At 38.3% G+C, this 72089-nt stretch overlaps 3 protein-coding genes and 1 non-coding gene across 4 annotated transcripts; all 4 read left to right on the forward strand.

The window, feature by feature from the left end:
• Positions 1–29608: 29608 nt before the first annotated feature.
• LOC141617147 (uncharacterized) lies at positions 29609–31096 on the forward strand. The gene is made up of 3 exons (XM_074434328.1): positions 29609–30130; positions 30321–30537; positions 30627–31096. Exons 1-3 carry the CDS (start codon positions 29609–29611, stop codon positions 31094–31096), a joined length of 1209 nt encoding a protein of 402 aa, XP_074290429.1.
• Positions 31097–40041: 8945 nt separating this feature from the next.
• LOC141617148 (protein FAR1-RELATED SEQUENCE 5-like) lies at positions 40042–41200 on the forward strand. The gene is made up of 2 exons (XM_074434329.1): positions 40042–40570; positions 40614–41200. The coding sequence occupies exons 1-2, from the start codon at positions 40042–40044 to the stop codon at positions 41198–41200; spliced, it is 1116 nt and encodes a 371-aa protein (XP_074290430.1).
• An 87-nt stretch (positions 41201–41287) lies between these two features.
• On the forward strand, positions 41288–41842 carry LOC141617150 (protein FAR1-RELATED SEQUENCE 5-like). The gene has a single exon (XM_074434331.1). It carries the CDS (start codon positions 41288–41290, stop codon positions 41840–41842), a length of 555 nt encoding a protein of 184 aa, XP_074290432.1.
• Positions 41843–55147: 13305 nt separating this feature from the next.
• LOC141624304 (small nucleolar RNA R71) lies at positions 55148–55254 on the forward strand. Its single transcript, XR_012534111.1, has one exon. It is a non-coding gene; the product is annotated as a small nucleolar RNA R71 (small nucleolar RNA).
• Positions 55255–72089: the final 16835 nt, after the last annotated feature.

Raw genomic sequence — 72089 nt, forward strand, 5'->3', positions numbered from 1 at the left:
CTATTTTAATCCGCAACTCGCCCTTACTCGATTGAGTAAGGCCTACTCGATAGAGTACCGCAAGACTCATAAATACGTAGTATTACAGTCTTCCCTCCTTAAAAAGAACTTCGTCCCCGAAGTTCAAACCACAACAAAACAAAGACTCACACTGCGCACTCCCGACTCAACAACCAAAACAAAACTCAACATAAAACATGATACTAACCCAAACTCAACCCGACTCAACGACAACAACTATACCGACACAATATAAAAAGGGTGTAAAAACTCTTAAAAACTCTTTGCGATCATCTCCTACCCCCCTAAAAGAAACAAGGTTACGTCCCCGTAACCATACATACCTGATCAAAAAGGAAAGGGTTACGCTCTCTTATGGCATCCTCTGCCTCCCATGTAGCTTCCTCAGTCTCGTGGTTAGACCAAGGGATCTTAAGCAAAACTGTCTCACCACTACTAGTCTTCCTAACCTTCTGGTCAAGAATCTGCTTAGGTACCTCAAGATATGATAAAGACTCATCTAGCTCTAAGCTCTCTGCCTCTAACACATGTGACGGGTCACTCACATACTTCCGCAGCTACGATACATGAAACACATTATGCACTCTCTCTAACGCATCCGGTAAAGCCAGACGATATGCAACTTCCCCAACTCGCTCTAAGATCTCATAAGGACCGATGAACTTCTGACTCAGCTTGCCTTTCTTCCCAAATCTCATAACCCCACGCATAGGAGACACTTTTAGAAGAACCTTGTCCCCAACCTGAAACTCTATATCCCGGCGATGTAGATCCGCATAACTCTTTTGCCTATCCTGAGCTGCTCTCATCCGTTCCCTGATCATCTTTATCTGTTCAACCATCTCATGTACCATCTCTGGTCCTAGAACCATGCCTCAAGATGCTTGTCCCAACAAATCGGACTCCTGCATCTCCTCCCATATAAAGCCTCAAACGGTGCCATGCCAATACTAGTGTGATAGCTGTTGTTGTAAGAAAACTCTATCAAATCCAACCTCTGTTCCCAGCTACCACCAAAGTCCATCACACAAGCTCGCAACATATCCTCAAGAGTCTTGATCGTTCTCTCAGTCTGACCGTCTATCGCAGGATGAAAAGCTGTACTCATCTTCAAAGTTTTTCCCAACGATTCCTGCAACTCTTTCCAAAACCTTGAGATAAATCTCGCATCTCTGTCAGACACTGTGTCTTTAGGGACTCAATGTAACTTTAGCACATTCTTTCGATAAGCCATAGCTAATTGTGCTTTAGACCATGTATCTTTCATTGGCACAAAGTGAGCTGACTTGGTCAGTCGATCCACTATTACCCATATCATATTATTACCCTGTTGACTCTTTGGCAAACCCACGATAAAATCCATAGAAATGGATTCCCACTTCCACTCAGGTACCTCTAAAGACTGAATCTTATCTTTTGGTCGTCGCTGTTCCCCTTTAACTCTCTGGCATGTCAAACAACGGCCCACAAACTCAGCTGTTTCTTTCTTCATCCCAGGACACCAAAACGTGTTCTTTAAATCCTTGTATAACTTGTCACCACCTGGATGTACTGAATACGGTGTACAATGTGCCTCTGTCATGATTGTCTTTTTCAGCTCCTCATCATTAGGGACACACCACCTACCATCGAACCTCAAACTACCATCTGTATGAATAGAGAATCGGGACACTGTCCCTTTCTCTACTCCAGCTCTCCACTCAACCATCTTAGGATCCAAAGCCTGTTTACCTCGAATGTCATCATAAAGATCAGCCGCACTTTGTCAAATCTCCCACAAAGATCCCCTCTCGCATCATATGTATCCCAAACTTCCCCACCTCATCTCTCAACCTCATCAAAGATAGAGCTGTACATAGGGAATGCACACTCTTCCTACTCAAAGCATCTGCAACAACATTGGCTTTCCCTTCATGGTAGATAATATCCATGTCATAATCGCCAATCAGCTCCATCCACCTCCTCTGTCTCATGTTCAACTCCTTTTGAGTGAAGATGTACTTGAGACTCTTGTGATCTGAAAATACCTTAAAGGTCGCCCCATAAAGGTAATGTCTCCATATCTTAAGAGCAAACACCACTGCACCCAACTCTAGATCATGTGTAGGGTAGTTCTCCTCATACGTCTTCAATTGCTTAGAAGCATAGGCAATCACCTTACCGTTCTGCATCAACACACATCCCAACCCATTCTTTGAGGCATCTGTATAAACCTGAAAGTTCTCGATCCCTTCAGGCAATGCTAAGATAGGAGTTGTGGTCCAACGCTCCTTTAATGTTTGGAACGCCTTTTCACAACTCTCATCCCAACGAAACCTGTTCTCTTTCCTCATCAAAGCTGTCATAGGTCTAGCTATCTTGGAGAAATCTTTCACGAACCGTCTGTAGTATCCAGCTAAACCCAAGAAACTCCTGATTTCAGCAACATTCTTTGGTGTTTCCCACTTTGTCACTGCCTCAATCTTTGCCGGATTCACAACTATCCCCTCCTTAAAGATCACATGCCCCATAAAAGCAACTTTCTCCAACCAGAACTCACACTTGGACAGCTTATCATACAACTCATGCTCCCTCAGAGACTGCAACACAATCCTCAGATGCTCCTCATGCTCCTCCTTAGTCTTAGAGTAGACTAAGATGTCATCGATAAACACCACCACAAACTTGTCTAAAAACTGTCTGAAGATTCTGTTCATCAAGTCCATAAACACGGCCGGTGCATTAGATAACCCAAACGGCATCACCACATACTCATACTGACCATACCTCAACGTGAAGGCTGTCTTTGGTATGTCCATCTCTCTAATCTTCACCTGATGGTACCCCGACCTCAAATCAATCTTGGAAAAGAATGATGCACCACTCAACTGATCAAACAGGTCATCTATCCTTGGCAAAGGATACTTGTTCTTCACCGTCACTCGGTTCAGCTCCCTATAGTCTATGCACAACCTCAAACTCCCATCTTTCTTCTTCACAAAAAGAACTGGTGCTCCCCACGGCGATACACTAGGTCTAATGTATCCCTTCTCTATCAGATCATCTAACTGTTTCCTGAGCTCCTCCATCTCTTTAGGACCCATCCGGTACGGTGCCTTAGAGATTGGCCCCGTCCCCGGTTTCAACTCAACGGTGAAATCTATCTCCCTCTTCGGTGGCAACCCCGGAATCTCCTCTGGAAAAACATCGCAAACTCCCCACCACTGGTATCGATCAACTCGGACTCTCTATCCGGTCATCTCTCACATGGCACAAGATCAAAGGACATCCCTTCCTCAGATAAGACTTCAAGGTGACAGCTGCAATCAACTTAACTTTGGGTTTGACTAGAAACCCACGATAAGACACACTAACACACTTAGGCCCTCTCAAAGACACTTTCTTTTGATGACAGTCTATCTTAGCCTTATACTTTCCTAACCAGTCCATCTCGACTATCATCTCAAAACCGTCAAAAGGAAACTCTAGCAAGTCTACAGGTAGGTCAACTTGCCCAACTATCATAGATACATCTCTAAACAACCTCCCACATGATACAGACTCACCCGAAGGTATAAAAACTTTCTCACTTACAGACTCATATACCCTCAAACCCAACTGTTTAACATGACTCGAAGATACAAACGACTGAGACGCCCCCGAATCAAACAAAACAAAGGTATGAATACCGTTAACAAGATAAGTACCAGTGATAACATGTGCATCCTCCTCAGCTGTTTTCTTGTCCATCATGAACAGCTTTCCACTGGTCTTCTGTCCACCTCCCTGGACAGTACTGGCTGACGTGGTCGGCTTAGCACCCGACCCCTGGTTGGTGTTGTTGTTCGTAGCTGGTTTCTGATAGGAATTACCGCCATTGCGGTTACCTCCACCCTGATAGCTCTGACTTCCCCGGTTAGACCATGACCCACCTGGTCTGTTACTCGTGTAACTCTGTGCAGGTCCCTGAGAATAGCTCCCCCGAGCCGATCCCTGAAAAGCTCCCGGTGCACTCGTGCACTCATGACTCTTGTGGCCCACACCACCACAGCCATAACAGGTCATCCCCCAACTACCACTTCTACTCACACGGCCACGCCCAAAGGAAGCCCCAAAGATCAATCCCGACCTTAAGAAAACCCTCTAGCTTGGGTGTGGTTGCCTTTATTATGACTAGATTGGCCACCACCCTCACTCTCAGTCTTTCTTTTCTCACTCACTCTCTCCTGAGCCATCTCCACCAACCTCTCATCTCTCCCAGCCCTCACATAAGCTTCCTTAACATCGGTAAGGACTCCTACAGGTAGCTTACCCATGATCTTAGGGGTCAACCCCCTCTCAAACCTCAGCGCCAGGTTCTCCTCACTCAAAACCCATATCCTCAGCATACCTAGACTTCTCATTAAACTGCTTGTAGTACTCAGCCACAGACATGTCAGATGTCATCTTAAACCCATCAAACTCCTCTCTTAGCTTACTTCTCACATGTTCCGGTACAAACTCCTTCCTCATAGCCCTCCAAAACTCTTCCCAAGGTATAGCAGGTAAGCCCTGCTTCGCATACATCTCCCTAGCACTCACCTTCACCGTATCCCACCACTTACCAGCTGCTTCGCTAAGGTAGAACGCAGCTTGTTCTACTCTCATCTCATCAGCACAGTGAACCAGGTCTAGTATATTCTCCATCTCACGATGCCAGTTGTCAAGAAGGTTTGGTTCCCCGGATCCCGTGTACTGTTTTGGGTTAAACCTCGCTATATAGAGACTGATCTTAGAGTGATCAACCTCCTTATCCTTATCCTTATTCACTTTCTTTAAAGCCTCAGTGAGAGCATCTTGGTGCTCCAACATCTTAACAACATCATCTATGTTCATAGTCTCAGTTCTCGCATAGTAAGCGTTTCTCTTGGGCGGCATCTTGAAACTATGTAAGAAAGGGTAGATATAAACATACACACTAAAACCTCAAAACACAAAAGCGGACTGCCCAGAACACACTCGATCGAGTGCCCAAACCTACTCGATCGAGTAAGAGGCTACTCGATCGAGTGCCCACCATACTCGATCGAGTGCCTCGACATCGGACCCCAAACAGACCTTCTGATCTCTAACATACTCGACCGAGTAGCCAGGCTACTCGATCGAGTGACCCCCTACTCGATCGAGTGCCCGAGGTACTCGATCGAGAGCCCAAAAACTCGATTCTGGTTGCAAAATCGTCAAATACCCACTCGATCAAGTCAGACCCACTCGATCGAGTCATGCTAACTCGAATATGCTACCCGCATGTTATGACATATCCCAACATGTAAAACAACTTTATAAACACAACATTATATCATAGTTAAGCATACTGTGCTACTCAAGTCTTCATACAATTAACAAACAACTATATCATATTATCAATTGCCACATAGTAAACACCCAACATGCTTCTCATTCCAACAATAGTTCTATATGTCTCATCAATCCTTCATTCATATTCTCAACTTTTCTACTCCAAACATCCAACAATTACAACATATTTCCTCACATCCACACACAAACGAACAAACAACACATACGACTTGACATATATTCCCCCCATGTGACCGGTTCAAAATTGTAGGGCGAGTTCGCGACTTTAGGACGTCTCCTAAGCCCTTGCATTAGCTCCTACAACCTTTACCCCGGGTTCATTTTAATTGACTCCCTATGTTCTTTAGGTTCATTGGTTACATGTTTCAGGATCGTCGCTCTGATACCATTTTGTAACACCCCCATACTCCAAGTGCCTTACGAGGACCACCCAGGTATAAGGATGTTACCATCTCGGTTACCCGAGGCAATGATAATCAAATAAACAATAATGAAACAACGTTTAAATAGAAATACTTTAGTGAAAGGTTACAATCCAAAAACCAAACCAAAATACGAATACATGTTCTCAAATCAAATGTCTACTGATCTAACTGAAATGTTTATGAAAACTACTAAGCTACAGCGGAGGACTTCTATCATCAGATCGTGGCACATCCCAGCTATCCCAGTACTCAACTCATACCTGCTCAATATCTGCTTACCATCCCCGAATGGATCACCGCAGGTTTTAAAACAATAAACCGGGGTCAGTACTATTCACACAATTAGATACAACCAACAATACAGTAATCAAGATAGCTCAAACAGTCACACACAATCACCCACTCCAATCAATCTCCAACACCGACTGTCCACTAGACCAGCCCTGCCAGTGGGGGACCGCAGCCGTACCCACCAAATCCCCGCTCATCTTACCGAGCGATAACCCTGTCCTATTAATGTGCACATCCCCTTCCGTGGCGGGTTCCACGAAGGGCGAAACTAGGGCGTGAAGCCACTCCCACAAGTGACTCCACTCAGCCGAGAACGCATATCGAGAACGCATCTCGAGAACCAGAGACAAACAACCACAATTACAATACAACAACAACATCCGTCTGAATCAATCAACAATCACTAACTACAGCACAATCACCACACATTATTTAAATACTACTGAGTAGGGAAACCCTACCTAGAAAGCACAACAGTCAAACGGTCTCACAGCTGAAATAAAAAAGCTTCCTCTACGAATCCTCCTCCTAACATACAAACATATAATCACTACCAAGTATAACATACAACAAAACCCCCGATTCCCCAAATTAGGGTTTAACCAATTTTAAAGAAACATTATAAAAACGGTATACAGGTCTTACCCTCGAAGCAAGGATCACAACGGTATAAAGAAAGGTAAAATCCGACCTTCCAAGCTCCGGGATTTGCCAACAATGCGATTAAAGCGAAGAACGTACTTTGTTTTCCCTCTTGACAGTAATTAGGTTTTGAAAAGTGTTTTAAGAACAATGACGGAAGTATTATATATACTCTAATCGCATTATTAACAAAACCCGAGAAATCATCCCCCGTAAACCGGCTACTCGGTCGACTAGCTAAGGTACTCGATCGAGTGCCCCCTTACTCGATCGAGTACCCATGTTACTCGATCGAGTACCCAACATGTCAGAAACTATTTTAATCCGTAACTCGCCCTTACTCGACAGAGTAAGGCCTACTCGATAGAGTACCCCAAGACTCATATATACGTAGTATTACAAAGGCTACTTACTCGAAGTTATGACCCATTTCTCGAAGATGTAATCGGCAGGCGGCTGGATAAAAGCCTTCCTCACAAAGAAGAAATTATCGAACCATTTCTCATCCCGAGATTTTAACACATGCCTGAAAAGAGCCTCTCCAGAGCTCCGGAACGAGAATTGGCCCCTACCCAGGGACCTGGTATCATACATGTTTTGTGTGGATTTTGCGCAAGGCGAAATCAGGTCAGGGTGAAACTGTGTAGGGTTAACTAGCTCTAGGTAGTCAGTTGGTCAGGTCGTCAGGGTGCAATAACAAGACGTAAATGAAATAACAACAATAACAAGATAAGCAATTTTGTACGTGGAAAACCCTTGAATGGGAAAAAACCACGGGCACCAAGCCAGGAGAGGATTTCACTATGTAATTTGAGAGAATAATTATACGATAATAACAATCTTTGTATTTCTCTAAGTATTGCGTATGCTTCTTCCTGCGTATGAATGGGATGCTCTCTGAAATCTTCAAAGTGTTCCTTATATAGTCTTCTTCCCTGAACGGCTGCTTGATCTGGTATTAAAGGCAGAATATTCTCCATAATTGCCAGTAATAATCACCGAATATTTTTCTCTTAATTATCGTATTTACTGCATAATCTTCACGCTTAATGCTGCGCATTTAATTCCTTTAATATACGCGAATGTGGTCTAATATCGTCCTGATATTTTGACCGTTATCCTCTCCATGGCCTGGCTCCTATCTTCATGTGCCTCGATAGCCTGGCACCCTGACAGCCTGGCGGTCAGGTTCAGGTGAGATACTCATCAGGAAGGTCCGCGGATTTCCAGGCCTAACAATTGCCCCTTATCTCCTCATTTGTAGTGTATCAGGACGAAAAAAATGAGGAGATAACTTTATTATTGGTAAGATTACCCAACGGTTAAGTTTTTCCTGATTAGTTTCCTGTAACGGCTCTTTTACTGCAGTTGCTGACGCGTGGTTATTTACTGCAACTTCCTTAATGATTTTGCGGCTGAAACCCTAATCTTCTCCACTATAAATACTTGTGTGCTTCATTAAGTTGAACTCATCAACGCAATTTCTTCTTATCTTCTCTTTTCAACAATCCTTTTCTTCAGTTTTCTTAATTTCCAACTTCCTCAATCTTTAATCAATCTTCCATAATCTTTTAAATAATGGCTGCAAAGAAAAAATATACCAGGGCAGCGGTTCCTGCAACTCCTCCTCCTCAGAATCCTGAGGAAATTTCTTCTGAAACCTTACCTGCTTCTTCTGCTGCTCCATCTCCCATTGTAAATAAGCCGAGTGATCCTCCATTGGAGATGATCTCAATATCTCATGGTGCTTTCCAATTCAAGCCTACGAAGGCTTTAAATAAGGATCAGTCTCCTGCAAACCGTTTGAAGCCTGAGTTCGAGAAGATTTTAAAGGATAAGGGGATCATCCCTACCGATGCTGAAGTCTGGATCCCTGAGGATTATCCTATCAGGGCTGACTGGGCTTGTCCTGGTTGGTTCTGCATCCATGACTGGGTCTTCAGGGCAGGCTGTAAGCTTACTTTTTCTCCTCTTATGGTTGAGGTTATTAACGCAATCGGTGTTCCATCTTATCAATTAATGCCAATGGTGTGGAAGGTTGTATGTTCTATTGAGAACCTCTGTAAAAAAACACAATATTTCTTTTTCTCTTGACGATTTGAAGACCTATTATTCTGTTAAAACAAACAGTCCTGGGCGTATAAGTTTTAAGGTCAGGGCGTCTACTACCCCTCTTCTGAGTAACTTGGACAGTGGCCATGATAAGGGCTGGGCTGCTGGCTACATGTTTGTCAGGACCAATTCTGTGGGTCCTGACCTGCCGTATTTAAATCATGAAGCCTGCGTGGCTGGTGAGTCTTTTGGTTTCTTTCTTTGCCCTGCATGTTTTATCTGTTAGTAAAAAATAAAATGAAATTTATAATAAATCATACCTCCTATGTGTGCAGTTGATGATGAGTTATCAAACCGAGTATCCCACTCCCAATGTTTTCGCTTTCCTTGCTATTCCTCCTTTGGAGAGGTCCTGGCCTCTTTGTTGTGGGGTTGGTCACCTTCCACACTTTTTGAAGGCTGACGGTGCTTCCAGGGCGGCTAAAGCTTCAGGGGCTGCTAGTGCCACTACTTCAGGCAGTAAGTCCATCTTAATCTTTCCTTTTTTTTTTTTTTACCCGGGTTTTCGATAAGGTTTGGTTTATATTGACGTACGGTATTTTTGTGTTGCGCCACCGGGTCGTCTATTCGCCTTGCCAGGTTTGGCATGGTGACCTCTCACCAGCTGGCTAAGATTAAGGAGGAAGGTCCCCAGGAAAGCGGGGATATCGAGCTGTTATTGACTTGACCGGAGCAGTCCTGATCTTTGCCAAGGTCATCTGCTACACTGCGCACTGCCAGCCCCTATTTGAAACAAGTTCAAGGTCAAAAAGGAGAATTGAAGATGTTGATGTTTCTACCCGGTCGGTGAGGTGAGAGCCAGGTTGGATAATATGGAGGTGCTAGGGTGAATATCGGGGACTATGCAGCTTCTAAATCGGATGTCATGCTTACCCTTGACCTTGTCGAGACTGCTACTCGGCGATTGCTTGGTGGATCATTCGGTGACCTCTTGGCCGGTGCCCGGGCTCTTGTGAGGGAGGTAGGTTGGCATAATTTCTATATGTGTTTTGTTTTGGTAGTTTTCTATTGTTGGTATAAATTACTCATACTTTTCTTGTTTTTGACCGTGGTGTCTGCGACTGTCTCCATAATGCCTATCAGGCTACTTCTTTGGTAGTTGAATTGATCCGATGAGATCGGATTATGATAGGCTAAAGTCCGATTTGGATTTTGCACGAGCCGACCCGGCCGCTAAAGCTGTTGACTTGACTCGGATGCGGTGAGAGGGATCTTTGCTAAGACGAGAGGCGGTTTCAAGCAAGCGGCATTGCGGGGAGCCCTTGGATAGGAATGAGGAGCTCACCCAAGAGAGGGATGACTTGGAGTTTAAGCTGGATGATGCTTCCGTCTATTTCTACATTAAAGGAAGGGCGGCTGCTATGTTAGAGCCTGTCGAGGCCAGGGCCAAGTGGGATCTAAGTGAGATGGCCTTTCTTTGCCTCAAAGTATCCCGACCTGCACAATTTGGAAAACGAGCGGGAGGTCGACTCTCCGGGGGAGCAGGATGTTGGCGCGATCGGCTAAGAGTGAGGAGCAGTTGTTGATCTGCTGCTGTTTCTAAGGAGAAACAAAGTGATAAATATTTTCAGTTGGTATTTGGCCCATCCAGGGGGGATGTCCCTGGACAAACATTTATTTTTATTTTTCTGTTTTGGGTCAGGGAGGTTGTCCCTGGCTTTTATGAATATTTTGGCACCTTTGCCCCAGGGGGTAAAGGTTTTTATTAATATAGGCATGGTGGCCTTCTTTTGGCTTATTCTGTCTTTTGCTTTACTTGTGAATTTCATCTGTTGGTCTTTGTCAAACATTCTCGCTTGAATAACTCGCACATTATTTTTGTTTTAATTTGTTATGAGTATTTCAACAAAGTATAGGTTTTTGCTATAATGGTTGAAGGGGTGGGAAATCCGGCCTGTCAGGAGGGCTTATGTCCCCTGCCTAGCTGGAGGGCTTTGTATTCGGCCTGTCAAGAGGGCATTTACACTGATGGTCGGGATAAAACACCCTTGCACCTGTCTTGCTGCGTCCAGCCGGTTGTAATCCGTGGCAGTAAACCTAGTCAGGTCAGGCAATTATTTCATGCCTAATTGGTCCTGACTCTTTACTGTATCTGGTGGTGGTTACCAACTCGTCAGGCACGGTTAAGTGCAGAATTTTTGGTTCAGGAATATACAGTAGAGTAGCCCTCAATCCCGAATATTTATGTATATAATCTTTCATTATGTATAATTGTTCAGGATTCAAAAAGTAAATAGATGGGTTAGTTGATCAGATATAAAATACAGACAAGGCATGTAAAACATGTAGTTCATCACATAGCATGTTGGGTTGAGTAGTAATTTATACCTGATTGTAGCCTGATCTTTACATATGGAATAATTTTAAATGAGTTACATTCCAGGATCTTGGGATCATTTCCCCTTCTAGCGTTTGGAGCCTGTATGCTCCTTGTCCAACAATTGAATCAATTAAGTAAGGGCCTTCCCATGTGGGAGCCGGTTTACTGTCGCCGACTTTTCTCTTTTATTTGGAAATACTTTACGTAAGACCAGGTCTCCTTCTTTAAAGACTCGACCGACCCGCGTTTTTAATGTAAGTCCGGCGATCGCTTGTTGATATGATGCCATCCCGATTTTGGCGGCGTCTCTTAATTCTTCCGTCGAACCAAATTATCTTGCATCGGTCTTTGTTTGCTTCAACGTTGTTCGGGTTGCATCCGGATGTTGGTACTCGTACTTTTGCAGGGATGACGACTTCACGTACCATACACCAGGGAATAAGGTGTTTGGCCTGTTGCGTTTTTGGAGTTGTCGTGTCTGCCCATAGTACTAATGGAAGTTCTTCAGCCCATCTGCTTCGTCTTCTTTTCACTTCTTTATTAGGCACTTATGACTACCTTGTTGCTTGACTCGCGTGGCCATTAGCTTTTGGATATCCGGGGTCGATGTTACAGTTGATATTCCATTCTTGGCAAAATGCTTGGGTCCTTTTACCCACGAATCGGGTTTCGTTGTCACATACTATTTCTGATGGGACTCCATATCTGCAAATAATGTTTGTCCTGATGAAGGATATTACTTCTTTTTCAGTTACTTGCCTGAAAGAGTTAGCCTCAATCCATTTGGAGAAGTAATCAGTCATAGCTAACATGAAGACTTTTTGTCCTGGAGCTACAAGCCGTTTTCCCACAATATCCATGCCCCATTTTATAAATGGCCAGGGTGCGAAAATTGAATGAAGGAGTTCAGATGGCTGATGTATGATTGGTGCATGAATTTGGCAGGCTTCGCATTTTGAAGAGTATTCCAGCGATCGGCCCTCGGTGTAGGCCAAAGAGTAGCTTTGTCCTGAGAACTTTGCTTGCCAGGTTCTTTCCTCCTTTGTGGTTGCCACAATGTCCATCATGTATTTCTTGAAGTACTAGTTTGGCTTCGTCAGGCTCCAAGCATCTCAGGTAGGGTCCAACCTGCGATCTCTTGAACAGGGTGTTATTGATGATAGCATACGTTGAAGCTCTAATTTTTAAAGCCCTTGCTTCAAGTCTTCCCTGAGGCAGTATTCCTCGGAGAAACCAATCATAATACGGTTTAGTCCAAGATTTATTGTCCTGATTGACAGGATTGACCTGTTCAGGTTTGCTGATGGTTGGTTCTAATAAGTGCACAATTGGTATTTTGTCGAAAACAGTGGGGGTGAAATTTGAACCTAGGCTGGCCAGAGCATCAGCCTGGGTATCCAGGTCTCTTGATATTTGATCTATGTCAAATAAAGCAAATTTAGCGGTAAGGTTCTTAGCATATTCTAAAGACGAAATTATTTTTGCATCCTTAGCCGTATAAATTCCCTTTATTTGATTAGCAATTAATAGTGAGTCAGTTTTTACCTTTAGGTTTTGAACACCGAGGTCTAGAAATACCTTTAAGCCTGCTATCAGGGCTTCATATTCTGCTTCATTGTTGGTAGCTTTGGACTGACTTACGGCTGAGCTATCACGTCTCCCCTGTGGTGATTTAAGTACTAGTCCTAACCCTGTCCCCCTGGCGTTGGATGCCCCATCTATGAATAGGGTCCATTCTTGGTCTAGGGTTTTATTTTCTAGTTGGTTGACCTCTTTTATTAGGTCTGGTTCCAGGTTAGGGGTGAAATCAGCCACAAAGTCTGCTAGGGCCTGCGACTTGATCGCTGCCCTGGGTTCAAAGGAGATGTCATTTGTGCTAATTTGTACTGACCATTTGGTCATCCTGCCTGAAAGTTCAGGTTTACGCAGGACAGATTTTATGGGCAGGTTGGTCCTGACTATAATGGGGTGACTTTCAAAATAGGGTCTCAACTTGGTACATGACATAATTAAAGCTAGAACGTATTTTCCAAGTAGTCCATACCTCAACTCAGCATCTAGCAGGCTTTTACTTACATAGTAGACTGGATGTTGCTGCCCATCTTGTTCTTTCACCAGGATTGATGATCTGCTGTGTCGATGAGATATAGGTATCTTGACAGAGGTTCTCCCTTTTTTGGCTTAGCCAGTAAGGGTGGAGATGACAAATAGGTTTTTAGATCCTGAAAGGCTGCCTCATGCTCATCCGTCCACTGGAATTGTTTATTTTTCCTGAGGAGGTTATAGAATGTTTTGTATCTTTCAGATGATCTTGATATAAAGCGGCTCAGGGCAGCTACCCAGCCTGTCCATTTTTGGATATCTTTGACAGACTTGGGTGACTGTAGTTCCAGGATAGCCTTTATTTGTTAAGGGCTGGCTTCTATGCCTCACTTTGTGACCATATATCCGAGAAATTTGCCTGCAGGGACTCCAAAGTGGCACTTTGCAGGGTTTAGTTTCATGTTATAGTTTTCTAATATCTCAAATGCTATTTCTAGATGCTTCACATGGTCTTCTGCATTCTTGGATTTCACCACCATGTCGTCTATGTATACTTCCATAATGTCGCCTATCTAGTCTTTAAACATTATGTTGACCAGGCGTTGGTACGTTGCCCCTGCATTCTTCAGGCCGAAAGGCATGGCAGTGTAACAGTATATGCCGCGGTCTGTAATGAATGCAGTACTCTCCTGGTCAGCAGGGTGCATCTTTATCTGATTGAATCCACTGGTTGCATCCATAAATGTTAACATTTCATGGCCTGCTGTGGCGTCTACCATGGCATCAATATGAGGCAGGGGGAATGGATCTTTAGGACAGGCTTTGTTCAGGTCAGTGTAGTCTATACAGACTCTCCATTTTCCATTCTTTTTCTGCACAACAACTACGTTAGCCAGCCATTTAGGGTACATTACTTCCCTGATCATCCCCATATCCAAGAGTTTTTCTACTTCCTCATTTATTATAGTGTTTATTTCAGCTGCAAATTTGCGCCTTTTCTGCTGTACAGGCTTAAAAGATGGGTCAACATTGAGCTTATGAGTAATTATATCAGCACTAATTCCAGTCATATAAATAATGTGACCAAGCAAACCAAGATGATTTATTTTTAAGGAATTTTACCAGTTCAGGCCTGACACTATCTGGTGCGTCAGATCCTATCAATACATACCTGTCAGGATACTCAGGGTCTAGGATTATCTGATCTGTTTCTATTCTGGGAGGTGCCACATAAGTGCTCCTAACAGGGTACTGTAATTGCTATGCCAGGGACTTACCTGCCTTGGAAGGCTTCAAGGCTGCTGTGTAGCATTCCTGGGCTGTCTCGTGATCCCCTTTGATTGTGGCTATGCCCCAGTCTGTTGGTATCTTGATGCACTGATCATAGGTTGATGGTACGGCCTTGACATTGTGAATCTAAGGTCTGCCCAGGATAGCGTTGTAGGATGACAGGCAGTCAAGGACTCCAAATTTCTCATAGGATGAGACTCCTTCCACGTAGGTTGGGAGGTGGATTTCTCCTAAGGTGCTCCTGGTCTCACCGCTGAATCCTACTAGGACGCTATATTTCTTGGTGATTTGATCCTCGTTTATCTTCATGGCTTTCGACGTCAAGCATGATCGGGTTCACCGAGTCGCCTCCATCTACCAGAATCCTTCTTACTGTGGCTGTTCCAATCTGCATAGAAATCACCAGTCCATCATGATGAACATCAGGGATGCCCACCAGGTCACAATCATTGAAAGTGATTGTTGGGACAAGATCCGGTTTGCAGGGTGACACAGTTCTTGGTGTCCTGGCTATCTTTTTTGCTGCTGAACTTGTCAGGCCGCAAATCTCTGAACCGCTAGATATGAACTTTACTTCATAGATTGGTGGTGGTGGAGGGAGATTGCGATCCTGCTTATGCTCCTGATTTTATTTATCTTGGTTTGCGTTCCGTCCTTTTGTCTTGATCAGATCTTTCAAATATCCTGACTTTAGCAGGTAGGCTACTTCCTTCCTCAGGGTGAAACAATCATCCGTGGTGTGTCCAATATCCATGTGAAATTCGCACCATTTTGAATTGTCTCTTCTGGGATTTGGATTTTATGACTTCCTGGGCCATCTAACTGTTGTTTCCATGTTGTCAAGTCTCTGGATCAATCCTGCAATATCAACACTGAAGTTATGTTCGTAGATAGGTGGATAAACCTTAACCTTACCTTGATATTCATGAGCCAGGTTGACTTCTGACTGATCTGGCCTGGAATATGGAGTAGGTCTATAATTGTTCCCTTTGTTGCTTTTCCTATTGCTTCTTTCATGATCCCTTGGTCTACTGGGTGATCCAAGTTTATAGCTTTTATCTTCTTCCAGCCTCATGAAAGCGAGAGTCTTGGCCTGAACATCTTCGAAGGTGTGGCAGGGATACTTAGTGAGTTTGCTGTATAAGTCACTGTATGGTAGTAACCCCTGTCTGAATGCCTCCACTGCTGTTCCAACGTCACACCTGGGTATAGACACTTTCTCTTTGTTGAATTTTGCGAGGAATGTCCTGAGAGTTTCATCAAAGCTTCGTGTAACTCGGTAAAGGTCACCGGATCGTTTCTCCAACTCCCCGCTACTAGCAAACTGCTGGTTGAAATCGTTGATCAGGTTGGCAAAGGAATGGATGCTGCCAGTTGGCAGGTTGATGTACCATTGCAGGGCAGGACCAGTCAGGGTCGTTCCAAATCCCTTGCACATGCAAACTTGTCTGAACTCGCTGGGAATAGATGTAGCCAACATCTTTTTCTTGTAAAGAGCCACGTGATTTTGTGGATCCGTGGTTCCATCATAGACCCTCATGGATGGAATTGTGAACTTTTTTGGTAGGTCTACTTTTGTTATTTCGTCTATGAAAGGCTTAATCAAAGATAGCTATTAGGGCGACTTCTTCCATGCTGGCAGGTACTCCTGGTATCTTATCGAATTTTTCGTTGAGTTTCTTGATCTCCTAAACTACTGCCATCATGATGGCTGCTGCAGATTCATCAGGTTTCTCTTTATCATCATCTTTTGGTTCATCATCACCATCCACGTTAATGAGTTTAGGAATACTTGGGCTCCCAAAGCTGGAAAAGTCAATGTTCTTAATGATTGATGAAAACGGGGTTCCTGGTTGGAATCTAGAGCCTGCCCCTTGGGTTTTTTCCAATTTTTGCTTCAGGGCTGACTCAAATTCTTTCAATTGCAGAATTTCTGCTTCAGTTTGGGCCACTTTTTCTTTCAGGCTTTCCAACTCAGTGATTTTTCTGAGAGCTGTGTTCAATTGTTCTTCAACGGTGGGTTGGGCCATTTTTATAGGATTTTTGAGTTTTTGTAAGATAAGAAAAAAGGATTTAAAGAGCTAGATGCCCCACGGTGGGCGCCAATTGTTTTGTGTGGATTTTGCGCAAGGCGAAATCAGGTCAGGGTGAAACTGTGTAGGGTTAACTAGCTCTAGGTAGTCAGTTGGTCAGTCGTCAGGGTGCAATAACAAGACGTAAATGAAATAACAACAATAACAAGATAAGCAATTTTGTACGTGGAAAACCCTTGAATGGGAAAAAACCCACGTGCACCAAGCCAGGAGAGAATTTCACTATGTAATTTGAGAGAATAATTATATGATAATAACAATCTTTGTATTTCTCTAAGTATTGCGTATGCTTCTTCATGCGTATGAATGGGATGCTCTCTGAAATCTTCAAAGTGTTCCTTATATAGTCTTCTTCCCTGAACGACTGCTTGATCTGGTATTAAAGGCAGAATATTCTCCATAATTGCCAGTAATAATCACTGAATATTTCTCTCTTAATTATCGTATTTACTGCATAATCTTCGTACTTAATGCTGCGCATTTAATTCCTTTAATATACGCGAATGTGGTCTAATATCGTCCTGATATTTTGATCGTTGTCCTCTCCATGGCCTGGCGCCTATCTTCATATGCGCTGATAGCCTGGCACCCTGACAGCCTGCCGGTCAAGTTCAGGTGAGATACTCATCAGGAAGGTCTGCGGATTTCCAGGCCTAACAATACATATGGGCCAGATCGCCCAGAGAGATGAAGTTGCCAGTATTTTGACAAGCGGCCAAGGAATAGAGAAGAACCCTCCAGACAGTGGCAGAAATTTGTGCCATGGCAAAGTTATTTGTAAAGATGAAGTCTTGAACGAGTTTAGGAAAAGGGAAGCGAAGACCATATCTAAATGGGTATAAGTAAAAGCAGACCCACCCTGGACGGATGGCATCAGCTTTTTGGCCGGGTTCAGGAATGGCAACATCCACCCCGTCACCAAGACCAAGTAAATCCTTGATCAGAGGGATGTCAGCATGGGTCAGGGCAGAGTCACAGTCATGGGGGTGAGTGAAGAGTCCCCGCGAAGGAAAGACCGGGTTAGGGTTGCGATCAGAGGGTGTGAAAGTCGATGATTAGTGTCGGTTTTTTCCCATGGCAGAGAAAGAGAAAATGGGAATGAAGAAGGAAAGGGAAAGGAAAATACCTGGGGGCGACGGTAGTGGAGCAGTGAAGCCGGCAGAGGAAGGAGGGAAGGAAGGTTAAGGATTTGAGAGAGAGAGAGAGAGAGAGAGAGAGAGAGAGAGAGAGAGAGAGAGAGAGAGAGAGAGAGAGAGAGAGAGAGAGAGAGAGAGAGAGAGAGAGAGAGTTTTTATGGGAAATGATTTTGTGGTTAATGAAGTAAAGAAAGGGAGTTGAGATTATAAAAGAAGAGAGAAAGGGGGGCGCGAGAAATGAGGAGGAGGGCGGCAGTGATGATGGATTTGCATGAAAAGGAGTGCAAATAACGGCTTAGGGTTTTAGCAGTTGGTTACGTAAATTCCTTGTTCGACACCTCGAAGCGTACTTCACAAGAAATTTGGGGCAAACTGTTTGGGCTAAAAATCACATAATAGGAAATGCCCACTTAATAAGTAATGGACCATAAGAGAAGGGATAGGAGAAGGGGAGCCCACGGTTGAGGTGAGTACAAGAAAGGGAGAATGGGTCGGCATGCACGTGAGAAGAAGGCTGAAGCCCATTAAAAGAAGCATCTGAACTTAGGAAAAAGGAGTAAGGGAGAATAAAGGAAGATCGTGCGTTATGGCAAGAGTTATTATGGAAGTTGTATTCCTTTCCATAATCAAGGTAGGATACGTCTAGGGTTCTTACCCTATAAATAGCCAAGGGAGCAATCAGAGAAAGGGGATTCATTGAAGATACACAACCAATACCACGTGCTAGCAAGATTTACATTCCGTCTCAATTGTAATCATCCTCCGATTCAAAGCTAGTGAAATATTTGGCAGGGTACCGTCCCTCCCGCGGTTGTTCCCACATTGGGTTTTCCGCGTCACCAAATTTTACGTGTCAATTTACATTGCAAGCATTATTTCCTTATTTAAGTATCATCATACAAACGATTAATCAAATAACCAACGAGTAAGACCACATTGACCTAAAACAACCAATTTGGTAAAAATCACCTAAACAATGGTCATATGCCTCTTCCCCGCTTGAGTGTTCCAAAAGAAATTATTACAGATTTTATTAACAAGCTTAATGATTCCTTTGGGAATAGTAGGTTGACACACAAGTATTTTGCAAGTCCAAAAACAATGGAATTGATTAACTGGACCTTATCAGTAGGGCTGAGCAAAAAATTCGGAACATTATTTTTAAACCGAAACCGAGTCGAATACTGAATTACGGAATCCGAATATTCGGTTTTTTTTTCCGGTGCGGATACCCGAACTAGATTTTTTACTATAAAAATGGAGGGACTCGATTGTAGAAAATTCAAAACCGGAGACCGGTTTTTAAACTGGTTTTTTAAAGAAACTAAAAATCAAAAATAAGTATTAGGAAAAAAAAATTCTCTCTAAAATTTTTCTCTCTCTAAAAATTTTCTAACAAACTTTTTCTCTCTGTTTTTACATGACACCTATGTTTTCCAAAACTCATTTTCTTTTTTGATCGGTTACATGGCGCGCACTCGAGCTCGTATTGCTCAATCCAGAGCATCTATGGATTCTAGGGGCACTAAGGTGGCGATTGATCCTCAATCGGTGGAAAATGGTGCAGAATTAGGGGAAATCTTGTCAACTCCTATTTCGCATAAATCTAATAATGTTAACGAATTAATTTAATCCGCCATTAAAGTCATCGGTAAAATTCCATCTTCTTCACTTGTTAAGAATTCTATTCCTTCTTCTTCAGGTCCTCGTATTGCGAATTTAGGTTTTTCCACTAGTGTTACATGGAATTCTTCTGGTTGCTCTATTCCTGTAGTTAGTTCTTCTGATCATGTTGAAATTAATGCGATTTCAGCTGGTGCTGATTCAATTGTGAATAATAATCTTGTTTTTGATCAAGTTCTTCCTAATAGTGTTGGCAATTCTTTGGACAATACTGATGCAATTAATACTGTGAATAAGGACGATACTCTAGCTTCCAATACTGTGATTAATATTGAGATTACTAAGAATTCAATTGATGATAATGTGAATAATACTGTACCTAACAATACTAAGACTGTTGCTCCTGGTGGTAATTGGAAACATGCTCTTAAATCACCGGGAAAATTGGGAATAAACCTCTTTTTTTGTGAAAATAGTGCTCATTCTTCTAAAGTAGACATTCTTGAGGAGGATTATTCTGATGAATTTAAGCTTTGGTCTCACACTTTAATAGGTAATGTTCTTGGGGGAAGACCTACTCTCAAGACTGTTCAGGACTTTGTTAAGAAGAACTGGGCTAACATTGCTTCCCCTACTGTCCAATACTCTAGATGATCATCTCAACTCACGCAAAGTCTTCTCAATCTCAGGATTGAACGGTAGTAATTCACCACCTGCGCATAAGAGAAAACTACAAGTAGAATATGAGAATAGTTTAAGGAACGGATGTCCCTTAAACTGAGAAAAGACTAAAATAAAAACAACTAAAAATTTAAACAATTACCTCCCCGGCAACGGCGCCAAAATTTGATACCGTCGTAGAGTACCAAAGATAAATTTATAGTCCAAACTACTACTATAGCTAGTGGCAGTCAGGGTCGAACCACAGAGAGGCGATGCAATTATTAGTTGTCTAATTTTAGTCTTAAAGTAACAAATGAGTGGGGGTTTGTCTTGAGTGATCTATAGCTAAAGGCAACAAAGCTAAGACAAATAAACGAGCTAATAAAAGAAGTAAATGAAATCAAATATTAAAAGGGTACTAAGATGATCGGTTCACTATAGTTTCGGCGGCAGTACACTAGGTAGGTCTAAAACAATCACGTGAGATGGGAAAATAAGAAGTCCTCTCGGTCCATTCTTAACAGGTAGCATCTTTCGATCTCGCTACGGGTCCCTAATATCATTAATGCTAACTTTCGTCCTGAAAAATGATTTAAAAGTCCAAATTAACTTATCTCTCGATCTTATTAATTTAGTCGTCTTAATTAGGCAGTCTATTTCCCTCCCCTATCTTTTGATCTTTATTGGGTCGGTCAATTCCTAGGCATTCAACTAGTCGCGTGCACTCTATTCGTCAAATATAGCAATTAAATTAATTAAAATGAAGTAAAGCTCACGCAGCCGGTCAATCGACCAGGTAGGTCCGTCGATCGACCATGGCGCGGTCTAGGTCTTCCTAATTCTAATGCCGCCTAACCTACAGATCTCCTACATCCTAGCGCAGGGTATTTAGCTACTCATACTAGAAATAATGACAGCAATAAAATCAACAATTAAAGCATTCGAATTCATACTTAAATTAATTAAATGAACAATTAACATAAAACAATAATTGGCTTTGGGAATTCTAACCTAACAATTCTATACTACGAACGAATTAAAGTAGCGAGTATTAAACAAAGGAACAGAAAATACCGTAGGGAGAATTGAAGAGGAAAGATCAAAACCGAATGCAAAAAAGTAACCTTTATTGACGGCAATAATCTGAACTAATGACTATCGAATTGTATGTTGAGAACTTGATGATAAAACTGGATGATCAAAACTAAAACCTAAAGCTACGTTATATACGAATACAACGTGATTCTTATTTCCTAAAACCTATACAATGGGCTTCTAACTTCTCGTTCTATTTATTCACGTCAGAATTAACGGGTTGGTCGATCGACCATGCAGCTCAGTCGATCGACCAACCTACGCTGTACAGGAGCTACTGGAAGTCGTGCTCTGGTCGATCGACCAGAGGCATCGGTCGATCGACCACTGCAGCTGGTAGTCCGCTTCTAAATTCTACATAAAGTTGTCTTTCAGGCCTCGAAATGCGCACCAAGTTCGTTTCTTGAGTAAATACTTCATGTCAAATGCAATGTTAGGTACTTAGGGACGGATTTAGCCCGATATCTACTCATTTCCGCAATAATCTGCAATATTACATGAAAATACGAAAGTAGACAAAAATAGGGAAAATGGTAGCTTAAACTACACAAATGAGCTCTGAAATGCGCGTAAAAGAGGGTGTAAAACAACATATTAAGGACACGCATCAAACTTCCCCAAACCAGCCCTTGCTTGTCCCAAAGCAAGAACTAGACTCGATCCTAGAACCTAATGGAACGAGTTCAATCTCAGAGCGAAATGCAAACCGAATAGCCTAAACCAATTTAATGCAACAACTAACAATCAATTAGCAATATGAATCATGCAAACAGTTATGAAGTCGTTAAAAAATGCTAAACCGTCAACTATAGAGACTTATCATTATGGACTCTCACGGGTCGCTCGAATCACTCATAAGCACAGGTGAATAATGTATAAGATAGAAAGAATTAATATTGTAATGACTCTCACCTAACTACGACCTATAAGAACATGCCTGCAGTCTAATATGAAAATAATCTCTACAACCGTACATATGCCTTCCAACCAAACAAAGGACCATGACACATGCCGAGGTAAATATGGATATGTGAGGTATGGGTAAGAAGAGGCTAAACAATTATGGGAATGTGGAGGCATAGGTGATCAAGCTAGTACCTAAACAAAACCATATGACAACATCCAACTTCTTGCTCAATATTTTCAATAAAACCAGTGCTAATTATCAAGCACTAAACTCACAATCTCCAATAGATGTAACTCCCCAAATGATATAAATACAACATGGGAGTAAAATCACAACGAATCAAAACTCCAACCATGTGATTTTCGAATTTTCTGTTTCTGCTGCAGTACTCAGTCGATCGACCACTGGGTTTAGTCGATCGACTGACCTCTTATTTTCTCGAACTCTTTTTTTCTTTTTTTTTCTTTTTTATCTTTCTCCTCCTTCATTCTTTCATCCAACATCCTCTCAATAAGAGCATATGCAACCAAAAATAATAAGAACATTCCCAAAGACTAATACTACTAGCTTGACAAAGGCAGGCTGAATATAGGATGTAGTAAAAGGGACAAAAGGCTATTTTTGGTAGTGTGGAGCTTATGGGCAAAATGAATAAAGGAAACCTCTTCCACATGTGTCAACAAACCACAAACCGAATGCATACGGGCATTAAGTAGATTAAGTTCATATTTATGCAAATTTATGAAACATGCCTTACAAGGAGTGACTACTCACATCCTAGATAAACTGGTCATAAATGACACCAGTTATAGGCTCTAAACCTCAGAAATATAAGTAGTTTGCCAAAAATTCAAGTCAAATCTAAAGTTCAGCAAGAAAATTAACGAAAACTCGTAGACTATGCATATTGATTCTACTAATAACATGTCAATTAAGCAAGGCTCAGGCATAAAACAGCTGAAAATGCAATGTCATCATTGAAATACTACCGTTCCAACTCGACCTATATGCTAAAATAAACGTGAAATTTTTTGAATTTTTGAAATTTTTCAATTTTTTTGAATTTTGTATATATATGAAATGAAAAAACAAATGCAAACTGAAAAGCAATAAACGTGAAACAGAAATGCAATAGAACATGTGAATGCAACGCAAAACCCTTCCCCAAACCAAATCACACATTGTCCCCATTGTGCAAAATCATGTAATGAAATAAAAGGGAAACGGGAATTTGCGATAAAATTAACTAAATAAGACATGAAAAGGAACTCGGAAACTCACAAGACTTTAAGCGCAGCAGAAGGAAACCTCCCCAAACCAGCGTGAGCTAGGAGCTTTCAGTAGCCAGCAGTGCTACCATAGGTACCTGAAAGGACAAACAAAAGTACCGCGCGTAAATCCGAGAAAACAATTTATTAAACGCAAAATTATGTGCAAAATAAAGAATCAGAAGAAAACAGAAATGAGTCAGAGAATAAAGTGGAGAATGGACTCCCTCAACTCCGTAAATCGACCAAACACGGCAGGGGAATGATCGAAAATAGGTACAACAGCGCTAGGCGGTCGATCGACCACATCACCCAGTCGATCGACCAGGGTAGCATGAACAGTAGCTTCTGTAACTGTAGCAATCAGTCGATCGACCAAGATGGCCAGTCGATCGACTGAGAAACCTGCTGTAAGTTTCTGATTTCGTCTAATTAGCTCAATAAATTGAGCTAATGCGGTCTATAAACCTGCAAATGCACATAATAACGCGCCCAAAATTTTGGGCAAAACCCAAAGTAATAGACTAAAGTATTTAAAATCCTAAGCAAACCAAATAAAATGCGAAGTCTCGCACACACGAAAAACGGTAAATAGTCTTAAAAAGCAATAAAATGTTGTTTAAAAAGCCTTTGATCAACTAATAGTTGATCAAGAATGGCCACAGAATGGCCCACTTGCTCGGCTCCTGACTACAAGAAGTAGCCTCTACAGTGCTCATCTCCACAGCGGCACTCTTAGCAACTCCGAGATCCGCATAACTCAACGGATCAGCATCTCTAACATCTTCCCAGTCAATGACCTCATCTGGCTCATCAAAATCCAAATCGGACTCCGTCACCTTGACTGGCTCCTCATCAGGCTCCTCATCAGTGCCATAGCTAAGACATCCTAGACCGCCTCTTTGAACAATTGGCTCCTTCACAGCTGGAGCAACATGCGGCTCTTCCTTCCCCAAACCATTTCCTGCAATATCCAAAACAGAAGAATCTTCCTCCAATTTGCTCCCAATCTGGGGCGGATGTGTTACAGCAGAAAAAGGCATAGAGGTAGGCATGTCAGAAAGCACAAAATAAGATTTCTTTTCAGAAATCACATTACAAGTGACTGGCCACATGGGGTCTTTCTTCTTCGCGGTCTGGGCAAAAACGATGGAATGTTTCCCTACTTTGAAGGTCAAGGTCCCTAAGCCAGCATCTATAACTGCACTAGCAGTGTGCATAAATGGTCTACCCAAAATGATAGGAATGTGAGCATCCTCGGGCATATCTAACACAACGAAGTCAACTGGGAAAAAGAACTTCCCTATTTGTACAAGAATATCCTCTAAGACTCCTATAGGCTGGACCGCAGAACGATCAGCCATCTGTACTGTCATGTTGGTAATTGCAAACCTAGTCAATTTTAACTTCCTAGCATGACTCAAAGGCATGACACTAATACTGGCTCCTAGGTCACATAATGCCTTCTCAATAGAAAAGGTGCCAATATTACATGGGACTGAAAAACTACCTGGGTCTTCTAGCTTATGGGGTGCAATATGAGTTAAATAAGAACATGACTCCTCAGTTAGTGCGACAGATTGCACAGTACCAAGTGACTTCTTTTTAGACAAAAGTTGCTTCATAAATTTCATGTAAGCAGGCACTTGGTTAACCAATTATAAGAAAGGAACTTGCACATTTAAGCTACGAATAACATTTTCAAATTTGTTAAATGATACCTGTTCCTTTATCGGCACCAATCTCTCCGGATAAGGGGCTGTAAGAAGCAACTTGGCCCTCTCCTCTAAATCTCTCATACCGGCATCAGTGGATTTAGGCTGAAAATCAACTACCTTCTCCTTGTTGAAGCTCGAACCTTCTTCAGACCGTCTCAAAAATGAACCATTAATCGTCATCGGATCATACTTTGGAACCGGGACTGACCCATCAGCATTTGGGTCTTGCCTCAATATTTTCGGAGTAGTCGTACCCCGGAACAAGTGGTCCCTCAAGTTATCTGGCATTGGAGGACGAAAAGGTTCATGATCAGCAGCAGCGCTGTCAGTCGACCGACCATGTAGGTCAGTCGATCGACTGACTTCTACAGAACCAGAAGTTGTATTGTTGCGTGTTTCAGTCGATCGACCAGGTATGTCAGTCGATCGACTGACATACCTGCTGATCGTCTTTTTCTTGCCAATGTTCGTTACTGCCTTCTTCTTACTTGGTTCCGCCTCATCTTTTCCAGTAGCTCCCTCGACCATAGCGGGCCCATCAAGGGTAGACCCACTCCTCAAAGTAATTGCATTAACGGTTTCTTTTTGATCCGGCTGCGACGGTAAATGCCCCGGAGCTCGAGTTGCACTCTTGCTAGCCAATTGAGCAATTTAGCTCTCCAACATTTTCATCCCGGCCTCTCTAGCTTGAGACTCTTTCAGTAACAAATTTTTCAACTCGGCAAAATCGGAGCCTTGGGACTGCTGCTGCTGCTGCTGCTGTGGGACATACAGAGGCTTTTGGTATGGCTGCTGCTGCTTATGAGGGGGCACATAGTTCTGCTGCTGTGGAGGTGGAGTCGGATTTTGGACATTTTGGCTACTCCACCTCAAGTTCGAATGGACATTCGGCTCAAAATAAGTGTTTGTCTGCCTATAATATTGAAAAGCAGCACAAGCCTCATAGGGACTGTTGCAGTGGTCTGCAACATGTCCTTCTCCTCCATATCTCTTGCAGACGAAAGGACCGTCTGAAACAGCATTAACCTTGTATATACCTCCTTTTTGGGATCCCCCGAAGTCTATCTTGTCGAATCTCGCAGTAAGGGCCTCTATTGCAGCTACAGAAGGTGATTCAGCTGACCTCCTCTGATTTCCTCTAGAATTCCCATGCTCGGCTTTATGGGTGGCTATGTCATCGATGATTTTCCACCCCTTTGTCTCACCGCTATTTTCTTAAAATCTCCCATTAGCTGCAGCATCTAGGATAGCTCTCTGATCATCATAAAGACCATTGTAGAATTGGTTACACAGAAACCACTTCTCAAACCCATGGTGCGGAATAGTTCGCACCAGCCTCTTGAAACGGACCCATGCCTCATGAAAATCCTCATCAGGACCCTGTTTAAACCTCGTGATCAGAGCTCTAATCGCATTGGTCTTCGATGCAGAGAAATAGTTCTTATAAAATGCTAAGGCCAACGAATTCCAATCAGTAATCCCATTAGCAGCTCGATCCAGATCTCGGTACCACTCCCTAGCAGCATCACGGAGCGAAAATAAGAACATTGTCTCCTTTACCTGATCCGGAGTCACACCTGCTGGTGGGGGTATGGAGCAACAGTAGTCAATGAATGTCTCCATATGCTTAGCTGCATCTTCATTTGCAGCTCCACCAAATTGGTTTCTCTCAACCAAGTTAATGTAAGACGGTTTCGGTTTGAATTTCCTATCTGTCCCAGCTGGCAATGCGAATCCCTTGTAGAGATTCTCAGCTTTCGGCTCGGAGTGACTGGCTATACTAGCTTCTTCAGCTATATCTGGAGATGTGACGGTCTCAGCTGATGAAGTAGAAATAGGAGATGAAGGTGGATCCTCCTCGAATAGCTCGTTCTCGTAGTAATCGGACAGAGTACTCGGCTCTTCCTCTCGTCGGCAATACTCTAGATGATCGTCTCAACTCACGCAAAGTCTTCTCAATCTCAGGATTGAACGGTAGTAATTCACCACCCTATGACCTGCGCATAAGAGGAAACTACAAGTAGAATATGAGAATAGTTTAAGGAACAGATGTCCCTTAAACTGAGAAAAGACTAAAATAAAAACAACTAAAAATTTAAACAATTGCCTCCCCGGCAACGGCGCCAAAATTTGATACCGTCGTAGAGTACCAAAGATAAATTTATAGTCCAAACTACTACTATAGCTAGTGGCGGTCGGGTCGAACCACAGAGAGGCGATGCAATTATTAGTTGTCTGATTTTAGTCTTAAAGTAACAAATGAGTGGGGGTTTGTCTTGAGTGATCTATAGCTAAAGGCAACAAAGCTAAGACAAATAAACGAGCTAATAAAAGAAGTAAATGAAATAAAATATTAAAAGGGTACTAAGATGATTGGTTCACTATAGTTTTGGCGGCAGTACACTAGGTAGGTCTAAAACAATCACGTGAGACGGGAAAATAAGAAGTCCTCTCGGTCCATTCTTAACAGGTAGCATCTTTCGATCTCGCTACGGGTCCCTAATATCACTAATGCTAACTTTCGTCCTGAAAAATGATTTAAAAGTCCAAATTAACGTATCTCTCGATCTTATTAATTTAGTCATCTTAATTAGGCAGTCTATTTCCCTCCCCTATCTTTCGATCTTTATTGGGTCGGTCAATTCCTAGGCATTCAACTAGTCGCGTGCACTCGATTCGTCAAATATAGCAATTAAATTAATTAAAACGAAGTAAAACTCACGCAGCCGGTCGATCGACCAGGTAGGCCGGTCGATCGACCATGGCGCGGTCTAGGTCTTCCTAGTTCTAATGCCGCCTAACCTACAGATCTCCTACATCCTAGCGCAGGGTATTTAGCTACTCATACTAGAAATAATGACAGCAATAAAATCAACAATTAAAGCATTCGAATTCATACTTAAATTAATTAAATGAACAATTAACATAAAACAATAATTGGCTTTGGGAATTCTAACCTAACAATTCTATACTACGAACGAATTAAAGCAGCGAGTATTAAACGAAGGAACAGAAAATACCGTAGGGAGAATTGAAGAGGAAAGATCAAAACCGAATGCAAAAAAGTGAACTTTATTGACGGCAATAATCTGAACTACTGACTATCGAATTGTATGTTGAGAACTTGATGATAAAACTGGATGATCAAAACTAAAACCTAAAGCTACGTTATATACGAATACAACGTGATTCTTATTTCCTAAAACCTAATTACAATGGGCTTCTAACTTCTCGTTCTATTTATTCACGTCAGAATTAACGGTTTGGTTGATCGACCATGCAGCTCAGTCGATCGACCAACCTACGCTGTACAGGAGCTACTGGAAGTCGTGCTCTGGTCGATCGACCAGAGGCATCGGTCGATCGACCACTGCAGCTGGTAGTCCGCTTATAAATTCTTCATAAAGTTGTCTTTCAGGCCTCGAAATGCGCACCAAGTTCGTTTCTTGAGTAAATACTTCATGTTAAATGCAATGCTAGGTACTTAGGGACGGATTTGGCCCGATATCTACTCATTTCCGCAATAATCTGCAATATTACATGAAAATACGAAAGTAGGCGAAAATAGGGAAAATGGTAGCTTAAACTACACAAATGAGCTCTGAAATGCGTGTAAAAGAGGGTGTAAAACAACATATTTAGGACACGCATCAATACCTCTGCAACTTGTGAAAGGAATAAGGCTGTTAAGGAATATGTGGTTACACCCCTGACTCCTCTCATTTTTCCTGGTACTCTATCTCCTAAGGACCCCTCCTTCCAAGGGTGACAGTGTGAGCACTTCTAGCTTCTCAACTGAAGTAAATACTTCTAAAATTGTAGCTACTACTGACTTGCTAGTTGATACTGAGCAGTGTGTTCAAGTTGATATTGAACAGTGTGCTCCTGCTGCTATCCCGATTTAATCTAATCCTTATCACTCTTTGGTAGAGGATGTGGAAGTGGTTACTGTGGTTTCAAAATCAGGTGGTACCTCAATTCCATCTGAGGCAGAGGTGGGTTCAAGGGTGAGGAATGTAGACTCTAAATGCTCTAAGCTAGGTCAGAGATCCTCACCTACTGCTCCCATTTCTCCTATGAATGGATCTGTAAAGCACTCAAGAAGTTTTGCTCCACCAAGGAGTATGAAGGTTAATAATAGGAAGCAGCCAGTTGGTTCTAGTGCTGTTTCCCAAGTCACTGTTTCTGGTTTGATGGGTAAAGCTGAACTAAGTGGTACCTTAGTGGTCTCTCAGGCAGATGAAGTTATAGAGGAGGGGAATGTAGGCTCATTTGGCCAAAGATCCTCTCCTTCTATTTCTCCTTCTCTTGCCATGATCCCTGTAATGCATCTAGGATGTTCAGCAGTTATGGCTAATGATCCGGTCTCTGACCCTCCTATAAAACCCTTTTATGAAGGTTGCATCATGGAATATTCGTGGACTTAGCTATTCTATTGGTAAATCAAATTGATTTTTTGGGAATACTTGAAACTAGGGTTAAGTCTGATAGAGCCCCCTATAATTCAAGCTATGTTTGGGAATTGGAATGTCATTAGCAACTATGACTTTCATTATAATGGGAGAATTGGTTCCTCTATAATCCCTCTACTTTTTCTATTTATTCTCCTACTCTTACTAGCTAGATGATTAGTGTTAAAGCTCACCATTTTGGGAGTAATACAGACTTCTGCATTAATATGATTTATGGGTTCAATGCTGCTAATGAGAGGCTTGATCTTTGGAGTAGCCTTATGGATTATTCTACTAATGAACCTTGGTTTGTTTTGGGTGATTTTAATATTGTCAGATGTCCTGAGGAGAAGATAAGCCTTCACCCTCCTGGCCTTCTGGATATGATGGACTTTAATACTTGTCTAGCCTCTTGTCACCTTGATGACATGACTAGTACTGGATCTGATCTTAGTTGGACTAATAAACAAGATACTTTTACTCGAGTATGGTCTAAATTGGATAGGGCCCTTGCTAATCCTCAATGGTATACTGCTTTTCCCACCTCTTGTGCTCATTTCCTGGAAATGGGACTTTCTGATCATTCTCATGTGCTAGTCTTTGCTGCTGATGATTTCAAAGCGTCCAAGAGATATAGTTTTTTAAATAGTTGGGTGGAGCATCTGGATTTTCTGAAGGCTGTTCAACATGCTTGGGTCTTTTCTAAAGCTGGCAGTCCTTCCTTTTATTTTTTTGAGAAACAAAAAAGCGTGAAACATGCTCTCACTGGTTTTCGTAGAACTAACTTTAGCTTTATTCAGCAAAGAGTGAAGCTTGCTAAAGCTAATCTCCTTCAATGTTAGTCTAGCCTTCTTTCTGATCCTTTTTCTCCTGATCTTATTCAAGAGGAAAGAGACAGAATTGTTGTTAATACTAAATTCTCAAAGAGCTAAGCTTCGTCATGTACAGCAAGGAGACAGCTGTACTAAGTATTTTTTTGCTAAAATTAATGAAAGAAAGCATCAACAAGTTATTGGTGTTGTTAAGGATATGAAGGGTGTTCTTCAGGAAGGTCTTGATAAAGTTAGTCTGGCTTTCCAAGAGTACTACTTTAGTCTTCTTGGTAAAGAACTTCCTATTTCTCAACTGGATAAGCATTTTCTTGGATCTGGAGCTAAAGTGTCCCCTCTGGATTATTCTTTTCTTAATCAGCCTGTTTCCAGGAAATTAAGTATGCTGTGTTTGGTATTGATTCTGAGAGTAGCCCTGAAATTGATGGGTTTTCTTCTGGTTTTTATAAATCTTCTTGGTCCATTATTGGTCCTGACTTTACTGCAGCTGTGCTGAATTTCTTTAAGTCTGGCCACATGCCTAAACAGGCTAATTCCACCCTTATTTCTTTAATCCTTAAGAAACTAGTGGATGCATCAGTGCTAGACTACAGACCTATCTCCTGTTGTACTGTTTTTTACAAAACAATTAGCAAAATCCTTACTTCCAGACTTCAGAAAGTTATTCCAACTATTGTTGGAGAGGACCAGACTGCTTTTATTAAGGGGAGAAGCATCTTTGAAAATATCATGTTATCCCAGTCTCTTGTTAAAGGTTATACCAGGAAGAATATTTCTCCTAGATGTCTTATTAAAGTTGACATTAGGAAAGCTTTTGATACATTTCAGTGAGATTTTATTGCTAATATGTTGGATTCTTTTCGTTTTTCCTCCTTGTTCATTAAGTGGGTGATGGGTTGGATTGCCAATACTTGGTCCTCTTTCAAGATTAATGGTGGTGTTGTTGGGGTTTTTCAAGGGAAGAGTGGCATTAGACAAGGAGATCCCTTATCTTCTTATCTCTTTGTGCTGAGTCTGGAAGTGCTGTCCAGGAACATGAGAGTTATATGCGAGGAGGTCAATGTTTCACATCATCCTAAATGCAAACAACTTAATCTTACTCACCTAGTCTTTGCAGATGATCTGATGGTGTTTATTAGAGGGGATTTGCCCTCTGTTAGGGCAATCAAGGATGTGCTTTCTATGTTTGCTGCTGTCTCTGGGCTGTGTGCTAATGTAGATAAAAGTAATTTCTACTTTGGTGGAGTTACTCCTAATGTTCAGCAAGCTATTCTTCAGGATACTGGTTTCTCTGTTGGTTCCTTCCCCTTCAGGTACTTGGGAGTTCCCTTGACTGACTCTAGGTTTTCTGTTGCTTTATATGATCCTCTAATCACCAAAGTTTAGCATGTCTGCCATCATTGGTCTTCAAAGTTACTATCCTATGCTGGAAGAGCTCAGCTTATAAACTCTGTCATTTTTGGTCTTGAAAACTTTTGGTGTTCTAGTATAATGATGCCTCTTGAAGTAATTAGAACTCTCAATAAGCTTGGTAAGGACTTCTTCTGGGGTAGTGTTAATGGAGGAAGGAAAATGGTTTTTAAGAGTTGGAAGCATATTTGTTCTCCCTGGGATGGTGGTGGTTTTAATGTTAAGGACATTGAAACCTAGAACTTTTCCCTTCTACTTAAGTGGCTCAAGATTCTAACTCAAGCTCCCAGTGGTCTTTGGGCTAGATGGCTTACTACCTACACTTTCAAGCATCAGGACATTTGGTCTACAATCAAAGATCATTTTTCCTCCAGTCTTAAGAGTATCATCAAAGCTAGGGACACTTTAATTCAGAGGCCCGGTAGTATTCATCAAGCTCAGAATCTGCTTAATAGTTGGGTTAGGGGAGAAGTTCTTAGACTAGGTGTTGCTTACAGGTTTCTGAGAGCATACATTATTGCTGGTACTTGGACATCAAACCTGCAATGTTCTCGAATTATTCCAAGTCACAGATTCATCACTTCTCTCGCATTGCAATCCTAATTGGCCACTGTGGACAACATCAAAAGCGAGGGATATATTTGGTGAATAGGTGTGTCCTTTGTGAACAGCAGGAGGAGTCTCATAGGCACTTGTTCTTTCAATGTTGTTTTTCTGATGGTGTCTGGTCTGTTATCCTAATTTGGATGGGTCTGATGAGGTCAGGCAGGACTCTGATGAAGGAATGGTCTAGTCCTCATGGGTTACATCAGAATCCAGAGTGGAGAAGAGATTGGTTCAGAATTTCCTTGGCTGCAGTAGTTTATCAACTCTGGAAGGAACGGAATGCTCGCATTTTTGCACATAAATTCAATGGGGTGTGTGGACAACGCCCGCGGGAACTGCGTCCGCGGGATCCACACTAGGCATAATCGACTCGAGGTTCTTTCGAATCGAATTAAGACAAATTAGAGTCGCCACCAAGTTTTTTGGGAACTTGGAACCGTTCAAGTCAACTTTACACCTTTCATCGAAAAGCATAAAGTCAATCGACTACGAGTGATTAAAGATAAAGACTTGTACCCTATATCACTCGATTTGAATGACTCTCGTAATCCAATGGTATTTAGACGGATCCACAAACCATAGATCTTGAGTAAGGGGTGAGGGTACGTGTTAGGAAGCCCATAAGGACACCTAACCCTGCCCGTCAATAACGGCCTCTACTAAGTCAAGTGTCGGATTTTAAACAAGGTCATAGCTACTACGATATATGACATGCAAACATCGTTTTCAAAACCCTAACATGTGAAGTTTCTATGTCGATTTAGATGCAACTAAACTAACTTTGTCAAAGTTGTAATTTAGCATGTGGGTTGATTGATCTAACAACATATAAAACAAAGCAAACAAGGCTTAGGGGGAATGGGAAAGCCGTTGGGATATATCCTATTACAACTCAGGCATTTCATGCCGACGCAACGATAAATTAAAGATCCAACTCGATCTAAAATACAACGCTATACACAGAACTACACACGACACACTACACGGCCATTCGGCCTAGGGAAACGTGCACAAAGGGGTGGCCCACGGCTTACATGACTCACGGCCTTGGGTCACTCCTCGTAATGCGTGCTTTCACTTAATCTTATCAAATTAGACATGGGGTCACACACCAAAGCATGCACTAGCATAAATCGGGCCATGTTGCTTTAAACAACATGCGATTTACTACGCTCTTACATGCATTAGGGCACAACCGTCTAACCAACCAAGACTAAGGTTTTTGGAAGAGGTTTTGACTCGATAAGTGAAAGCTAACTTGAAAATTACAACTCGATAAACAAACGATAAATTACAAGCGACAAAACAATAAAGAACAAACGATTCATAGAAAACGAAGCAAGAAAGACCAAAGGACACGGCAAAGCAATGGCCACTCTAGACACGGCTACCCTAGGTCCTAGGTCAGGTTCATTAGTTAGATCGATTGATTGCGAAACAAGTTCGAAAGCGGGCTAGAAAACAAGTTAGAAACGACGTTGATCGATTGAAAAGATGTCTTGCAAATGTGTATTCTACACGGCCTAAAGGGGTCAAATTAGGTCAAGAAGTTACGATATTAACGCTACTCATCGAGTGTTAATAGGAAGGTGCTAATCACGCACTCCTATGCTAGCGATAAATCGAGTGAAAAGAGAGATGCGTTCAATTAGGTTATAGAATTGTTAGTTGATTTTTAGAGCTATGTCGATGTACCCTAACGTGTCTAATTAGGTTATTAAATTGATCTAATGTCATCTAAACGAGTTATATGTTAACAATCAGAGGTCATACTAACATGCGACGGGTCCTAGGGTGGGTCGAATCACACGAAACAAGAGAGGGGTCAAAAGCGAAGAGCGAAGTTAGAATTCGTTTTATTAATGCCCTACCTTGAACACGAGGATATGTAAGTGAGACGGGGCTTACGACCGACTGATGTAGCGGATTTCTTTCCCATCTCAAGTCAACGCGGGTGTTCATGGTGGTACTTTAACTCATACTCGGACTAAACTAGTTTCATAGTTAATGATAACAATCGATCAACAAAATAAAACGAAACAATAAAAAACAAACATAAAAAAACGAAATAAAAGGGAGAAAAAGGAGGATTTGATGCACCCTCAACCTACATGTATCGTTGACACCGTCTTGGGTCGTAATCGATGGTAGATTTTATCTCGAGAGGCCGTCGTCGACGAAGAAACAAAGCAAACAACACGTTTTTTGCAAATCTGGACAGCAACTTTCAAACTGCGATTTCTCTCTGGTTTCACGGTGAAAATTCGATTTAAAAGATGTTTTGAAAACTAGAAAGATAGGAGAACAGAGATCTTAAAACAATACCTGCTCTTTTTGAGTTATTGGGCACGAAAAACGAGCACAAATAGAACTGGACAGACAGGAAAAGCCGCGAATACAGAGTGTATAACACTCTGTTTTTCGAGGGAATTCGTGTACTCTCAAGGGCAATTTGGCTCGTAAATCTTTGTCTAAGATGTAGATGGATGTTGTGTGGTTAATTAGGAACAAGAAACTCGAATTTTAATGGAGGTTTGAGGGTTGAACGAAGGGTTCCAAACAGGACACACAAACTGATTCTCAGTTTTGTATGTCGATTTTGTCGAGGGTTTTTGAGAGGCAATTAGGGTTTGTTTCTGGAGTTTAATGCTTGTAAGTGACAGTAGTATGTATGGAGAACTTAGAGCCATGAATGTATGGTGAAGGGGGGGTATTTATAAGGAGTTAAGGTAGGGTTAAAAGGGAGCCATAAGCAGTCGGGCTCGGTTTACATAGCTGCTGCCCATCAGCTATTCGTGGGGTTTTTTAGGGTTTGTATGGGGGATTTTCTTAGTGGTTAAGCTAAGGTAATATGGGTAGGATACTAGGGTATGGGTTAGGGTTAATGGGCACGGGTTTTGGTGGTGTTTGGAGCGGGTTTTGGGCTCCGGATTTGGCACGCAAAACAGGGGGGGCTGCTTGTTACGCGGGCTGTTGGGGAGTATTTGGGACGGGATTTGGGCCGTGGTTATGGGGGTTCGAACTGGGGATGGATGGGTAGAGGCTTAGGTTGGTTAGTGTACTCGAGATTCGTGCCAACTCGTAAAGAAAACGGGCTCAAAAACCGAGCTATAATCGAGCTCCAAAACGCGTGGTTGAAACGAGTTTTCGATTTTCAAATTCGATTTTTCAAATCGATTAACACATTAAAACCAATGGTTTTTCAAATCAAATACACTCATAAAATGATTTTTCAAATCAATTATTTATTTTATTTTCAATAAAATAAACTTGAGAAAATAAATTCAAAATAAAGCAAAATGAATTCACCTTAAAAAAGCTTTAATTTAAATTAATAAAATACTCCGTCGACAACGCTCATTCTACATCGTAAAACGAACCCAAATAATGACAATGACAACTAAAGAATACATGTGTCCTATCATCATCGGGTGTTTGTCGGGTTCTCTATAAATTCCAATATCGACGGATACGGGTATCTACAGGGTGGCAGCATAGTGAAAAGAATTAAGTACCTTGTTGTTGTTAGGCTACTTATGAAGCCTTATAAGATTGATCAACACCATATTCTCATACATCTTAGTAGCTAGAGCTTCCTCCCTTTAGTGGATTCCTTGTTTGTTGTATTTCCTATTTGATATGCTTTTGAAAATTGTAATTTCTTTTCTTTATTGAAATGAAATGATAATTTTTTGCAAAAAAATTAAAAAAAAAATATTAGGTGTAACGCGAATTATTGACTTTAGGTCTAATGCTTCTAGGTGGAATAAACTATAGAGGGTTGATGTCAAATATATTAGTGTTGTTGATTGATTCCACCTAATTTTTCTATGTGCGGTTTCTATGTGTAACACCCGCGAATTTCTTATTTTGACATTTATAATTTATTTAACCATTCTATTACTTTATTTATATTTTTAAATTATTTAATTAAATTAATTTTATTTTAAACATGATTTTTACAAAAACTATATTTTTATAAGCTTGTTTATATAAAAATAAATATTTTTAGTCAGATAGTATTAATAATGATAATAATAATAATATTTCCGTCTTAAGTTATGGACATATTTCCGTCCTTTATAAGACCGTCACACTTCACTTTTGAATTAATCCGGACTTACCCGATATCGACAACTCGACACACTCACCTACTCTCTTACACTTTAACTTAAAGAACCTTTATTATTATTATTATTATTATTATTATTATTATTATTATTATTATTATTATTATTATTATTATTATTATTATTATTATTATTATTATTATTATTATTATTATTATTATTATTATTATTATTATTATTATTATTATTATTATTATTATTATTATTATTATTATTATTATTATTATTATTATTATTATTATTATTATTATTATTATTATTATTATTATTATTATTATTATTATTATTATTATTATTATTATTATTATTATTATTATTATTATTATTATTATTATTATTATTATTATTATTATTATTATTATTATTATTATTATTATTATTATTATTATTATTATTATTATTATTATTATTATTATTATTATTATTATTATCCTTATCGTTATTATCCTTATCGTTGTTATTATTATCGTTATTATTATTGTTATTATTATTGTTATTATTGTTGTTATTATTGTTATTGTTATTATTATTCTTATTATTATTATTATTATTTTTTTTTTTTTATTTTTTTTTTTTTATTATGGAAGGATGCACGCAGCTTTCATTAAAAGATTCATAAAAGTTTACATGAAATTGGTGGGGAGCCGAGAGACAATCTGGGCTCCCACACCCTTAGTAACAGCAAAGCTAAGTCTAGTAAAAATGTAAGCGGCCACCCGAGCCCCCGCATCCTGAGATACCGAGAATTTCTGGATCCGCTTTTATTATTATTATTATTATTATTATTATTATTATTATTATTATTATTATTATTATTATTATTATTATTATTATTATTATTATTATTATTATTATTATTATTATTATTATTATTATTATTATTATTATTATTATTATTATTATTATTATTATTATTATTATTATTATTATTATTATTATTATTATTATTATTATTATTATTATTATTATTATTATTATTATTATTATTATTATTATTATTATTATTATTATTATTATTATTATTATTATTATTATTATTATTATTATTATTATTATTATTATTATTATTATTATTATTATTATTATTATTATTATTATTATTATTATGCTAGAGTTTCGGTGAGAACGGGGCTTATCGTGGGAACCGTGAGAATAGCTCTCAACCGTCCATCAAATTATCTGACGGCTGAGATTAGACGCGCCCTTCATTGAAAAGTGATCTAAAATCGGTTAACAAAATCATGTGAGCAATATCAAACCTAAGTAACAAAATCAAACCACACGAAACAAAATCAATCGATTTCATCATTAATCCTTCTTTAATTTGTAAATTTTTGTTTTTCGACATCAAATTTAGTGATCTAAAATCGGTTATTCATCATCAATTGCTGTGTTCGAAGCGCAAATTAGATTCAATTTGTTCAAACTTGTGCATTCATCAGCTATTCAGTTATTTCAAGATCAAAAATTTGTAAGGAAAATCGGAATTGATTTCGTCATTCATCGGGAATTATTGTTTTCTACAGTCAATATTGAGGTATGTTCATTCAATGTTATTTAATTCCTTTCTGAATCGTTGTTGAATTGATTTTATGATGATGTTAAAGTTGAATTTAATCAAATTCAACTTAATTTCGGATTTGATTAAATTTAGTTAACTAGATTTAATGTCCAGAACCACAAAAACATTAATTTTATAATGAAAAGTGTTAAATTAGGGTTTATAGTTTGTTTGTTTGTTTGATTTTAGGAGGATGATAAATGCAAATGTACTTTGTGGTGAGAAAAAATGTAAAAATAATGAGAAATGAAAAGTGTGCAATTTGAAATAACTGAAAAGTAATTTTGCATGTAATAAAAATGTGTTGTGTTGTGTTGTGTTGTGCTGTACACGTTTCATAAGGAAATGTCCAATCAGTCTTATTGAAATGTGCATTATATATAATAAGCATGTGCAAGTAATTATTACCTTTTGCAAGTGGTCTTGCAACTGTTCACAATAAGTCATAATAAGTCAAATGACGGTTTGTAACTTGCTTATGTGGTGAAAAGACACAACTATTCACATTAATTTGAATATTACTTCTAAATGTACATTATATTAATTATAAAAAACATGTTCCATCAAATAAATTGTCCACTATCTATATTCATAATTTGCATTTTCTGAAAATTAGGTGCTACTAAAATATCATTAAGCACTGTTTGAAAAATATACATTATATTATATTTAAAGGTACATTAAATTATTTAAAAAAGAACATAAAACATTATTTGGAAAATAAATGTGCTTTCAGTTTAATTCAAATGTCCATTACGTATCTTCATAATGTGCATATATACTGTTTTATGCAAGAGATTTAAAAGCAGACCTTAAATGTACATTATATTATTTTTTAAGGTACATTTTATTATTTAGACAAAAAATTTTTACGTAACGTAGATAACTTCAACCAATTTATAAATTACCATGATTATGTTTGTGATAGTTGAGAAGACACAACTGTTCACAAAATTTAATCTCTTATACTCAATTAATCCACTATATAAACCCAAGAGTACACCACCACTTTTCCATCCTATCTTCATTTCTAAAACATTTTCCAATAACCAAAACCTTTAATCTCTCCAAAAAAACTACTTAATTTTCTTTAAAAAAAAAAAGAATGTCTTATTCTAAATGCAAAATAGCCCACTACAAGAATGATGCTCACAAACAAAATTTCGTGGAAAATTATAGGCAATGGAAAGTAAGCCAGTTTTCTACAAACTGGATTGATGGAAGAGATATTCCCGTGGAGATGGATGTACCATGACACAGTCGTCCTTTACATCATTTCCTTACTACTCATGCATTGCTCCGGATTTTTTTTGACCGACTTGGGAGGCAAGAAAAGAAAAACAAGGCCGAGGTGTGCAAGGCCTGGTCAAGTTGGTTCATTATAGGGAACGACCCAAAGGTAATTGATAGGGATTATTACCGAAACGCGGTTCGGGGAAATGAAAATGGAATAATCACTGTCACAAAGAATAATCGGCTCCTTAAAAGATACTGCCTTTGCAGGTATATGTCTAGTCGTGAAGAAATAATTAGACATCATAAACGACAAGCACGACAATATAAAAAACACAGACAAGAATATGAAATTGAGGAGTAGTCTGGTGATGAGGGTTATTATGACTCCGACTGTTAGATTAGTTTAGAAATATATTAAGTTAGTTTTCTAGTTTATTGTTATTTTGTATTATCTTGTGTTTTTTTTTTCTTCAGTATAAGCCTTAGTAGGCTTTATGCTTTTGAAAGTCTTAAATGGCTTTTGTAAATATTTTTCTAATATATTAATGACATAGTATTATGTCTATTTGTTTGTTTACTGTCATTAGCATTCAATAAATTTCATATATTCTATATAAAAATGGACAACAATATTTCCTATGAACATTAGCAGTAAAATAAATGTTCCTTTAAAGGCATGATAATGGACATTGGCAGGAATACATTATATATGAACCTTTATTTATACGAAGTAAATTACCAATCTTTGTAGAGCATATTAGAATTGGATTACTGCATTATTGATGCAATAATATTCAATATACTTACTTACTTAACTACTGTTGAAGCAGACAATGAGTACAAGTGATGCAACTACGTCTTCTTCGACAAATAACAACTTTAAAACACCAAGAACAAGAATTGAAACATTAAATGCACTCCAGTACACTCCATTCTGTCCAGAGGAAAAGAAACCTAAAGTAGGACAAGTATTCGAAACACTAGAATCAGCAGAGTTATTCTACAAAGAATATTGTACAATTTGTGGGTTCACACCAAGACTTGCAACAACAAAAAGGATTAAAGGCAATGAGTTACCAAACAGTTTTGCATTAAGGAATGTTGTCTGCAATAGGCAAGGTGTAAAGGAAAGTAGGAAAAGGAAGAGGACTGATACTGATACTGATACTGCTGACAATGACGCACAATCTGATGTAACAGACATAAGCCGTGTGAGGCCGATTATAAGAATTGACTGTCGTGCATTAGTGCAGTTCAAATACCAAGAAAATGGAACTTATATTGTTACCAGATTTGATGAAGCCCATAACCATCCACTTGCTTCGCCTGAATCTACAATATTCTTGAAAGGAAACCGAAAAGGTACAGAAACAATTTGTCACAAAGGTAAAGGTGTTAATACTAGGTGGTGTGAAAGCCTATAGAGGTTGTAAGGAGCTGTATGGAGGTTACGACAACATTGGTGGTACTGAGGTTGATTTTAAAAACTTTGTCAGGGACATAAAAACCTATATTGGTAATTTTGATGTGCAAATGTTTGTTGAGAATCTTATTGGGAAAAAAGACACATGCAATTCATTTTACTTTGATTTTATAGTAGATGAAAACAAGTGCCTGGCTGGAGTGTTTTGGGCAGATCCGATCTGCATAAAGAACTACATGCTGTTCGGTGAGGTGTTATCAGCAGATGCTACATATGGAACAAACAAGTACGATATGGTGTTTGTGTCTTTCACAGGAGTTGATCACCACAAAAGGTGCATAATCTTTGGAGCTGGGTTGATGGGTGATGAAAGTATTGAGTGTTACACATGGCTGTTCAAGACAATTTTGGAAGCAATGGGCGGGTGCCAGCCGAGAATTATAATTACTGATCATGACAAATCAGAGAAGTCGGTAGTCCCGGAAGTGTTTAAGGAGTCAACACACAGACTGTGCATGTGGCACATAATGAAGAAACTAAGAGAAAAAGTTAGTTATCAACTGTTTTAAGATGAGGATTTTAAGACCAGGCTCAATAGGTGTGTTTGGAACAACCAACTTGAGCCCGATGAATTCGAAGAACAATGGGGGAAGATAATGACTGATTATCAACTTGTAGAACACGAGTGGTTTTCAGATTTGTACGATATCAGGGAACAGTGGATCCCTTCCTATGTTAAAGATGTTTCCATGTCTGGCTTGATGAGGGTTACTTCTAGGTCTGAGAGTAAAAACAGTTTCTTTGACAGGTTCCTCACACCTCATTTGACCCTTGTTGAGTTTTTGGTGTGCTATGAGAGTGCCTTGGAAGCACAAAGACACAAGCAGTCCAAGTTGAACTGTGACAACAAACACTCTGAAATTCCACAGAAAACAAACTCAAACCTTGAAGTCCATGCTTCTGAAATATACTCGCACAACATTTTCAAAGACTTCCAAACAGAATTGGTTGCAGCTTTGTCTGATTATCGTTTTAAAGATGTGGAGAAGATTGATGAGACAAAAATATATATTCTAACAGACTTGCAGATGCCAAATAAGTCATGGAACGTAGCATATTCACCAGATAACATGGAGATTACTTGTTCTTGTTCTATGTTTCAGAGAATGGGCTTGTTGTGCAGGCACTGCCTTTGGATTCTACACAACTAAGATTTTGAGAAAATACCGAACGGTGCATAATGCAAAGATGGACAAAAGTCGCAATGAGTAAGCCTGTCTTTGATAAAGATGGCAAACCGATAGATGTCTCTCAAACGTTTTCGACCGAGAAAAGTTTAAATCGAGCTGTGGTAAGAGGTTTATTCTTGTGTCAGCGTAGCTGAGTGTGATGATAACGACATGAAGCTTTTGATTGAAAAACTGAGAGATATTAGATTGGATATGATTAGTAACAGAAGTGTTCCAGCAAAGAAGAAAGACAAGATGAAAGAAATAGAAAAGTACGTGGGCTGCAAAATACCTCAGAAGTTGGTGATTCATGTTCCTAAAAAATCTAAAAACAAGGGTAGGGCCAAGAGCAAGAGAATTGAATCACAAATGTTAAAAGCCCTAAAGAACAGAGGAAAAGAGAAGAGGTACTGCAAAACATGTGGCCGCCAAGGACACAACTCTAAGACTTGCAAAGAAACAAACCATCTGACAGGTATGTATAATTTGGTTTCTTGTTAAAGCATATTACATTAATGTTAAATAATTATTAATTATACAACTATAGCGCATAATGTTTACCTTCCAAAATCATCACTTTTATATGGAGGCACATAAACTCTTTGTACAATGAACATTATGTTTGTTCTGAAGGCACAGATGAGAATTTCAGCAATGTATATTTGTTAACATTAAATGTATATCAATTTAGTTGTTCATTTTGGTCATTTTCTCCTTATAAAATCTAATATTTAATTTATATTTTGTTGCATATTCACCAAATACCACCATGAAGATGACGACGATGAAGGAGATGAATCTGATGTTGAGGAGGACGACGATGAAGAAGATGAATCTGATAACGAAGTGGAAGGTACAAATTTTTGATTCAAGGATAGACATCCATAATATACACTACAAGAACATTCTTAAAGGCTTGTATGTACAATTCGATTTTACTGCCAAAGTTCATTACTCTTATAGACAAAGTATATTACATTTGTATTAAATGATCATTATTGTTGTTCTGCAAGGAACATTCTTAAAGGCTTGTATGTACAATTCGATTTTACTGCCAAAGTACATTACTCTTATAGCCAAAGTATATTACATTTGTATTAAAGGATCATTATTGTTATTCTGCAAGGAACATTCTTAAAGGTTTGTATGTACAATTCGATTTCACTGCCAAAGTACATTACTCTTATAGCCAAAGTATATTACATTTGTATTAAAGAATCAATATTGTTGTTCTGCAGGGACATCATCAACTTGATTTGGAAGTGTTTTCCTAGAGTACAATAATTTTAAGGCGTTATGTACAATAAACATTATTGTTGTTCTCCAAGAACATAATAAACTTTATTAAAATTTGTTTCCGGAATATAACACTCTCTTGAATTAAAATTTTTTTAAACTTCAGGTCGTTCGAGTCGTAGCTTCCTCAATATATGTTACATTACTCACACACATGTCACAAACAAAACTAAAAAAGTTTTTACGGCTTAAATTCAGCATCTTCCTCATCTTCATATTCTTCCCATGGCAGTGGGTTTGAACGGAAATCCATTGCCTTCTTTAGTACAGTATCAAAACATACATTGCCTTCTGTTGAAATCATATATGAAATGTATTTCTTCCACAGAATCAGTAGGGGAGCATCCTAGGAAAGTAAAGAAAACAAGGGGTTAGAACATGTACAAATGTGTACTGAATTATGTATTACTAATAATTGTATTACTTCTAAAACTCACATCGCCTTTTTTAAGCCCACAGGCCTAATTTAGATTACCCTTAAATGTCTCCATATGTCTCATAACGTAAACACCACAATCAGTCTTGTTAGTGTTGTTCCTCCACTTCATCTTTGCAAAAATAGGCTGCAGTTTTTTTATGCGATCAACTTTTACCTTTGAAACACCGATGTCTTTCAAGTATTCTGCTAGAACATTGCGCTGGCGGAGAAGGGGGGAAAAACATTAGGACACTAATAATTATGAGCTACAATATCACAAAAATAAGAAAATTAAGACAAACCATATTTTTGGGGAAGGTACACTCTATGTAAAGTCATTGTACATTCATAATAATGAATAGAAACAGCATGTAGTGCTGTTAAGCAAAAGAGAGCATAAAATTTTACAAAAGACAGTGGTCTATCATGGAAAAATTCTTCTGGTTTTCCGTCACGATGCACATTATCAATGATGATGAACTTATACTTGTTGCTGTCAATGACTAGTAAATGGTAATGCCTTTTATATATAACTGGGAAGAAGAACTGTAAATTTTAAAAGATTTAATTAGGCAACAAGCAAATTAAATATAACATGCAGAAAGAGTGTATATTGTCGATGCTAACCAAACCAATTCTATCTGGGTTAACCGAAAATTGGGTAAACTCTTCTTTCATTACATCCTTAATCACCATAAAATTTTCAACAGTGTCCAGTTCTCCTTGAAGCATCATTTGTATGCAAGACAAGTAAAGTTTCTGATGTTAATCAAGGGAAACAACATTACAAAATTTACTTGTTGAAATAAGTTTATATAAATATTTGACTTACACACACAGCTGTGGTGAAAAAAAATCGATATGGCTCTGAAAAGTTTCTTCTAGATTCCTTGGCATTCAAAAGTTTTGCAAAACAATCGATCACATCACTCGTTAAATACTTAGATTATCGTAGCGTTGCCATTTCAATACGCCGAAGAGAAATGTCACCCACATGCAGAAGAAGTTCCCTGGTTCAGAACTACCAGTGTTAACTCAAAACAGAATAAAGAACATTTTAAATTTAAATATAGTACATTACTAGATATATATATATATATATATATATATATATATATATATATACCTGGCTAAATCTGTATATTTTTCTCTACTATACGACACATAATCAGCAATGCAATTCTAAAAGTCAGTAAGAGGAGTAATAATGCATGTATCTGTGCTTAGTAAATTATGATTTGCAAGGATGCTCAGAGACTCTGGTTGACTTGTTTCATGTTCATGAACATTTTCATTGTTGATGACTTTGCCCTTGGTAGTGTCAGCACTGTCAAGCACATTATGCTCATTTGTACTCTTTTCTTTTATCCTAGCTATGTCGTTTGTATTACTCACATCTGTCGTGCTGTCATTGTTCTCAGAAACATCATTACCATCTGGTATATTCTCTTCTGTACAACCTACCTCCATTGTTCTCTTCTTAACTCTAACAGTCTCATTGTTGTCAGGGACACCAATATCATCGGTACTCTTCTCTTTCTTTCCAACTACCTCATCTTCTATCTTCTCATCCCCAACAGTCTCATCACCCTCGTAGAATTCTTCATCAGACGAATCCAATTTCTTTGGGAAGGGCTTCTCTTGATACTGCTTCACCTTTGTTAAAACGTCATCACAAACGATGTTTCACTTGGATGAAACCAAAGTGCAAAGATATTTGATTCTCAATATTCGAAGTCCATCCATCTACAAAAGTTAGAATATCTTGAGGATAGGTAACTTATAAACAAGAATGTGATTTTAATACTTTAAGAAAGATCATTTAATTAAACCAAAAGTACATTTACAATTATGGGATATAAATTTTTTAGAAACTTACGTTGTTTTTTGTCAACCCACAAGTCCAATATTGACCCCCCTTGTACGTTTCCATGTGTTTCATTGTGTAAATACCACAGTCAACAACATTTTGATGGTTTCTCCAAGACATTTTTAATACAGCAGGCTACATTGCTCTTACTCTTTCTTTCAAATCACCAATGTCATTGAAATATTCTGCCAAAGTATTATGCTGCATGGAAAAATTCAGATCAAACTGTCTAGAGAGACCGTGCAAAAAATATGACATTGTAAAAGAAAAAATAACCAATGAAAGGTAACTGAACAATTACCATATTCTAAGGTTTGTTTCCATAACGAGTTTTTGGGGTTTCATCATGCTGTTGATTATCAAGAATGACAAACTTGTTCTTCTCCATATTGAATACGAATAGGTAAAAATGCTTGTCGGATATTATTGGGAAAAAAAAACTATTTTATATAAGAAAAGATTAGAAGATACACCAGACATAAAATTTGTTACGAGAGTAAATTAGCAGCAGATAACACTATGTATTGACTATATATATTGTTTCAGCTAACCATATCAACTTTTGTCACATCAATAATCCCAGCATGATTTAACTCATTTCTAAGATGCTTCTTGAATACTTCCAATTGTCTTTCAAATTTGAATTCTTTCATTTGCCCTTGAAATGCTTGCTGCACACACAGAACATAATATTCTTCTATTAATATACACTTGTATAACATAAAATTATTGTAATATAGAATGAAATAAAATTTTACTTACAAATACGAGGGTTGAAGCAAAGAATCGACGTGGTGCTGATGATTTTCTTTCAAGTTCATTGAAATTAAAGTAAGTTGACCAACAATCAACCACAGCATCTGCTATATACCGAGGTGGTTTTAGAGATGCAAAAAGATATCGGGTACCCACGACATTCTTAAACACAAAGAGATTTTCACTGGTTCAGACGTTACACAAAACAAGTCAGTTAATTACACATATGTACATTATCTTTATTAATAATGCACATAATACCCAAGCGAAATGTAAAGAATGATTAAATAAAAGAAACATAATGAGTAGAATAAAATGTACCTAGCAAGAACAGTGCCTTTTCCCTTAGTGTAGTAGACGTAGTCAGCAATACAGTGCTGAAACTCAGATGGCTTTGTACATGGGTGGTCGGGACTAAATCTTTTCGGTAACTTGTCATTAGGAGCACCTAGACCAAAACACAATTTATAGCTTCACAAAAAACTCTACAATTAGTAAAGAGGAAAGTAAAGGTCGGATCCCAAGGGACGGGAATTAAAATGAGATTTCTATTGAGACTAGTGGTGTCTTAGGGGTGTCACAATTTGGGTTGATGTAGAAGATCACTAAACTAAATAGCAATGAAAGTAAATAAGCAAGATGAATTGAAACGGTTGTAAACAATTGATAAAAAGCACTAGGGTATCATGGGGTCATAAGGGAATCATGGGAATTGATCATACAAACATGTTCTCAAATTATAAGCAAGCAATTATTGTTGTGATGGATTGAGTTGGGTTATATCTTACAATCCAAGGAAAGTTTGGGTCCCGGAGCCGAATCGATTAGATTGTACAACACCTACAAGTCGACTTAGTCTTCCCTACTCAACAACATGCATGGTCTAATGAGACTCGAGTTGGTTTATGTCTTACAATTCTCATTGAAAAGGTAGGTGATGGATAAAAAATGCAAGGATTCATAGGCCCGCATTTCATCAAACATAACATATGCACGAGTTGAGATCAAAACAAGCAAGCAAATAAACCATGAAAGCATATTAATTTAAGCATGAATCATTCCCCATGTTGGTTTCCCCTAATTACCCATTAACCCTAGCTATGGAACTACTCACTCATTATCATGTTGAACATGCTAGCAAGGTTGTCAATCATACCAACAAAGTGAAACATGATGAACAAATGAAAATAATTAGCAATAATTAAAAAGGGATTAAGAGAATTATACCTACTAATGATTCCAATAATAAAGCAAAGAATAAAAGTACATGATGATTGATTAAGAGGTTGTCAATCTCCCAATAATAACCCAAATAATCTTCAATTACCCAAAATAAAGGATGAACAAATTTGAGATTAAGGAAATAAAACTTGTATTAAAACTTGATTAATTGTTGATTACAAAACTAAAGAGAGATTTGATTGATATTAACTACTCTAAGAATTGATAAGAAGAACATGCTCTTCCAATTAGACTAATGGGTTATTTATAGTGGAAATTAGGTGGATGCATTAGGGTTAACTAAGGGCTTAAATGATGATTAAGTCTCTACTTAGGGAAACGCCGGTATTTTCTGAAGGATGGGCATCTTTCTTGAAGCTTGAAGAAACGAATTTGCGCTGTCTTGGAATCCGTGCGTCTTAGGCTCGAGACGGCCGGATTCTATTGTCTCTGCCCGGGCGTCTTTGGGAGAAAACGGGCGTCTTCTGGGGTTGCTGCCCGGGCGTCTTTGGTAGAAGACGCATGGATTTTGAAGGTGGAGGACGGGCGTCTTCTTGGGAAGACGCACGGGTTGTCATGCAACGTGCTTTCTTCTTCTTTTCTTCCCTTTTCTTCATAAAATCCTTGGGTATTTCCTCGGGGATGCAAGGATCTTTTCTCATCATTGCCCATCTACTACAATATGTACAAAGGCCTTCTAATCTTGTCTCTCATTGATGCTTGGTCATTGAATTCAATCAATTTAGTCTCATTTTGCCATGAAAATGCAAGGTTTGCACTCCTTTCCTACCAAGGACACAAAACTTCAAAGAGTATGCAAAACAAAGAACTAAAGACAATAAATGACCCAAATATGCACTAAAAAGCATGGGAACAAGGCTAATTCGGGGACTAAATATGCTCTAATTATGGTCACATCAAATATCTCCAAACCGAACCTTTGCTCGTCCCGAGTAAAGAGGTGACAAAGACTAGGACCATTATTTAAACTAACCTAATAACATAGCCGATATGAGACAATTAGCGGGTCTCACTCCGCCCCTTCAACTCACAACAAGACAACCATGAGGTAGGATGCCTTCTTGCAAGGCAAGGTGGGTCTTGCCAAAATGGCGACACATCCAAACATTAAGCACACAAAATCAAATAATGGATGCATATACAAAAGGAATAGCCACTTCCTCATCAAGTGGCGGAGTCAACTAAAAGAGAACAAATTTAAGAGCATATATATATATTCCGTCACAAATACTAGTTCAACAAATCACTAAGGCTAAGAGGATGGCACTAAATCACCTCCAAATGGTGTTAAACTAGACTACTTTCGTCCTCAATTTCCAAATACTTTCGTCAAGAGCGATCGGATGGCATGGAATGATGATCCCCATGATGCTAGTAGCATATGACATGACAAGTCTCGAGTTCTCTACAAAAGTAAAGCTCATGGATCGTCCGAAGCTCGACAAAGTGGCTTGACAAAAAGGCTTTTTGGGAATGAAATGCTCAAATCGTTGTAAACACGGGTGGATATGACTAGCATTCAAAAATTGACCTCATTCAACTTTCACATTTCAAGAAATAGAAATGGGGTTTGTCCCTTCCGTGCTAATGTCCTTTGCTTTCGCCAATCGCTTATTAGGCAACCGGTTAACCTCTAGACAATAGCTTTTCGGGGTGATAGTCATTCTGTCTTTGGGTGGTTTAATTCACAACCGTGTGGGGGCCCAATTCAATGGATCCCTCTCCAAAGCACATCGAAGTGGTACGCCTCCATCAAAACGACTAAAATTCTCAACATTTCAACATTTCAAAACATTTGAGGTTTCCTTGGCTATAAAACGTTTCCACATAACAAAATCCTTGAAATGAGCACTTCAAACTTATTGATAAAAAGTATTTTTGGGTTGCCGTACCACAAGGTCAATCAAGGTCACCTAGACAAGTTAACCAAGTCCACATCGCATCACGGGGTTGGATAGGTGACTCACATGCAAACCCTTGACTAGGCTTTGGGTCATGGGTCGAAAGACACTAGTATGACACAATCTAGGGTGTTTTACATCCATTCTAGTAGGCAAAGTCTTAAGTTGAAAAAGTATTTGTAATGGCTTAGTTGCACTTGTCAAAGTTCCCAATTAGGCACTTTTCAAAACATTTCATCTAAATGCAACTATATGCCATGATGCAACTATTATATACATCCTAATGCAAGTGATTCTACCAACTAATATGACATATAAACTAAATGCAAGTCCTAAGTTCACATTGTTATACCGCATCAATCAAAATAAAGTCACATAGTCATTAACATAAAGAGGAAAAAGGAGATTGGAAAGATCATACCATGCGGTCTTCATTATCCTCATGTCTCGGATGTGGCGTAGTCGATCAATATGAACAAGGGTAAAACAAACACAATATATACAATATATACATGACTACACTACAAAGGAAATGAACTTGTTTTTGGTTTTTCAATTTTCAAATTTTTATGATTTTTCGAAATTTTTCAATTTTTTTTTTTGGATTTTTTTGAATAAAAGTTAAGTTAGAATTCCCCATCCCCACACTAATATGGGCATTGTCCTCAATGGCCAAAATGATGGGAAATCATAAAAGCATGATGCATGAATTCTACACTAAATGCAAGCTACACTAATCTACACTACATGATGCATGGGTTTTTATTTATTACGGAGAGGATAATTTAGATTACCTCCCGTTGTGTATGTATGTACTTCCCCAAACCGAGTTAGAGATTATTGCTAATGTCCTAAGGTTGGGTGTAGTTCATGCACACACTATGCAATGCATGAAACTAAATTTGTCATTTTGGATTTTTAAAAGTGGGAACAATAAAATGAGAACACCTCAATGGGGCCGAGGTGTTAGTCCTCTATGGTGCTAGGACTACTGCAACAGTGATCAAGATAAATAAATAAAACAAAGAGAGAAATAGACAAACCTCAAGAGGGTAGGAGCCTCCAAAGATTGCTAATCTTCCATCATATCATCACTATCATCATCTTCCTCAATAGAAGTGGACTCATCACCACTTCCTTATTCACTTTGTTGTTCACTTTGTTCATCATCCTTTTCTTCTTCTTCACTAGCCTCTTCATCATCATTATCCTCATCAACCGCATCACCAACAACCTCATCGTCACCCGGACTCTCATCCCTAGATGCATTCGGAAAGAAGACTTCCCTATCCGCCCAACTAGGCAAAGGACATGAAGGATCAAGTAGTCCTTGCCTATCTAAATGAAGGAGGGGTGGATATTGGGCTAAGTAAGCATCTTCCCGATCCTTGAAAGCTTGATTGTGCATCTCTTGCATAAGAAGAGTCATATAATATTTGCTTGCTTCAACACCTTCGGGTTTGAACTCTTGGTACTTGAAAGGATAGGGTGGTATGACAATGGAAGAGGAGGGCATTTCAATTTCACCATTTTGTTGTCGGATAATGTACTCGGCCTCTTTTGAAAGGGGAAGGAGATAGTTGGTCCGGTGGACATTTAAACGACAAATCTTCGAAGGCAAAGTAAAAGATCTAGCTTCACTAGTGAGCCATCCATACTTGGTGTCAAGAGGGTTATGAGAGACCCACTTGTATTTGTTTATTATAGTTTCAATATCAATGAGATGACCACCCTTCTTCGCCACATACTTGCTATCCTTGTTGAAGTTCGGATCAAAGTATTTAGCTAAAATAGTGACTAGACCTCCATTCACAAAGACGGTAGTGCCTTGCTTCCCACAATCAACATTTAGCCATATATCCACCAAAAGCCTTAGAGAGTTGAAAGGGTTGGTGAATTCCCTTCCAATATTCAAGGCCGACTCAAGAAGAACAAAATCGAGCTTGGTAAAGTGGTTGGTGTCTTTTCTTGCAATGATGGTGTTTCCTACGACCTTATGCCACACTCTAATGCCCGGATGGTGGAATAATAGAGCGCGACTAGCATGATAGTTCTCAAATTTCCTTCCGGAAATCGCCTCCCAAAGAGGGTCGGGGTCATATTTGACAACATTCTTGAAATAACTCGGTGAATCACTAAGACCCAATGCTTTACCCATTTCCTCAAAGGAGATGCGCCTACTAACATTAGCTAGGCGGAACTCGATGGTTTCCATAGTCTCTACCTTATTGACTTTCAAAGAACTCAATAATTCTAAGGTAAGGGAGGGGTATGTCAATTCTTTTGTTGTAAACAATTTCTCCAACCCCATGGCTTTAAAGAAGGCTCTAGTTTGCTCAAGGACACCCAACTTATCTAAGGCATCTTCACAAATAAACTTGGTGGATAGAAATGATTTTCTAGCAAACTTGGCAAAAGTGTCCCTATGGGATTTGGAAATGAAAATTACCTCCGGATAGTTCGAAAGTTGAGCAATTTCCGGAGTAGTAGATGTTGTTGCTTCCATGGGAGGTTGTTCTTGTTGCACTTCCAAGTTTGGGCAAGCTACCACCATAGCCAAAGCTTTCTTTGCTTGAAGACTCTTTTGTCTTGATGAGAGTGCCTTTACCTTTGGTGCCTTTGCCTTTGTTGCTTTTGTTGCTCCCTTTGTCCTTGCCGTTGATGAATAAACCAAGAAAAGAGTGAAAATCTTCAATTTTCTAGTGTACCTAAATCGATTTAAAGATGAAAGGCTTTGCCTTTATGAATTCAAAAAACAACTCAAAGGTTGAAGATTTTGTTCTTGGTTTTGATTTTTGTTGAAAGAGGAGTGATTAATTTTTGTTAAAAGGATGTTTTGATTTGATTTTGATGAATGTATTTGAGGAAATCTTGTTTTTGTGATGGAGAGGATGAGGGTTTTGAGTTATGGGGTTTGTGGGTAGTGTTTTTGAATGAAGAAATGAAGAAATGAATGTGGGATGGGGTTTATAATAAACCCGAAAAATTTGAAATGCAGGGGGGAGATGGGCGGCTTTCCTTCGGGACGCCCGGATTCTGTCTGTTCTGGGTTGGGAAATTCTCGCCTAAAGACGGGCGAATTTGAAAATGCGGGACAGGCGGCTTTCAGAGAAGACGGGCGGATTCCTTTCCAGGGATTTTTCTTGTTTTTTTTCCAGCCAAATGACGGGCGTCTTTTCTTTCAAGCCGGGCGTCTTTATGAAGACGGGCGGATTCTTTGCAGGACGCCCGGATTTGCTAACAGTCCAAAAATTTCAAAAATTCAGCTCATGAAGGACGGGCGGATTCGGACCAAGACGCCCGGGTTGCTTGAAGACGGGCGGATTCTCTTGAAACCGCTCGGATTCTACCCCTTTTACCCGGATTCAGTTCCATCCGTGTGCCTTGCATATCCCTTGTCATTTTTCATTCTTCAAAATCTCGTGTTCTTCATTGTGGGGGCACTACTAAGGCATGAATAGCCTAGGCAATTGCTATCCCCACACTAAGCTAAAGCACTACACATCAATTGAAATCATTAGTCCCTCCCTCACTTATCTCAAACATGATAATTATCTTGATCAAGGCATAAAAATCCAAAAATGACAAAAAATGCAAATTAAGAATTAAAATGCGAGTTAGGGAGTTAGAAATATTTACAAATGGTGGTTTAGGGAGGACTCCACCAAACTCTCATTCTTGATGAGATGTCAAGGGGGTATGTCCAAGGTGTTGTTGATGTTGCTCAACACCTTGAAAAAGTAATCAAAAGCTTGTTCATTGTCGTGATAAAGTTATTCAATAGATCTTTGCCCTTGTTGTCAGTCTTGATCGATAGCATTACCAATATAGGGATTGAAATTCCCTTCAAACTCATCGTCCCAAAGACCACACACTTCATCTACTTGATCACTAAAGATCTCTTGAGTTGATAGAGACAACTCTCCCATTATCTTGTTTTGGCCAATGAGGCCATCTTCTTCATTGCTTGACTTTGGTGAGCTTTGCAAGCTCTCTTTGTTACAATTCACTTACTCTTTGAATAGAGCATCTTCAATTTTCTTCTTCCATTGGAGTTCTGACTTCTTCCTATCATCCTTCCGGTTATAATGATCAATCATAAAACATGGTTCATGCAAACGGGGAGCTCTCATAGTCTTGTCAAGATTGAAAGTTATACTCTCATCTCTCACTTCTAGAGTAAGCTCTCCATGTTTCACATCAATCACCGCACCCGCGGTGTGTAAGAAAGGTCTTCCTAGAATGATTGGAATGTTGGAATCTTCTTCCATATCAACAATGACAAAGTCCACCGGGATGAAAAATTTCCCAATTCGCATGGGAACATCTTCCCATATCCCTAATGGTGTCTTCGTCGATCTATCGGCCATTTGGAGTGTAATATTGGTGCATTTAAGCTCTCCCATCCCCAACCTTTTACTCACCGAGTACGGCATAACACTCACACTAGCCCCTAGATCACATAAGGCTTTGTTGATCGTGGTGTCGCCAATGGTACACGGTATTGAGAAGCTTCCCGGATCCTTGAGTTTTGGAGGTGAACTCCCTTGAAGTATTGCACTACTCACCTTAGTGAAGGCGATAGTTTCAAGCTTCTGGATCGACTTCTTCTTTGTGAGGATGTCTTTCATGTATTTCGCATAGGCTGGCACGTGATTGATTAATTCCGTGAAAGGAATTGAGACTTCCAAATTCTTCACAATTTCCATAAACTTTCCAAGTTGGTCATCAAATTTGGGCTTGGCTTGACGACTTGGAAAAGGAAATCTAATCACAATGGGCTCCTTCTCCTTGACCTTGTCTTCATCTTTCTTTGAGATTTCTTCTTTTGATGATTCTCCATCTTTGGAGTTTTGCACAATTTCTTCCTTGTCACTAGCTTCCACAACTTCATCCTCAACTTGCATCTTCGGTGCTTCATACCTTGTACCACTTCTCAAGTGAATGCACTAACCGTTTCATGTCTTGGGGGATTACTTTGAGGTGGTAATTGCCCCTTTTGTCTTTGTGAGCTTGAAGATGCTAGTTGAGTCAATTGGGTTTCCAACATTTTGGTGTGAGCTAGGATGTTGTTGATGGTGGTTTCCTTTGCTTGACTATCTTTTTGCATTTGAGTGAAAAATTCTTGTTGATTCTTTTGCACTTGAAGGACCGCTTTTTGAACATCAAAACCTTGGTCATTTTGTTGATTGTATGGAGATTGATTTTGGTAACCTTGGTTTTGGTTGAAAAAGGGTCTTTGATTTTGGTTTCTCATGGGAGGTGGGGTGTATGTTGTTTGAGGGTTTTGAACATTTTGGCTTTTGTATGAGAGATTTGGATGGAATTTGGTGTTTTCATTGTAATAGTTGGAATAAGGGGTACCACTCTTGTATGCCTGGAAAGCATTCACTTGTTCATTTGTTCCCCTACATTCACTTGAGTCATGTCCCGAAGTTCCACAATTCGCACATATCCCACTTGGGATTGATGAAGATGCCGTCATGGCATTAACATGATGCTTTGGTGATTTTGAGGCTTCTTCAAGTCTAGCCATAGCTTTTTCAAACTTCAAATTGATTGTGTCAATGTGAGCACTAAGTTGAGCACCCAATTGAGTAACGGAGTCCACTTCATGCTTTCCTCCTCTAGTAGCCTTGCGAGGTCTACTATATTGTGAGTTATGGACCGCCATTTCCTCAATTTTATTCCAAGTTTGATTGTCTTCAACTTCGGTGAACATTCCATTTGATCCCATGTTGAGAATGTTCCTTGAATCTTCATATAGACCGTTCCAAAATTGTTGTACCAAGAACCACTCGCTAAGTCCATGGTGAAGACATGAGCGACAAATTCCCTTGAACCGCTCCCAAGCTTCATACAAAGATTCTTCATCCCTTTGCTTAAAACCCGTAATTTGAGCTCTTAGCATGTTAGTCTTTTCCGGTGGATAGAATTTTTTGTAGAAAGCTAGAGCCAACTTTTTCCAAGAATCAATTCCGAGAGTGGCCTTATCAAGGCCCTTCAACCATTGTTTCGCGGTGCCAATTAGAGAAAAAGGAAATAAGACCCATCGAATTTGGTCTTGAGTTACACCGGTTTGAGAAATCGCATCACAATAGTCACAAAAGGTCTCCATATGAGAGTGAGGGTCTTCACTAGGCATCCCCCCAAATTGGCTCCTTTCGACTAATTGAATAAATGCGGATTTGGCAATGAAATTTCCGGTTAGATGTTGTGGTGTGGGAGTACCATTGGGTAGGTTCTCCTCGGTGGGTACGGAATGTGATGAAAACTTAGGCATTGTGGGTTGATTTTGTGTTGTATTTTGTGTTGGGTTCTCCTCACCTTCTCTTGCAAAAGGGTTGATGAACTCAATAGTTGGTTGAATATCTACAACCTCACTAATACCTCTCAAATTTCTCCTAGCAAATCTTCTATTGGTTGTCAAAGTTCTTTCAATTTCACGATCAAAGGGTAACAAATCACCTTGTGACCTTCTAGACATGCAAAATATCAAACAACTTGAAAATAATTAGAACAAACCTTGAGAGTTTTATTTCCTCAAGGCAAAGAAAGACACAACTAATAACAATATAAGAAAATCTAAAACAAGTTAACACCGTCCCCGGTAACGGCGCCATTTTTGGTCGGGACTAAATCTTTTCGGTAACTTGTCGTTAGGAGCACCTAGACCAAAACACAATTTATAGCTTCACAAACAACTCTACAATTACTAAAGAGGCAAGTAAAGGTCGGATCGCAAGAGACGGGAATTGAAATGAGATTTCTATTGAGACTAGTGGTGTCTTAGGGGTGTCACAATTTGGGTTGATTTAGAAGATCACTAAACGAAATAGCAATGAAAGTAAATAAGCAAGATGAATTGAAAGGGTTGTAAACAATTGATAAAAAGCATTAGGGTATCATGGGGTCATAGGGGAATCATGGGAATTGATCATACAAACATGTTCTCAAATTATAAGCAAGCAATTATTGTTGTGATGGATTGATTTGGGTTATATCTTACAATCCTAGGAAAGTTTGGGTCCCGGAGCCGAATCGATTAGATTGTACAACACCTACAAGTCGACTTAGTCTTCCCTACTCAACAACATGCATGGTCTAATGAGACTCGAGTTGGTTTATGTCATACAAGTCTCATTGAAAAGGTAGGTGATGGGTAAAAAATGAAAGGATTCATAGGCTTGCATTTCATCAAACATAACATGTGCATGAGTTGAGATCAAAACAAGCAAGCAAATAAACCATGAAAGCATATTAATTTAAGCATGAATCATTCCCCATGTTGGTTTCCCCTAATTACCCATTAACCCTAGCTATAGAACTACTCACTCATTATCATGTTGAACATGCTAGCAAGGTTGTCAATCATACCAACAAAGTGAAATATGATGAACAAATGAAAGTAATTAGCAATAATTAAAAAGGGATTAAGAGAATTATACCTACTAATGATTCCAATAATAAAGCAAAGAATAAAAGAAGTACTTGATGCTTGATTGAGAGGTTGTCAATCTCCCAATAATAACCCAAATAATCTTCAATTACCCAAAATAAAGGATGAACAAAAGAGAGATTAAGGAAATAAAACTTGTATTAAAACTTGATTAATTGTTGATTACAAAACTAAAGAGAGATTTGATTGATATTAACTACTCTAAGAATTGATAAGAAGAACATGCTCTTCCAATTAGACTAATGGGATATTTATAGTGGAAATTAGGTGGATGCATTAGGGTTAACTAAGGGCTTAAATGACGATTAAGTCCCTACTTAGAGAAACGCCGGTATTTTCTGAAGGATGGGCATCTTTCTTGAAGCTTGAAGAAACGAATTTGCGCTGTCTTGGAATCCGTGCGTCTTAGGCTTGGGACGGCCGGATTCTATTGTCTCTGCCCGGGCGTCTTTGGGAGAAGACGGGCGTCTTCTGGGGTTGCTGCCCGGGCGTCTTTGGTAGAAGACGCACGGATTGTGAAGGTGGAGGACGGGCGTCTTCTTTGGAAGACGCACGGGTTGTCATGCAGCGTGCTTTCTTCTTCTTTTCTTCCCTTTTCTTCATAAAATCCTTGGGGATTTCCTCGGGGATGCAAGGATCTTTTTTCATCATTGCCCATCTACTATAATATGTACAAAGGCCTTCTAATCTTGTCTCTCCTTGATGCTTGGTCATTTAATTCAATCAATTTAGTCTCATTTTGCCATGAAAATGCAAGGTTTGCACTCCTTTCCTACCAAGGACACAAAACCTAAAAGAATATGCAAAACAAAGAACAAAAGACAATAAATGACCCAAATATGCACTAAAAAGCATGGGAACAAGGCTAATTCGGGGACTAAATATGCTCTAATTATGGTCACATCAATGGGTTAGTGTCTCCTCTTATAAATCAAGTTCTGTACTAATATCTAAACTTAGGTTGGGATTGGTTGCCTTGGGTTCTTCACTATAATCTTCAGATAACATGCTACATACAAGGGTATTTATAAGATTATCCGTATTGGCTTCTTACTCATTCTCCCCGTTACTATCAACATAAAGATGGTTCGAATCATTTCGTACATCCTTGTCATCATCAGACATTTTGTTTTTATCACACTCCCCTTCTGACACCTCTTCCTTGTTGTCTTCATTCCTATTTTCAACTGTTTGAACTTTATTTTCATCAAACTCCCATTCCGACACATCTTCCTTGTTATCTTCATTCCCATTTTCAACTGATTCAACTTTGTTTTCCTCTGACTCCCCTTTTGACATGTCTTCCTTCTTGTGTTCATTTCCATTTTCAACTTTGTTTTCCTCTGACTCTCCTTTTGACACCTCTTTCTTGTTATCTTCATTCACATTGTCAACTAATTCACCTTCTTTTCTCAATGCACAAGGCTTCTGGAATAGTTGAAATGTATCAAATTAAAGAACAATATACTTAAGCACCAAGTTAACATAATATAACAAAAAATATGATCAACATATTTACCTTTTTGTATGTATAAAAAATCGGTTTCTTCAATGACATGCTTTCAACCTGAATACTATTTTTTAAAGTTATGTTTACATTATTCAAAGCTTCAAGAACCAAAGGATGATTACTAACCTCATTCTCAGCAGCGGGAACAACATCTGGAATATCAGCAACATTAGTACCAAAAGAACTTTCACTATCAGCGGAGCTGTGCTCATTTGACAAATTGAGTAAACTAAATGCATGATCACAGAGCTTCTTTCCTGTCTTGTTCTCCTTAATTATTGATGCTCCTTTTTCTAACTTAGCCTTAACAGATGATATGTTCTGATCTAAATTAGTTATACATTTAGTAAGATCAAGAATATACTCCTCTGTGTAGTCCTTTGTTTCATAGAGAGATTCGACACCTGTATTGTCAACCACCTCCTTCATTGGTGCTTCCAACTTACCATTTCCAAACATACCACTTTTCATCTCATCCTTCTCTCTGGATGATAACAAACTACTAGTCCAACCTAACAACGTATAATAATCTCTTTCAACTTTTCGTTCCACATGAACAACGCGATCAACATAGATGAGCTGCAAAAAAAAAGAAAAAAAAAAGAAAAAACTAATTAGAAGAGAATGAAAACGTACCTTGCAATGTTAAATTAATTTATGAACTTCAAATATATTTTTTTGAGACTTCTTACCTCCAAAAACAACAGTGGCCCGCCGAAGTGAGTCTCCTTTTCCACCCACTCAATCTTGCTTTCTTGGAGACTTTGTAACAAAAAGGAACACCAATTGTAATCTTTGATTTCATCAACATTCATCAAAGATTTCAAAATATGATGATTAACCAAAGGCTTTTGGGTGTTTCCCATTAGCAAAGAAACAGCAAACACAACAAAGTTAACCTTGAATTCATCACCACCATGATCATGATTTATCAACCAATTCTCAAGCGTTTTGAGTGGAACTTGTCCATCTTTTATACCAAATTGTTGTTTCCATTTTCCATAAAACTCTTGAAACTCTTCTGATTCAGTATGAGTTTTGGATAATTCAACTGTTTCAGGGCCTATTGGAAATCCAAATGTTGATCTTACATCAGAAACCTTCAAGAACAGCTTCTCACCATCAAGAAGATCAATACAGTTTTGGTATGGGTTATACTGCTTAATTAACCAGTACCCAAGCTTTAAAGGAATGGAACGAACTCTTAACCAAAATAGCCCACTAAATCCAATCTCTTCTAGCGCGCAGCACTGTTCGTATGACAAACGTTCAACTACCTCAACTACTCCTGTAGGAGACATTCTCACATATGCACTTTTAAACGAAGAGAAATCAAATTTCTGCTTACACTTGGAACCCAATACCATCTTATTACTTACTTTACTCTTTTGAGGACTTTGTTTCTTTGCAGTAACAATTTGTTTATTAACAGAAACAATTTGCTTCTTAACTACAAGATCATCGTCACTTTCTTCATTTATCTTCTATGCGAAAGATTGTATGCACTTAGATTTACTGTTAATATTAGCTGATTTACGCTTTCTTGTAAATGGAGCACACTTATTTTTACCATCAGTGCAACTTTCAGCTGGTGGAAAAATAAAAGTAACTTTTCTTCGCTTTTAAGATTTTTTATTTTCCTGTTCCATAGTCTGTAATTATAAAATGAAATTACAAAACAAGTAGAGATAATCAGCAGTTACCTAATTTTAGGAAATGTACATTAATCATAAATATAATATTCTTTTAGATGATTCAGAACAGTTTCTATATTAAAAACAAACGGCACATTAATTAAGCTGAATGTACATTATATTATTACCTTCAATTAAAAATCCAAAAATTAACAAGTAGAGATAATCAGCAGTTATCTAATTTTAGGAAATGTACATTAATCACAATTATAATTTTCTTTTAGATGATTCAGAACAGTTTCTATATTAAAAACAAACGGCGCATTAATTTAAGCTGAATGTATTATATTATTACATTCAATTGAAAATACAAAATTGACAAGTAGAGATAATCACCAGTTACCTAATTTTAGGAAATGTACATTAGTCACAAAGATAATGTACTTTTAGATGATTCAGAACAATTTCTATATTAAAAACAAACGGCACATTAATTTAAGCTGAATGTATTATATTATTACGTTCAATTGAAAATACAAAATTAACAAGTAGAGATAATCACCAGTTACCTAATTTTAGGAAATGTACATTAGTCACAAAGATAATGTACTTTTAGATGATTCGGAACAATTTCTATATTAAAAACAATAGGCATATTAATTTAAAGCTGTATGAACAATATATTATTACCTTCAATTAAAACTCCAAAATTAACAGAAACTAGAAAGTAAATGTTGAAAGAATACTTCAGAGATCTAAAATTGGGGAAGAACAATGCGAATGTATTTCTAAATGTAGAAAAAATAATTCATGCACATTAATCCGAATGAATTTTTAACAGTAAAGCAGTATAAATATCTGAAATCAAAACATCAAAATTATACTGCGGTTGAACAATTAAGTGATCCAAATTAAACATTATATTAGAATTATGATAAAGAAAAAACGAAATTGAAAAGAAAATACCTTAGTATAACGGACGAAATTGGGCGTAACTTAAAAAATTATACTGCTGTTGAACAATTCTCCCATGAAAACGTCTATACTGGTAATGTAAAACGACAGAGCTAAAAACTGGTTACTACTTTTATTTTTTTACTCCATTTCTTTTTTCTTGAAGGTAGTTAGTAGTAGTTACTAGTGTACTGTACCTGTTAAAAAATAAGAGAAATGATAAATACATTTAATACCCTTCCATATTTGGCATTAGTTTAGAAATTAGAGAGTAAATTACACATAAATAAATACAATTAATGCATATATTAACTATTTATTTCCTCTTTTAGTTGTTACTTGCTTTTTAATGTTTGTTTTCGTTTTACTTTTTTTTAAGCCTTAAATGGCTTTGTAAATATTTGTAATATTGATAAAATGAAGTATGTTGCTAAATCAGGGTTAAAACCGCGGATCCGCCTAATCCCTTTCCCTTGCTTCTCATTTGAAGGCGGCAAGACAAAAACACAACCTAGAGGGGCCGAGTGAACCCTTTAAGGGGGGCCGGGAATCCCAAAATGGGACGGGAAAGGGTTTAGGGTTTGATTAGGCGGACCGCTACGCGGATCCGCCTAATCCAACCATAAACCCTTTCCCTTGCTTCTCATTTGAAGGCGGCAAGACAAAAAGACACCCTAAAGGGGCCAAGTGAACCCTTTTTTTGGGGAGGGGTGGGGGGGGGGGGTATCTTAAAGCGGGACGGGAAAGGGTTTAGGGTTTGATTAGGCGGATCCGCAGTCCAATCCTTAACCCTTTCCTTTGCTTCTCATTTAAAGGCGGCAAGACAAATAGACACCCTAAAGGGGCGGAGTAAACCCTTTTTTTTGGGGGGGGGGGGGGAGTATCCTAAATTGGGACGGGAAAGGGTTTGATTAGGCGGACCGCTACCGCGGATCCGCCTAATCCAACCCTAAACCCTTTCCTTTGCTTCTCATTTGAAGGCGGCAAGACAAAAAGACACCCTATAGTGGCCGAGTGAACCCTTTTTGAGGGGCCGGGTATCCTAAAACGGGACGGGAAAAGGTATAAGGTTTGATTAGACGGACCGCTACAGCGGATCCGCCTAATACAACCCTAAACCCTTTCCCTTGCTTATCATTTGAAGGCGGCAAGACAAAAAGACACCCTAGAGGGGCCGAGTGAACTCTTTTTGGGAGGGCCGGGTATCCTAAAACGGGACGGGACGGGAATGTGTTTATGGTTTGATTAGGCGGACCGCTACCACGGATCCGCCTAATCCAACCCTAAACCCTTTCCCTTGCTTCTCATTTGAAGGCGGCAAGACAAAAAGACACCCTAGAGGGGCCGAGTGAACCCCCTTTTTTTTTTTTGGGGGGGGGGGGGGTATCCTAAAACGGGACGGGAAAGGGTTTAGGGTTTGATTAGGCAGACCGCTACCGCGGATCCACCTAATCGAACCCTAAACCCTTTCCCTTGCTTCTCATTCGAAGGCGGTAAGACAAAAAAACACCCTAGAGGGGCTGAGTGAAACCTTTTTGGGGACGGGATTAAAACTAGGGGGCTGAGTATCCTAAAACGGGACGGGAAATGATTTATGGTTTGATTAGGCAGACCGCGGTCTACCTAATCCAACCTTAAACCCATTCCCTTATTTTAAGAGGATAATCTTTTAAAGAAATGCGGGTTTAAAGCTTTGGTACATCGTTACATAATAATATGGACATTTGTAAAATGCTGAAGGTACATCATAGTTGATCACTCTTGTAACTGGCTTTAAATTAGAAAGAGTCAATTATAAACAGTTAAAGCTTAGGTACATGATAATAATTTATATTCAAATAAACATTCATAATAAACTGCAAATATGTTCTGACAATAATAGTTAATGAAAACGCATATGTTTCTAAACTTAACTGCAGATTATAATTATACATAAATTAACATCAAAGTTCTTAACCCTTTCTGGGTTTACTGCAAACAGAAGCATGAACACTGCTCTCACCCTCCAATAATTCCTCCCTTAGACGTTTCTTATAACCGTCCATTAATTCCATAGCCTTCACAACTGCTGGCCAAGGTATAGTATTTTCACGATCAAGAAGAGCATATGATTCTCGTACAGCTGTGACACCGGTGACACCGGTGAGAAACTGACGGTCCATGTCAGCCTCTGTGTACTGTTTTTGTCTATTATCTTCAAGTTGCCGGGCCATGCTGTCTCTTTCAGCCGTGATAAACTTCATTTTTGCTGCAAAGAATGTCCAAACCTCTGTTGTAGTGACTTTGCATTCACTTGACTATGTCCGGTTTCTCGTCTGACCCTTCCCCGATGTTCTTCTAATACTTGCGTTTTTACCAAGCACCTCAATAAGATATTGATCCAGTGAATCTCTTTCGCGTTTCATTTCAGCGAGATCATACTCAACGTCAGCGAGTTTTTGCTCGATATCCGACATTATTTCCACATTGGTAACGGAACTCATATTCTGGGTCAGGCAAAAAATAAATGTATTTTAAAAAGAGTGATAATAAACTTAAGGCATTATGGGAAGTACCAACCTCAACCATATTTAAGGCCATACTATAGGGTAAAACAAATTAACGTGGGCTTTGATATTGTCTAATCATGCAAAGAGCAAACAATGTTATTGTGAAAACAGATTACAGCAAAAGGTAAAATAATCTTCTCCTGCAAATATTAAGCACGTTGCCAGATTGAAATATCTACTATACTTAATTTTGGCAAAACGTTCCACCCACAAATGCGGTTTGATTTTGGACCAAACAACTTTTAATTCGTCCTGGGGACTAAAGTACATATTTCTTTTCGCAAGATAAAAAAACATACTGATTAATCAAATAATACTTATAAATGAAATAATCTGAATGTTATATAGGCTACTATTTACATAAATATATGCATTTCTTTTGCAGGGAAAAAATAATAAGAACAAAAAAAAACAAGAAACCAGAGCACCTTTTCAAGGGAGTGAAGACGTTTTCTATATGATTATTCCATAGATTTTGTAATTAGCACACTAGTTTAGACAAGTATTTATAGTGATTTTTATATTTAAACTGATTATGAAACAGTCTTGAATGACTTTTGTAAGTATTTCTAATATTAATGAAATAGTATTATGTCGTTTACTGTCATTAACATTCAATACATTTTATATATGCTATATCAAAATGGACAACAATATTTCCTATGAACATTATCAATAAAATAAATGTTCCTTTAAAGGCATGACAATGGACATTGGCAGGAATACATTATATATGAACCTTTATTTGTATGAAATAAATTACCAGAGCATATTAAAATTCCATTACTGCATTATTCTTGCAATAATATTCAATATACTTATTTACAGAAAGATATGCATTTCTTTTGCAGGGAAAAAATAATAAGAAAAAAAAAACAGAAATTAGAGTACCTTTTTAAGGGAGTGAAGACGGTTTGTATGATTATTCCTTAGATTTTGTAATTAGCACATTAGTTTAGATAAGTATTTATAATGAGTTTTATATATAAAATGCTTTGGATAAGAATAGGAGAAGTTACAATTTATGAGTGTAGTATTATTTGTCTTTTCACATGCATTAGTTTACAACTGCCATTTGACACATGTCTCATTTAATCAAATAATCATGAATAGTGGTGTCTTTTCACCTGAATTATTTTACAACTTGCATGTGAGAGTGTAGTTATTAGATGCATTAATTTATATTATTAAATTTAAATGGTACATTGTTAATGCACGTAATGGACATTGTAAATACAGTGATGGGACAATTCTTTTCATGATGTATCGAAAATCCAAAAATTACAAAAGGTACTACGTCAATATAATGAAATATCATTAATAAATAAGAGAATGTACTTATATACTTATATTCTGAATGAACATTGATCAACAGTAGGTACAAGGGGTATGAGGTAAATATAAAACTTATACTCAAATGTACCTCAGCTGTTTATATATATTACTCGGTTTGATTTAATAGAATAAAAGCAAGTTCGACCGCTGGTCGGGAAATTGATGTCGGGATAGAGTCAAAATCTTCTTCTTCAATGTCTACAACAACAAGGTTTCCTAACTCGGGTGCCAAATAATATTGAAACAGGTGCAATGTCCTCCTTATTAAGAGATTGTCTGTCAAGTAACAAAGACACCTTCGGAAAACCACTACATTATCCCTGGTAGTCGTTCTAACCCCAAATGAAATACTTGTCTGTAATCTCCTTTCATATTCCTCTCTTAAACGGGCTTCCTCATTGTGTAAGATAAACATCTTAGCCCAACACTTGCATACTGCTTCCATGTTATGTTTCTCAGCTTGATTAACTTTTTGAAAGATTTGTAGCATGTAAGTTTCATCTTGTAATCTTGTGTTTTTGCATAGTTGTCCTCCACCCCTGCAATTATGGCGTCCTTCCCATTAAATAGCCATCCTAGCATTGTCTTCTTTGCGTCAAGATGATGTTCAATGAATTGTTTTCTGTCTTCCTCTTCAGAATTTGTTACCAATCCCAAGCAAAATAATGACATAATTTCCTCTCAGAGATGATTAAGAATGGTTATTCCAAAATGTTCATTGAACGATAGCATTTAGAACATCATACTGTAAACTTTAAAAACACTAATAATTGAATGATGAACATTGTGAGCAATATTCGAAATTGAGTAAATTTGTACAATTAGTATTTTAATTTACCTATTACTCCTATTTCATATGTTGTACACAATTTTCCTACTTGCCCCAATTACCCCAACACACGTAAATCTCACACAATTGTAATCAATTAATAAAAAATCATAACGAACATCCCATTAAACTTGACATGAACATCCCATTAAACTGAAAATGACGAAAATGTAACCAACAAAAGAGGCGGGATTTTCAGGTGATTTTGTCAATGATTTAAATCAACCAAGTATAATCACCTAAGAAATACACCAAAATAATGGACGAAATTCAGGACAAGTTAGTAAATGAACGTGATTACCTGGCAATGAGAAGTATATAAAATGAAGGTGGAGTATAATCAAAATTTATGGAGAAGTCACCTAATACTCCGTAGTTGAAAGAAGTATTTTCTTTGTAAAGACGGTTTGAAAGAAGTTTTCCTTTTATCTATTTTAGATTTACACCTAATTGTGTGTTTTATAATTGAACATAAATTGGCTATACTTTCATAATAGGTATTATTAGGTCCACCCTAGATTTACGTGTGTTGGGGTTATTTGGGCAACTAGGAAAATTGTGTGCAACATATGATATAGAAGTAATAGTTAAATTAAAATACTAATTGTACATATTTACTCAATTTCGAATATTGCTATTTCCTTTCTCTTTTCTGCCCTCTTCTCATATGATTTGTTTAAATATTAGTGTATACGGAGTATTTTTTTTTTTATTTTCCTTAAAATGAACATTCTAGTATTAAAATGACCACGCACGATATAAATTAATTGTATCAATTGTGAGATCCTAAAGCAAGAAAGTTACACAGGATGTAAATTTGTTTTCCTTAAAATGAACATTCTCGTATTAAAGCAAGAACATCATTGATTTTGGTAAACATTTTTTTTTCCTTAAAATGGACAATTGATCATTATAGAATGTACATTATAACAAGTAGCTTGGGATGAATGCACATCTAGTACAACTTTGGTGCACATACGCCAAAGATCAAAAGTGCATTATCAATACAGCAAACCCAATAGACATCAACTAACGCCAGATATGTCGACAACACAAAAGAAAACTATTAAATCATATTCAGGAACTATTTGTGAGTGTCGTGACACGCTAATGCATGTCTAATAATGTTGTTACGATGTTTGTTGTGCTCAAATGTTAGTAGCGTGCATAGGTACTTGAATCTCAGCATTGTCAACGATCTCATCTGCAAAAAAAAAACATGAAATTAGAATTTAATAACCAACAAGATAACATTGATTTGGTCTAAATAAGTTACAACTGAAATGTAAAACTCACATCAATTTTGGACAGTCCACAGTCCCAAGTGGCTATTCCCTTAAATATTTCCGTGTGCCTCATGGTGTAAATACCACAGTCAAAAATATTTCTGTTATTTCTCCTTGGAAGTATTGTTATTGTAGGATCCATGCCCATTACTATATTACTTTTCTCAATAGTTGATTGATTTTCACCCAAAAACCGTGCAAAAGCATCACCCTGTAACACAATAATAAAAATTAGACGAGATGAACCATAATGTACATGAATTTACCAATGCAAGTGAACGATAACAATTCATATTTGAGGAGAATGTAAATTTACGAGTTCAAGTATACTATCACCATACTCTTCTAAGACACTCCTCCTTCTAATGCGATTGTCAAGAATCATGAGACATTTTCTTGGTAGGTCAAAAACGTACAACACAAAATGATTCTCAAGTGCAATAGGGAAGAAGAACTAGCATTAGGGAAAGAAACAATTATAAGGTCACTGACAGGTAAAGGTTAATTTCATGTTAAGTAATAGCACATTTTAAAAACTTTGACAGTACAGTCACAGACTTCTATTCAAATAGACTACTACAGTAATACTGAATTTAATTTCAATTACTAAATGAAGTGAGGGACTGACTAGTTCAATGGATGGTAGATCAATCCACTCAAACTCATTTAATTCTACTTCAATGTGACGCTTGAAATGTTTGTAACGATGACCATCAATAGAAGCACCTGTGTTCTTCATTAATAACAACTGCACAATGAAGATAAAATTTTAGTAATGTGAAAATGTTGGAAATAGTAAACTGAAATACATGAAAACAATGAGCAAACTTACATATGTAAGTGTACTAAAAAAGAATCGTGTGGGATTGGTTGGATTCCCATCCTTTTCTTTGTAGTTTAGATATGCCGACCAAGAATCTATGACAAAGCTTGAGATATAGTGATACGGTTTTAATGACAACAGTTGATCCCAACCAAGGACATTATTTTCGAACTCAAATAACGTATTACTGCACACAAACAGTAATAGCATTATGATTAGCAGCAGATATGTAAAGATGAACTATGTAAATGAATATAAAATGTTAAATCTTCTGTATGTAATTACCAAGTGTTATCCACAGAGCCCTGGCCAGTGAACACATAATTTGAAATCTGATATTGCATTGATGTCAAAGGTATGAAGGGATTCGTGTCGTCAATAGCATCAAGGAGAGGTTCACAGGAAGGACTCCGATTAAAATGATATTGATTCCGTGTTTTCGGATATAAAGGTGGACGATCAGCAGACAGTTTCCTTCTTTTTTTACCCCACTCTGGTGTTGCATAAACAGAAGAGTCCTTATCTTCCGGGAAGACACCTAAACTGAATGACACAGCAGCGTTTGTAGGCGCATCCTTATTCCTCTCAACAATCAATTTTCTCACTTTACAAAGAGCCGCTTTGTGTTTGCTAGCAGAAGTGGGTTGTTTGTTGAAAACCTGGTCTATTTGATATGATGTTTGAATAGGTGTTTCAGTTAAATGAGCAAGAATTTCTATCGGTGGCACTTCTACACAGCTTGTTCCTAAGGTGGCCCTAACAATGTCATGTTTGTTCCTCACAATCTGTTTAATGCGTGGCCAGTTACAAGGTGGGTCAACAATCCCATCTTCAATAGGGCTGTCAGGAACATCAATCAACAAAGGATAAGAGGAGTTTTTTAAGATGCTACACGAAGTGCGGCGAACTTTAAGACAATTAACAATCTCTTCTATTGTAGGGATGTCGGGAACATCAATTATCGCAACAGAATAAGAGTTTTTGTCACCTGTATGTAAAGTATGACAAATGCTAGGATGATGTACTACTCCTATTGTAGGACTGTCAGAAACTTCAATTATCGCAGCAGAAGAAGAGTCTTTGGTGAATCTCGATGGAGGTTGACAAACACTAGGTGAATCAGGACTGTTTTGCACAACCATAGCGACATCTGTGTTCTTCAGTTTTAAGCGCTTTAAAAAAAAACATATATGACAGAAACATAAAGCCATTAAAAATACAGATATCCAGAAAGTACTTGCTAAACATTAAGAAAGTACATGAAGAAAATACATCCGAAATATTAAGCCATAGCAAAGAACATCAAAATTATTAGGAAACAATGCGTACAAATTTATTTATATCCCTAAACATTAACAAACTACATCAAAATCATTAGCAAACAATGCATATAAATTCCAACATATTGATATGAAGGACACGTATCCAGAAAGTAAATGCTAAACATTAAAAAAGTACATGAAGAAAATACATCCTAAACATTAAAAAATATTAAGCCATAGCAAAGTACATCAAAATCATTAGGAAACAATGCGTATAAATTCGACATATTGATGCACCTGAGAAATAATATTAGGACTGATTTATAATGAACATCTTCGAACATTAATAGCTAAGGAAACTATGTAAAATTCGAAGCAGATGAAAAGGAAACACAGTTGTTTTTAGCAAATAATTAAAGGCAAAGAGTATAACCTTCATTCCGATAGAGAGCGATAAAGAGTAACTGAACGATCTGAGAATGAGAAAACGTGTAGCTACAATTTAATTGACAGGTTTATCAAAAAGTAGTAAGATGTTAAAGAGAAGAGTTTAAAGTGGCGGTATTTTTTTAAAAAATTGGGTCGTACTATCATGCCATAAGTCCATTCTTTTTTTTTTTATTCCAACTGCTTGAACCGTTTGAACCTCTACTTTTATATACCCATTTTATACTTAAAAACTTCAGATTAGGTCAAATTAGGATATATGGCCATTTAACACAATGTTAATGTTATAATTTGTCAATGTATTTTCTAAAAGTTCTAAATGTACTTTTTCGACATTCATAATGTACAAATTAACTCAAGTTGTTGGATTACGAACGGCCACAAGATCGAAAGACACCTTAGAGGGGGCGAGTGAACCCTTTTTGTGGACGGGATTAAAACTAGGGGGCCAAGTATCCTAAAACGGCATGGGAAAGGGTTTAGGGTTGGATTATGAACGGCCGCAAGACCAATAGACACCCTAGAGGGGGCGACTGAACCCTTTTTGGGGACGAGATTAAAACTAGGGGGTCGGGTATCCTAAAACGGGACGGGAAAAGGGTTTAGGGTTGGATTAGGCAGACCGCTACCGCGAATCCGCCTAATCCAACCCTAAACCCTTTCCCTTATGTGTGGTTTGTACGACCGCAAGACCAAAAGACACCCAACAAGGGGCGAGTGAACCCTTTTTTTGGGAAGGGATTAAAAATAGATCTTTGACAGTTTATTAAACAGGTTTCCCTGTTTACACTGAAGTATATATTATGCAATATATGTAAACAGTTTAATTAAAATGTCCATTATCTATTTTCATAATGTGCATGTTCTGATAATTAGGTGCAACTAAAATATTATTAAGCACTGTTTGGAAAATGTACATTATATTATATTTAAAGGTACATTAAATTATTTTAAAAAGAACATGAAACATTAATTAAATTGTAATGCATGTGATCGTTTAATAAGATAGAAAACTTCAAAAGTTCATTCATATAGTTAGATTATGATGTCGCTTTGACGTGATTTTAGACCTATTTTCCTGTTTTCAATGTATAATAGAAATAAATGTGCTTTCAATTTAATTCAAATGTCCATTATGTATGTTCATAATGTGCATGTACTGTTTTACAAAAGAGATTTAAAAGCATACCTGAAATGTACATTATATTATTTTGCTAATTCAGTACATCATAAGTCGCTATTCAAGGAGATAATAATGTTCAAGTAAATAACACGCTAAAAATAGACAAAGAAGTACTTTAATTAGGTGCAACTAAACATTGGTTCACAAATTGAACATTTTGCTTATGCAATTGCAAATCATTACACATACTAACGTACACTAGAATTTAAACCATCATACTACATGAACAGGGGTGTCATCAGACAAATTCTAACGTACTGCGTAGATAATATTTGAACATAAAATGTAATCACTAGCTTTAGAGAAATGACCCTTCTTCGCATGATCAGCGACAGTTTCACGGCAATCGTTGTGGTCGAACATTAGTAATGTGCATAAATATTTGTATCGTAACACTTTAAGCACGCTCCGCTGCAAAACAGAAGCCAACAATTAACGAGATAGGCAAAACACAATGAACATGAATTTCTTTAAAATAAGAACCAATACTCACATCATTTTTCATCAGGCTACATTTCCAAGAGATTAATCCCACAAATGTTTCCATGTGTCTCATTGTGTATTTACCACAGTCATCAATATTGTAGTTATTTCTCCAACTAAGCTTTGTAACAATGAGATCCATAGCCAACACAACGTTGCTAGAGTCAGAAGGTTTTGGGTTCTCACTCACAAACCTTCCAAGAGCATCAATCTATGATAAAACATTTTAAACCAGTGTTAAGCGCGACTAATAGTCCCAATTCAATAGAACAACAAGAATGTGTCAAATTCAAACATACTGTTAGCAGTGGAGATACACCATATTTCTTGATGGCATCTTTATCTCAGAGTGAGTTGTCAAGAATGACGAAGTGCTTCCTCACCATGTCAACCACGTATAAGAAGAAGTTTTTCTCGTGTACAATTGGGAAAAAAAACTGAAATTACAAAATAAATGACGTACAACCATAAGTACAGTCAAACTCTTGGAAGGGTACATTTTAACTAATCGTGAGGCACATGTAAAAAACGAGAACGGTACATTGCAATATAAAGTGACCTGATTTAATACAAACGCAAAGAAAATTCTCTTTGACTCAAGCAGTTGCAATAAAACAAAAGTAGAATGCAGACATTGAATGATAGTATGACTCATGGTCTATGTTCCCAACGTGTGCATATAGTTGCAACTGCTCTTATGCATATTAGATATTCCCCACATTGAGAATTACAACATTAACATTGTAAATGTTTAAAAAGTACATTTAGTACGTTTAGAAAGTACATTGAGAAATTATAACATTAACATTGTGTTAAATGGCCATTTATCCTAATTTGGCCTAATCTGAACTTTTTTAATATAAATGGGTATATACAAGTTGAGGTTCAAATGGGTTTAGTAGTTGGAAATAAACAAAAAAAGAAAGGACTTATGGGATAATAGTATGACTCGATTTTTTAAAAATGCAATACAACAATGGCAAAGAAAATTG

This window comes from Silene latifolia, chromosome X, assembly GCF_048544455.1.
Source record: "Silene latifolia isolate original U9 population chromosome X, ASM4854445v1, whole genome shotgun sequence".
In the NCBI taxonomy this organism is placed as follows: domain Eukaryota; kingdom Viridiplantae; phylum Streptophyta; class Magnoliopsida; order Caryophyllales; family Caryophyllaceae; genus Silene; species Silene latifolia.

Bases quoted from the DNA above. Each gene is read 5' to 3' on its own strand.
- LOC141617147 (XM_074434328.1), top strand. From the start codon at position 29,609: ATGATTAGTGTTAAAGCTCACCATTTTGGGAGTAATACAGACTTCTGC. The intron at 30,131-30,320 runs GTCTTTTCTAAA...ATCTTATTCAAG, and splicing joins AGGCTGTTCAACATGCTTGG to AGGAAAGAGACAGAATTGTT. The intron at 30,538-30,626 runs GTAAAGAACTTC...TTTCTTAATCAG, and splicing joins GTACTACTTTAGTCTTCTTG to CCTGTTTCCAGGAAATTAAG.
- LOC141617148 (XM_074434329.1), top strand. From the start codon at position 40,042: ATGAGTACAAGTGATGCAACTACGTCTTCTTCGACAAATAACAACTTT. The intron at 40,571-40,613 runs GTACAGAAACAA...TGTTAATACTAG, and splicing joins CTTGAAAGGAAACCGAAAAG to GTGGTGTGAAAGCCTATAGA.
- LOC141617150 (XM_074434331.1), top strand. From the start codon at position 41,288: ATGACTGATTATCAACTTGTAGAACACGAGTGGTTTTCAGATTTGTAC.